We start from the raw sequence: 59,072 nt of genomic DNA, 5'->3' as shown, positions 1-59,072 counted from the left end.
CATACCCGTTTTAACATTACCCGACCCGGAAGCCCAATCCTGTTCAAAAGAAGGGAACCCTAGCGGTTCCCTTCTCATTTTCCCTCATTTCCCTCACCTCACCGCCGCACCCCCCTTCCCCTTCTCCTTCTTCGTCTCTCCCTCTTTTCCGCCGCTCCCACTTTTCCCTGTTTCCTCTCTCTGTCTCCCACCTCTTTCTGTTCCCCACCTCCGCACTTCCCTTCCCCGCTCCTCTCTCCTTTTTCAAAGAAGCCAAAACCCTATAAATAGGGGCGACTTGAAATCACTGAGACAGGTGCTGGAACCCCCAAAATCGCCTCACGAAAGCAGTTCTTGAACTCCAAAACCCCCTAAGGCAAGAAACAAGTTTTTTTTTTTTAGTGGCAAAATCACTTAAGCAATACTAGTTCATCAGCCGCCTCAAAATATCCATAAAAAATCAGTTTCTTTAGCAAATCGTAGTCTCATTTTAATCGGGTCAAAATATTAGATCCCAATTTATATTCGTTTGCCTTGTTATTGCTGTGAATCCGAGTGTCGCAAGCTCGGATTTGATAGTGTTCGAGGTGGATCAAAGACTCGAAACCCCACTTCGCTGCACCCGAAGAAGGTAATTTCTTCCTCGTCTTAGTTTATTTTCAGCCTGGTAGCTTAGTTCGTTTATGGATTTTGTATGAATTGATTTAGTAGTAATCTCGTTAATATAGGCAGTCTGCTATATTAGTGCAATTGAAGAGATTTTGTTAGTAATTAAGCAGTGTTTTATACATGTTTTAAATCCGGATTAACCATACCAAGGTGCTGATAATTGGTGTTATTATATTTGATGTTGGTTAATTGAAACCCCTTTTAGTCGACAATGTTGTAGCTGCTTGTTTAAATTGATATGATTGATGCCGGCTGATTAGTTTAAGATTTATTTTTCTCTACAAAGTCATGGTTGTTTGTTGAAGCTGCTAGCATTAATGTTGAATGGCTAGTATGAGACTTAGGTTAGTTTACCACATCCTTACTTTAAGTCGAATTCGATTAACGCTAGATAATAGTTGCTGGTCTGGTTAGCTGTAATTCCCTCTAGCTTACCTTGCCATAACTGTTTGTTAAAGTAGAATATGATCAATGTTGAAAAATGTTGGTTTGAAGTTCATACTAGTTCATATTGTCATAATCGACTATCATGAGTTGAACATGATTGGCATTAACTACAACTTTGCAATTTTGCTAGCCCATACTGATATATCTATCTGCTTTAAGATTGGATATGGTGAGTGTTGAGCATAAGCTTTATGATATGCTGTTAACTTCATATGTCATTATAGTTTTCCCTTATTTGAATGCGACTGATGCCATATGAACCTCTGGTCTGATTTTAGAGCTTGCATTACTATTGTTGTCCAGATTAAATGTGATTAGCTATTAATAAGAATCTCACACCAGTAGTAAAGGCCTAAGTCATGAATGTTTGCTTTGGTTGATATGGAACAGTATCAGTATAAGTCTGCCTAATTTTGAATCATAGATGATTGTTGAGTCACCCTGACCAATCTTGACTGCTAACCCATGTGAACCCGCCTAATTTGAACTATTGCAAGTGTGCCATGAAAACAACTCTAACTAGCATTGATGGTGACTTAGTAAACCATGCCTTGATGTGTCTTTCCTTTATAAAAGCATGACTGCTCTTCACATGCTTGCTTACTCAATTGTCATGTTGTCTTAATGGAACAATTGCATACTTGACTCCATGTTTATTATGCACTATTGGAATCCTTCTTTAGTCTCTATACTTTATCACTTGTTAATAATATATCCATGCTCCATGACTCACCACATAATTGTCTGTAGTTATCCAAGTGTATAATACATGTCTAGTAACTTCATATTCAACTGTATCTATCTAAATTACTGTCTTGATGACATAATATGATTCTGTGCTTCTCAATTTAACTCGTATGTGACCATTATATAATCATAGCATTTGAATCTGGTTTGACATGACCATCAACACCTTGAGTTTGATTTTTTTTTTTTTTTTGGATCACCTGAATTCTATATTGAGAGTTCATTCTTAGTAGCTTGCATAGTTAGTTTCTCCCTTGGGAATTCTGTGGCATTGCATCTCATTTTGGATATCTTATTGATCATGAATATCAAACTTCATCCTTGTCCTGTTTTACTTCTTGAATTTTGCATTACTGTTTATGATTTATCACTCTCCCTGTTCTAGATATGTCATCATATACCATTGAATGAATTTTGCATAGCTTCTCCCCTTCAAACATGTTGTAACTCGCCTGTTCTCTTTCACCTTGGCTGCTGTTTTCTTTGTTATGCCATGATATATCAAATCTTGTGTTCAAATAATGCATTACGTTGACTGAATTTAGAATCGGTACCATTGGACTGAAAATCTGTTTCTTAGAGATGAATCATGAGCTATTGGCAGGGGTGATATCTGATGTAGCCACTAGTGTTTGTCTTGTTAATATGAAAAAATGTGGACTAAAATGTGTCTGAATATTATAAGTACTCCTCCTGAATTCAGTGGTTGCTTTGTACCACAAATCTGCCATGTTTAGGTTCAATACGCGTTGTGTATTTCTAGTGCATCTCTTTTAAACTCTGCCTATGCCACACATACAAAATTCTCCATCTAAAATGATTAAATGTGTATCCAGTGTGCAAATCTGTGTGTTGACTGCTGTATGTTACCCATTTTTTAGTGCTTTTTTTTTGTATGTCTTGAAATGATGTCTCAAGTATGTCAACAGGTTGAAATTTGCTGATGTTTGAGTATTCTGTGTCCTCATAGATAGGGTATTATTAAATAGTTTCTTAAGTCTAAATACAGGTTTGGTTGTGGATCAGTGTGTTTAGTCATAATAGTGGTCTCTTTGCCTTTCTACTCAGCTTGTTGTGGTGACAGATCCTGCTGTCCCTCCCCTGTTTGGTTTCACACTACTGGTATTATATCCACGATGATCTTCTTCCTTGCTTCGATCAGCTTCAGTTAAATAAGACCAAAAAAAAAAATACTTTATTTTAAACCTTCCCTTTTTTTTTAGTTTCAATTCTGTCCTGTTAATTTTGTTCACCCACTTATACTTAAATCTTTGAATGCTCAAGTCCATGATAGTCCTTTCTTGAACTTAATTGTCACCGCATGCATATTTGCCAAAATTTGGAACACTGATTTTCTGTTTGCAGTATGATATACCTTAAGAAATACATATAATATACGCAATCTGCTGGTTTGACTGAGTTGTATTTCACATAGTTATTACATCTCACTGATTGTGTACTAACTTTTTCTCCTCTCATTTTTTCTGCATGACTGCCATATATGAGTCCGAGGGATTGATTCTCCTCCCGCATTCGGTGTTGGGCTAAAAGCCGAACGCAATATTCTCGAGTCATTTTCTCATCAGGCCTGTTCGCAGCAAAGGAAACAGAATATTTGGGCCTGGGCCCATGTATACGGCAGCAGCAGCCCCCAATAATAAAATTTGCTGGGCCGAAGCCCAGCAGTGGCCCAGATCCAAGGGGACTGCTGGGCCGAAGCCCAACAGTATAACAACAATCTCAAAATGGGCCGAGCCCACTTATTTTATTTATGCCTTTGCTTATTTTATGCCTTTAACTTGTATGTATTATTTGACTAACGCTTTCATATTTTTCTGCTCTTCCTTAGCTTAGTTGAACTATTGAGAATTAGTATAGATAGTTTAGCAATGGGTAGTTAGCTTAAAGAAGACTAATAATCAATCCTACGAGTTTATTTCTCTTCTTTTGTGTTAAAATTATTTATGATGTCTAATATTATTTCATTCGGAATAACAGATTTGCAAAAAGGCGCAACTATATATATCAATCAATATCTCGGCACTTCAGTATCTTTTTTTCTACTCCTAAAAATATCCCGGCATTTCAGTTTATTTGTTAAAGGAAACTGCACAAACCCACTTTTTCTTTTACTTATGCGTCTTATTTTAACAGCATCATTATTTTAAAATCTTTGCAATATTTATAATTTTATTTCTAAACGACATTTAAAGTTTCCTTTATGCGAATCATTACATCTTCTACAAAATGCGTTCTAAATAGCACTTTTATTTAAAACTTTAAACAGTATTTATAAATCTCATGGCATTTGAAATCTCCTTTTATATAAATTATTATATTCTCTTCTATAGGTTTTATTAGCATTTTATTTCGGAGCCCTAGCAACATTCATAAATTTTTATTTCAAATAGCATTCTAAAATTCCCCCTTATACAAATTACTAGTCTCATTTTTTCTTTAACAACCTTATTACTTGAAATCTTCTTTCTTTATATAAAAAAAATAAACATTTTAAAATCCTCTTTTGCATAAATTGTTATATTTTTTATAAATCTTATTTGCACAAGCTTTCTTTTAGAATTTAAATACTATATCCAACATTGATTAATTAACCTAAGTTTAGTCGGATAACCGTAAGTTAACGGATTCTAAAGGATGCCTAATCCCTTCCCTTTAGGATAATATAGAACCCTTACCTAGAATCACACTGGTTAAGCAGACTATTAACGGAGGTTTAGTTTTAACTTTACCTTAGTTAACATTTAGATGTCCTAATTCATCGTTAAATTAATTAGGTGGCGACTCCTTAAAACAAGCAATATAGGAATCTCCAATATGTTATACTCCGCTCTAACCCAGTTAAAAGGGGGTATAACAGCTTGGCGACTCTGCTGGGGATTTTTAGGTTCTTAACCATAACAACTTAGGTTAATAATTAAATTTATTGGATGTCTGGTTGTTTTCTTTATTTTTGCCTTTATTGTTGCTTTTTTTTCTTTTTTCTTTTATGTTCTTAAGTGATTGTTTTATTATGTAAATTTTCTATGTAATATGTATGTTATTGCTTTCCTTAAATTGGCATTCCGCTCATATTTCTTCCACTCCTGGAAAACTCACACATATTCACACACTTAAAGCGGCTTCGCAGTTTGCGCCCGTGCACTACTAAATTACCCCTTTAGTTGGATTGGTCTAGTGGATTTAGTCGATCAGCGGTGCAGTCGACGGCCACGGACTTTCCACTCCTAAGTTGTCCGCTTGGGGGAGCCTTGCGTCATAGGAAAACAACTCCTAGTCAGCCTAAGATAGAGCTAAGACAAAACCCTTTAAGGGCATGCACGAACCTAGGAGGCTTAATACCCAGGGTGTATTAAGTCCATTAGTCAACCTCTTCCAAAATGTCCAGGTGGGTCTACGACCCCGAGCGACGGTTATCACGTTATGTGCATTGATTTGAAGGATGAATGTGCGTTACGTGGACCATGTGCTATTTAGGTAGAACTAACCATTTGTGAACACAGGTAACCATGAGTCAACACAATGCCTACCCGAGATTCAGCATGGTTTTGAGCGTCCCTTCCCAACTAACAGCATGGTGGGTTGATTTGGGGGATTACGGACAGTGGGTTGTACGTGGAGCATTGGGACACTTACCGTCTTTGATGGATATCCAGCCCTGCAGAGACATCATCGAGGCTGCAACTGTGTTTTGGGATGAAAAGAGGGTCGTGTTTAGATTTGGCAACATTGAGATGACTCCGTTGTTAGAGGAAATAGGAGGCTATATAGAAAATGTGGCATTATTACGTAAACCAAGAAAATGGCAAAATTGTGGCATGATTATTCCGAGGCAACCTTTACCAAAAGAATTTGCTGACAGCTTCGGGTTCAGAGAGGGTAAAGGTGTGGAATGTTTGCAGAAGTCTATGATACCACTCGAGTATTTGTATCACAGATTCGGTTATCAAAGGAGTTTCGTCGATCATCAGGATGAATTCTTCTCATATGACTCTTGGAAGCAGAAACGGTGCTTCGCTTTCGCAGTATGTTTTTTAGGGACTATAGTATTTCCTAAAGGAACCACAAAAGACATTCACACCCATCTTGTTATTGTAACTAAGGCTCTTTTTGGTGGCATCGACGGGAAACACTACACTCTGGTCCCTATGGTCGTGGCAGATATCTACCGAGCATTAGGGCGTTGTAAGCGCGGGTATAAGCATTTTGAAGGATGCAACTTGCTTCTGCAAATTTGGCTGATGGAACATCTTCAGAAAGTCAACGGGGGTCTAGCATTCCAGAAGCCGACGGGTGAGAATCACATTCTGGGTCATGTTCCAGGCGCTATCTTGACAGCAAAATCATTTGAGAAACCAAAGTGTGTGAAAGAGTGGGTAGAATTTCTTAGCCATTTGAACGATGACTCGATGCAATGGATGTTCAGTTGGTTTCCGTCTGAGGTTTTGGTGTTTCGAACGAAGATCGTACCATTTTTGGTCTTGATAGGACTTCGAGGTTTGCAGCCTTACGCCCCGCTGAGAGTTTTGAGACAATCAGGGAGGAAGCAAAACATACCTTTAGTGGCAGATATGAATCATTACTGTGTTGACTACAAAGAAGGGAAAATTCCTTTTGCAAAAGAGGTTATTCGCATGTGGAAATTGAAAGAGACCACAAAAACAGATTCAGTTGAGCCAAATAGATACCAAGCTGGGTGCAAGGACAACTATGTGGAATGGCTGGCCGCTGATTTGGAGGAATCAATCAAACCCGGTGTTAGTTTGAAAGATCGGATTAAGGATGGGGAAGCCGAAGCATGCATATTACTCCGACAATTGCGTAAGAAAAGTCTTGTTTCTGAAGCCGAGCATCATGCGCAACTTAAGGAAAAGGAAAGGGAAGCAGAGAATTGGAAGCAGCAAACACTTAGTTACGAGCAAAGTATGCAAGAGTTGGATACACTTCTGGCTGAACAGGGCGATACTTGTATCAAAGAAGGCATCAAAACAGGGGGTGTTCTAGCTATGTCATACCTTGCCCAGAATCGCCGAAAGATCGATCAGTCAATTCGGGCAACCAAGAGGTTCAAGAGCGACGAAGGGCCATCTTCATTTTAGTTAACTTGTTCAATAGCGATTGTAATAATTTCTTTTGCATTGGGATTGTATTCGTTTTGGGCTTTCAATTAATAGCACACTGGAATGACACATGACTACATATGTTATCCTTCAAATCCACGCTAGGCCTACCTTTGGCACAAAAGGTCCCTTGCATAATAGGACGCATTGATTTCCTTCCGATATGTTTTGTTTGCTATTCAATATATGTTTGTTTGCAATATGTTTTGTTTGCTATTCAATGTATGTTTGCTACGCAATATGTGCTTATTTGCTATGCAACATGTGCTTATTTCAACATTATCTGCTAAATTTCCATCATACTAACACAACTTTCTTCATTCTTAAAAGGTTTATTTTTTACTATCCCCCAGAGGTTGATTCGCGTTGACTGTGAACTGGCAGACCACCCATACTTCACGAGATCAAAAGCACGAACATCCGGCAATATGAATGATTCAGGGGCATCCGAACAGACTGGCTTGGGACTCGTCACTCTTCCAAGAGAGGAACCTGAGGCTTCAGGAGGGGGAAATGATGAACTCATTGCCCAATTGTTGCAGCAAATGGCCAATATGCAGACCGAAATTGAGCGATTGCGGAATCTCACCAATCTGTCCATCACTTCGAACGCCCCTCACCCTGAGCAAAGAACAAACACAACAATTCCACCATCCTTTTCGCCTGTCGATTCACCCGCTCCACAACCTTCTCCCTCAAACCCTCCACTTTACACAGTCCATCCAAATACCTCCAACCCCCAACAAACTAACCAACAATCCGCCTCACAACAGTCAAATCCACAACAAACCATTCCACACCAGATCCACCCGCAACCAACCATCCCGCAACAAACTATCCAACAACAAACCATCCCGCAACAAGCCAACATACAACAAACTACTTCACAACCAAATGACCAGCAACAAGCCAACCTCCAGCAAATTAACTTCCAACAAACCAATTCACAACCTTTCGCTACTCCTTACATTCCTCAACCTGCAGTTACCCAAATTAACCCACATACCCAAAACTACCAAGCAGTTCACCATACACCATTGGCGCATATTGCCAGCCATAACACACAGTATGCGGCAGAAGCTCATCCTTTCACTACCCAGGCACAGGCCTTGCAACATCCAGAAGTTGACCCATATGAAGAGTTGGAAAGGGAAGTTAGGGCAAGGGCGGACGAAGATGTGGCAAAAGAGCTTCGCAGTCTGAGGGAAGCAGTCAGGAACATCCAAACCAACAGGGGATGCGAAGGACTTGAATATGAAGATCTGTGCATTCACCCGGACATTGAGTTACCTGCTGGATATAAGGTGCCGAAGTTTGACATGTTCGACGGGAAGGGAAACCCTCGGGCTCATTTGAGATCATATTGCGATAAGCTTGTCGGAGTGGGTAAAAATCAAGCTATCAGAATGAAACTGTTTATAAGGAGCTTAACTGGAGAGGCACTCGATTGGTACACATACCAAGACCCGCAGAGGTGGCACAGTTGGGGAGATATGGCCCAGGAATTCATGGACAGATTCAGGTTCAACACTGAGACTATCCCGGACCGGTTTTATTTGATGAAGCTGGAGAGAAAATCAACAGAAACTTTCCGGGAATACGCTATGCGTTGGAGAGCAGAGGCGGCAAAAGTCCAGCCTCCAATGGCAGAGAGTGAAATGACGATGCTTTTCGTACAATCTCTAAAGGACCCCACATATTATGAGAGAATGTTAAGTGTCATTGGGCAGAATTTTGCTGAAGTCATCAGGATGGGGGACTTCATAGAAGAAGGGATAAAAACAGGAAGAGTTACAAATCTTGCGGCCTTGCAGGCCACAAGTAAGGTCATTCAGGCGGACCCTGCTAAGAAGAAGAGAGACGGAGTATCCCCGGTCATGGCCATCCAAGATCAAAGACCCACCCCAAAATCAACCCGCCAATATTCTTCACCCCAGCCCTCGCACTACAGCCAGTACACCCAAATACCTCAGCCTTATTACCAACCCCCACCTACCCCCCTTCCGGTCTATCATACTCAACCAACATATTACTCACCCCGGTCACCTTCCTACCAAAACCCACCACAACACCGTCCAACCTACGCAACGCAACCCCAGTACCATTCACCAAACCGCCCACAAAACACCCCTAGACCACGCCCAAATGTCGAAAGAAGACCAACCAAAACTTACACACCATTAGCCGAGCCTTTAGCCCAACTGTACGAGAGGCTAAAAATGGCAGGGATACTCCAACCGATTCAAGGAAGAACTCCTGATCCCATCCCGGGATGGTATGACGGGACTAAAAATTGTGCATATCATTCGGGAATTGCAGGGCATGATACCGGAAGCTGCTTTGCTCTCAAGGATAGAGTTGAGACGTTGATCAAGGAAGGGGTCATACAGCTTAAGGAAGCTCCCCCGAACATAAACGACAATCCGCTGCCGAATCACGGCGATGCAAATGTGCACATGATCACCCTTGATGAAGATTGCAATCTGGAGGGGACTATCGTGCCAATTAAAGAAAGGGAGGAGGTTGAATCATCGGCTTGTGTTGCTCCAATAATCACGGTTCAAAAGAGGGCCCCATTCGAAGTACTCACCCCAAGGCCCAGGATCACAGCTTTTGTTGCCCCAACACCTCCTCGCAACACCAAAGCAGTCCCCTGGGATTATCAATCTGGTGAAAGAGACAAAGGGAAAGGAAGAGTAGTCGTGGAAGCCGTTGCCACCGGAATGACTAGGTCTGGACGGTGCTATGCCCCCGAAGAGATAGCACGAGGGGCGTCAAGCAAGGAAAATGGTCCGAAGAAGGCCGTTACAGAAGCTGAAGTCGAAGAATTCTGGAGGAAAATGCCAACGAAGGAATATTCTGTTGTAGAACAATTGAAGAAAACGCCAGCTCAGATTTCCTTATTCGCATTATTGATGAGTTCTGAAGCTCATAGGAGCGCTCTAGTGAAAATACTGAACGAAGCCTACGTTCCGGCCGAGACTTCCAGTGAGAAATTATCGGCTATGGTAGGGGAGATCCTTGAGGCCCACCGGGTCTCTTTTCATAACAACGAGTTGCCACCTGAAGGTTTGGGGCATAACAAAGCATTGAACATCACCATCAAATGCAGGGATAAGTTCATCTCCAAAGTATTGGTCGACGGAGGCTCTGCTGTGAATATATGTCCTGTTGCCACTCTACGAGCATTAGGGATAGATGTCGGGAAACTCCGTGACAGTCAAGTCAGTGTCCAAGGATTTGACGGAGCCCAAAGAGATGTTGTTGGAGAGATCGATTTGTTTCTGGAGATTGGGCCTGTGGAGTTCATTGTGAAGTTCCAAGTGATGGACATATCTACTTGTTACAACCTGCTGATTGGGAGACCATGGATCCACATGGCTGGCGCGGTTCCTTCCACTTTGCATCAGAGCCTGAAGTTTGTGTGGAATCACCAAGAAATAGTGATCCATGGAGAAGGCAACAATTCTTTATACCCGGAATGTTCAATTCCTCCTATTCAAAGTGTGGAAAGGCTAGACGGATCGGTTTTTCATATTAAGGAGAATGTGTGCACTGCTCAAGCGAAAAGAATGGAATTGCCACAAGTACTTATGATGGTGGCGTGGGAGATGCTGAAGAATGGCTTCCGACCCGGTCAAGGACTTGGTCCGAACTTGAATGGAATTGTGGAACCAATTCAACTGCCCGGGCACAAGCATACTTTCGGTCTCGGATATGAGCCCACCCCCGAAGAGATTGCTTCGGCTAGTCTCAAAAGAAGAAGTGACATTCCCTTGCCAAAGCCTGTTCCTTGCCTGAATCAGTCATTTCTTAAGGCTTCCGCTGCCCAAGCACCAGAGGAAACGCTTGAAGACAAACTCCTGGAAAGTTTTAAACACTTATTCATCACCGAAGAAGAAACTGAATGCAGTATAGTTTCGGATGGGTATTCTGAAGACCCGACTATCCGGGATGCAGAGCCAGGATGTCGTTTGAACAATTGGATTTGTAACCCGCCCCCGTTTCTCCGGGAGTCTTGGTAGACTAATTGTATTCAGCATTTGATGAAACAGACACGATTTGAAATTGAGGCCTGAATCGTGTCTATGCTTTTGTTATTTTTGCCTCTAAACTTTGAAGTTCAAATGCAATTTTCAAGCCATGCTTTTATTTATATTTTTTTCATCTTTGCTTAATTAATTTTCTTTTATTTTTCAGCAATCAAATTAACAAATCTGCCAATACTGTGAATGTGACACATAATGAAACAAGCAAGCCCATAGGAAATGCCGAGCAAGATTCTGAAGAATATGAAGGGGATATGCAACCCGAGGGATTAACTAAGGATTTTGAGTATTTTGAAAATAAGCCGAAACCAAATTTGGATGAAACGGAAATTATAAATTTAAGTAATTCAAAAATCATTATGGAAGTGAGAATCAGTGTCCATTTGACCCCGTCGCAGAGAGAAGAATTGATCAAACTCCTGAAGGAATATATAGATGTGTTCGCTTGGTCTTACGATGATATGCCCGGATTGAGCACTGACATTGTTTCGCATAAGTTGTCTCTTGATCCATCCTGTCCTCCGATAAAGCAAAAGAAAAGAAACATTAAATCAGACTTGAGCTTAAAAATCAAGGAAGAGATCTCCAAGCAGTTTGATGCCAAGGTCATTCGAACTACGATGTACCCCACTTGGCTAGCCAATATCGTTCCCGTGCCAAAGAAGGATGGCAAGGTTAGGGTATGCGTAGATTATCGGGATCTCAACAGAGCCAGTCCGAAAGATGACTTTCCCCTTCCAAATATCCATATGCTCATTGATAATTGTGCAAAGCATGAGTTGCAGTCTTTTGTTGACTGCTACGCGGGATATCACCAAATCCTGATGGACGAGGAAGATGCAGAGAAAACAGCATTCATCACACCTTGGGGGGTGTATTATTATCGGGTGATGCCTTTCGGGCTCAAAAACGCAGGGGCCACGTACATGAGAGCCATGACCACCATCTTCCATGATATGATCCATAAAGAGATTGAAGTCTATGTGGATGATATCATCATCAAGTCGCGAAATAGCTCAGACCATCTGACGGATTTGAGAAAGTTCTTCGACAGGTTGAGGCGATACAATCTGAAGTTGAACCCCGCAAAATGTGCATTCGGTGTTCCTGCAGGGAAGTTGTTGGGTTTTATTGTGAGCAGAAGGGGCATAGAGTTAGACCCCTCGAAGATAAAGGCCATTCAGGAGTTGCCTGCCCCAAAGAGTCGGAAAGATGTGATGAGTTTCCTCGGGCGTCTCAACTACATCAATCGATTTATAGCGCAATCAACGGTGATATGCGAACCAATAATTAAGTTATTGAGGAAGGACGCTCCTACCAAATGGACTGAAGATTGCCAAAGAGCCTTTGACAAAATCAAAGAATATTTGTCTAGCCCGCCTGTTTTGGTGCCTCCAGAAGCTGGAAGACCTTTGCTATTGTATTTGTCCGTATCGGAGAACGCGTTTGGATGTGTATTAGGTCAACATGACAAAACAGGAAGGAAAGAGCGAGCAATATATTACTTGAGCAAAAAGTTCACACCTTACGAGGCACGGTATACGTTATTGGAACGCACCTGTTGTGCTTTGACTTGGGTTGCACAGAAGTTGAGACATTATTTGTCTGCATATACTACTTACCTCATCTCAAGGATGGACCCACTCAAGTACATCTTCCAGAAGCCTATGCCTACGGGGAAGCTAGCTAAGTGGCAAATGTTGTTGAGCGAGTTTGATATTGTGTATGTTACTCAAAAGGCTGTCAAAGGGCAGGCGATAGCTGATCATCTTGCAGAAAATCCTGTGGGCGAGGAATACATACCCCTTAAAACCTATTTCCCGGATGAAGAAGTGTGGTTCATCGGGGAAGATATCGCAGAAGAGTACCCAGGGTGGAGACTGTTTTTCGATGGGGCGGCAAATGCTAAAGGGGTCGGCATTGGAGCAGTTTTGATTTCAGAGTCAGGACAGCACTATCCCATTTCAGCCAAAATCAAGTTCCCGTGTACCAATAATATGGCAGAATATGAGGCTTGTATTCTTGGCCTCAGAATGGCCGTTGATATGCATATACAGGAACTTTTGGTTATAGGCGATTCAGACTTACTGGTTCATCAAGTGCGAGGCGAATGGACCACTAAGAACGGGAAAATACTGCCATACTTGCATTGCGTGAAAGATTTATGTAAGAGATTCATCAGGGTGGAATTCAAACACGTTCCAAGGACACAGAACAAGTTCGCTGATGCTTTGGCCACTCTGTCCTCTATGATTCAGCACCCGGACAAGAATCGCATAGATCCTATCAAGATAAATGTGCACGATCAACAGGCATATTGCTTCTATGTGGACGAAGAGCCTGATGGAGAACCTTGGTACTATGACATTAACAAATATCTTAAGACAGAAGACTATCCGGAAGGCATAACCAGTGTTCAGAATAAAACGCTTCGGAGATTAGCAAACCATTTCTTCCTAAGTGGAGAAATCCTGTATAGGAGGACTCCAGATTTAGGATTATTAAGATGTGTTGATGCTAAAGAAGCGGCTCGGTTGATTGAAGAAGTGCATGGCGGTACATGTGGGCCTCATATGAATGGCTTTAATCTGGCCAAGAAAATCCTTCGCGCAGGCTATTTCTGGATGACTATGGAATCAGATTGTATCCGTTTCGTGCAGAAATGTCATCGATGTCAGATTCATGGTGATTTGATTCGGGTTCCGCCAAATGAATTAAATGTGACAAGTTCTCCGTGGCCTTTCGCAGCTTGGGGTATGGATGTCATTGGTCCTATCGAGCCAGCCGCGTCGAATGGACACAGGTTCATTTTGGTATCCATTGATTATTTCACAAAGTGGGTGGAAGCATCTTCGCACAAGTCGGTAACAAAGAAAGTGGTAGCAGATTTCGTTCGGAGCAACATTATTTGCCGATTCGGAATCCCAGAGTCAATTATAACAGATAATGGAGCTAATCTTAACAGTGATCTAATGCGGGAGATTTGCGAGACATTTAAGATTACTCATCGCAATTCCACTCCTTATCGCCCTCAGATGAATGGGGCAGTCGAAGCAGCGAACAAAAACATCAAAAGAATACTGAGGAAGATGATCGATAATTACAGGCATTGGCACGAAAAACTGCCGTTAGCTCTCCTCGGTTATCGCACTACTGTGAGAACTTCAACGGGGGAAGCACCTTATTTTTTGGTCTATGGGACAGAGGCGGTTACCTGCTGAGGTAGAAATACCATCTTTGAGAATCATCCAAGAAGCTGAGTTAAGTGACGCTAAGTGGATGCAGAATCGATACGAACAATTGATGCTCATTGACGGAAAGAGATTGAATGCTGTTTGCCATGGACAGCTTTATCAGAATAGAATGGCCAAAGCTTTCAACAAGAAGGTAAGACCGAGGCAATTCAAAACAGGGCAATTGGTACTGAAACGCATATTCCCATGTCAAGATGAAGCCAAAGGAAAATTTGCACTTAACTGGCAGGGACCTTATATGGTTCATCGGGTATTGACGGGAAGAGCATTAATCCTAGCAGAAATGGATGGCGAAATTTGGCCGAAAGCTATCAACGCAGATGCCGTCAAGAGATATTATATTTAGAAACCTTCTTTTATTTGCATGAAATATTCTTCAACACTTTTCCATGTAATAGCACTACTCTCCCTTAGCGGGACGCATGACAAACCTATATCGGGTTAGGTCTTTAAGATAGAATTTCTCTCGAATTTTATTTTTTTCTTGTATTATGAACTACGCCTGACCTGATTCCCGTGGGGGATACGTAGGCGGCCCGCATAGGCCTCGGTCACATTCTCACAAAACCTCAATATCCTTTTTGTATTATGAACTACGCCTGACCTGATTCCCATGGGGGATACGTAGGCGGCCCGCATAGGCCTCGGTCACATCACTTCAAAATTCCAATTTTATTTCTGCTTGTAATTATGAACTACGCCTGACCTGATTCACATGGGGGATACGTAGGCGGCCCGCATAGGCCTCGGTCACATCATTTTATTCTCCCCAATTGCATTTCCGCTTGTAATTTGAACTACGCTCGACCTGATTCCTCTAGTGGGATACATAGGCAGCCTGTGTAGGCTCGGTCTGGCCATTTTGAAAAGATCAACATCCCTTGCACCAGAAACTGGGACAATTTTTTTAAAAAAGGGATCACCGTAAGACAACATCGACAGACTCGGGAGAATATTGTTCGACAGAGTCGTCGGGCAGAAGAAAACTTCGGAAAAGGGGCATTCGCTTTGTTTCACAATGTGTCACAGTTCCGAGTTCAGCAAAATTATTTATCACCATACATATAGTTTACTATGTCTATTTTTTCGAAATAATGTGATTCTAATCAGACTGTTTACTAGTCGGCCAAGACTTAAAATGAGCGGAGGTTACAAGTTCATACGAAGCTGGAGGCACGAAGCGCAAGAGCCAGATCCCCAAGTCAATGCGAATCAACCCCCTCCCCAAACTTACAAATTTTCTTTGGATGCAGGTTGCCAAGTTGCAGGAGCGAAATAGGCACGACCTTGAAATGATGGCGCGTCAAACGGTTTGAGCATTCTTCTATCAATTATGTCTTCAAATATAAATAACTTTCGGCGATCACCATAAGCTAATCTTGCAAATTATTTTCTTCAAATATATATCAACGCACAAATATTTTGTATTGCTTTCGAATACATTGCTTTTATTTTTTGCCACTGCGTGTGCTTACAGCCGCATTGCACTGCACCTGCATTAATCACCGTTTTTCATATGATGCATGGGCTGCGCACCGCCCTTCGCATCGTTTTCATATATTTACTGGGCCATGCACCGCCCTTTTAAATTTCTGCATAAGGCCATGCACCGCCTTTCATATGATGCATGGGCTGCGCACCGCCCTTCGCATCGCTTTCATATTTACTGGGCCATGCACCGCCCTTTTAAATTTCTGCATAAGGCCATGCACCGCCTTTCATATGATGCATGAGCTGCGCACCGCTCTTCGCATCGCTTTCATATTTACTGGGCCATGCACCGCCCTTTTAAATTTCTGCCTAAGGCCATGCACCGCCTTTCATATGATGCATGAGCTGCGCACCGCTCTTCGCATCGCTTTTATATTGCCTGGGCCATGCACCGCCCTTTTAAATTTCAGCATAAGGCCATGCACCGCCTTTCATATGATGCATGAGCTGCGCACCGCTCTTCGCATCGCTTTTATATTGCCTGGGCAATGCACCGCCCTTTTAAATTTCAGCATAAGGCCATGCACCGCCTTTCATATGATGCATGAGCTGCGCACCGCTCTTCGCATCGCTTTCATATTTACTGGGCCATGCACCGCCCTTTTAAATTTCTGCATAAGGCCATGCACCGCCTTTCATATGATGCATGAGCTGCGCACCGCTTTCATATTTACTGGGCCATGCACCGCCCTTTTAAATTTCTGCCTAAGGCCATGCACCGCCTTTCATATGATGCATGAGCTGCGCACCGCTCTTCGCATCGCTTTTATATTGCCTGGGCCATGCACCGCCCTTTTAAATTTCAGCATAAGGCCATGCACCGCCTTTCATATGATGCATGGGCTGCGCACCGCCCTTCGCACGTTTTCATATTTACTGGGCCATGCACCGCCCTTTTAAATTTCTGCATAAGGCCATGCACCGCCTTTCATATGATGCATGAGCTGCGCACCGCTCTTCGCATCGCTTTCATATTTACTGGGCCATGCACCGCCCTTTTAAATTTCTGCATAAGGCCATGCACCGCCTTTCATATGATGCATGGGCTGCGCACCGCCCTTTGCATCACTTTCATATATTTACTGGGCCATGCACCGCCCTTTTAAATTTCTGCATAAGGCCATGCACCGCCTTTCATATGATGCATGGGCTGCGCACCGCCCTTTGCATCGCTTTCATATTTACTGGGCCATGCACCGCCCTTTTAAATTTCTGCATAAGGCCATGCACCGCCTTTCATATGATGCATGGGCTGCGCACCGCCCTTCGCACGTTTTCATATTTACTGGGCCATGCACCACCCTTTTAAATTTCTGCATAAGGCCATGCACCGCCTTTCATATGATGCATGAGCTGCGCACCGCTCTTCGCATCGCTTTCATATTGCCTGGGCCATGCACCGCCCTTTTAAATTTCAGCATAAGGCCATGCACCGCCTTTCATATGATGCATGGGCTGCGCACCGCCCTTCGCATCGCTTTCATATATTGCCTGGGCCATGCACCACCCTTTTAAAATTTCTGCATAAGGCTGAACACCGACTTTCATATATCACATGGGCCATGCACCGCCCTTAGCATCGCTTTCATATTGCCTGGGCCATGCACCGCCCTTTTAAATTTCAGCATAAGGCCATGCACCGCCTTTCATATGATGCATGGGCTGCGCACCGCCCTTCGCATCGCTTTCATATATTGCCTGGGCCATGCACCACCCTTTTAAAATTTCTGCATAAGGCTGAACACCGACTTTCATATATCACATGGGCCATGCACCGCCCTTTTTAAATTTCTGCATAAGACATCGCACCGCACCGCACCTGCCTTGTCTTGTTATTATTTTATTAATGCCCTGCATATGCTCGCAGCCGCATTGCACCGCACTTGCATCGCTGTATTTCAATATTTATTCTTACTGACTATTTTCATCTAGTTTTTAGTTTCGCAGGAGCTTTAGCGCAACGTGGAACTATTTCTTCGGCAGCGAACTGGGGCAATACGTCGGGAAGGACAAGCAGACTTCTCGACAAGGGTCAAAGATCTACCTCGAACACTCGGCTCCAAATTCAAATTTCCCGTTCATATTCCAGCACAATCAATTTTCAGGGTTCTATCACAATGCCCAGTGTCATCATAATTCGACACTGGGACAATATTTTTTGCGAAGATTCGCATCAAATCGTGAGTTGCCAGTCATAGGTGTCGTAGTCTTCCCAGAACTACACGCGGCCTGATTCTCGTGCAACCCGAGATATGTAGGCGATTCAAAGACCAGAGTTCGGCCGTGATTTTATTTACCCTTAGTCCTCCACAATCCTTTAGCCGGGACAAAATAGGCTACTAAGTCAACGTCTTTGCCCGAAAATTCTTTCATCATTATCGGACAAAGAGGGACAAGTTGTTGACACCCAATTTTGTCCCACCTCTCCTCCAAAATACCTATTTACGCTTCTAATATTTTTAGAAAATTAAAAAAATATATATATATATTTATATGTTTTTTTTTTACTATAATTATTAGACTCTTATCAATACCGGCGCTTCATTATTCTATTACAGTTACTAGCCATCCTCGTTATCATTTATCAATCATTATTATTATTATTATTATTATTATTATTATTATTATTATTATTATTATTATTATTATTATTATTATAATTCACAATTTTTTTTTATCATTTCAGCATTTTACCAGCTTACGCACACGCATCACATTTAACTTTGCATAATTAAATAATAGTGTTTATTTACTGTGGATTTTGTAAATATTATTGCACGGTCATATAATTTTTTCCGAGCACTAATAATTACATATTTTAGTCCGTATCAATTCAGTCCATAATTAAATCCTAAAACTATTTTGGGCTAAAGCCTAATTTGTGAGACCAACCCAATTTTCGGACCAATCCACATTTTTCAATACCCAGCCCAACATTTTCAGCCCACTACTCAAACAGACCAGCCCATACCCGTTTTAACATTACCCGACCCGGAAGCCCAATCCCGTTCAAAAGAAGGGAACCCTAGCGGTTCCCTTCTCATTTTCCCTCATTTCCCTCACCTCACCGCCGCACCCCCCTTCCCCTTCTCCTTCTTCGTCTCTCCCACTTTTCCACCGCTCCCACTTTTCCCTGTTTCCTCTCTCTGTCTCCCACCTCTTTCTGTTCCCCACCTCCGCACTTCCCTTCCCCGCTCCTCTCTCCTTTTTCAAACAAGCCAAAACCCTATAAATAGGGGCGGCTTGAAATCACTGAGACAGGTGCTGGAACCCCCAAAATCGCCTCACGAAAGCAGTTCTTGAACTCCAAAACCCCCTAAGGCAAGAAACAAGTTTTTTTTTTTTTAGTGGCAAAATCACTTAAGCAATACTAGTTCATCAGCCGCCTCAAAATATCCATAAAAAATCAGTTTCTTTAGCAAATCGTAGTCTCATTTTAATCGGGTCAAAATATTAGATCCCAATTTATATTCGTTTGCCTTGTTATTGCTGTGAATCCGAGTGTCGCAAGCTCGGATTTGATAGTGTTCGAGGTGGATCAAAGACTCGAAACCCCACTTCGCTGCACCCGAAGAAGGTAATTTCTTCCTCATCTTAGTTTATTTTCAGCCTAGTAGCTTAGTTCGTTTATGGATTTTGTATGAATTGATTTAGTAGTAATCTCGTTAATATAGGCAGTCTGCTATATTAGTGCAATTGAAGAGATTTTGTTGGTAATTAAGCAGTGTTTTATACATGTTTTAAATCCGGATTAACCATACCAAGGTGCTGATAATTGGTGTTATTATATTTGATGTTGGTTAATTGAAACCCCTTTTAGTCGACAATGTTGTAGCTGCTTGTTTAAATTGATATGATTGATGCCGGCTGATTAGTTTAAGATTTATTTTTCTCTACAAAGTCATGGTTGTTTGTTGAAGCTGCTAGCATTAATGTTGAATGGCTAGTATGAGACTTAGGTTAGTTTACCACATCCTTACTTTAAGTCGAATTCGATTAACGCTAGATAATAGTTGCTGGTCTGGTTAGCTGTAATTCCCTCTAGCTTACCTTGCCATAACTGTTTGTTAAAGTAGAATATGATCAATGTTGAAAAATGTTGGTTTGAAGTTCATACTAGTTCATATTGTCATAATCGACTATCATGAGTTGAACATGATTGGCATTAACTACAACTTTGCAATTTTGCTAGCCCATACTGATATATCTATCTGCTTTAAGATTGGATATGGTGAGTGTTGAGCATAAGCTTTATGATATGCTGTTAACTTCATATGTCATTATAGTTTTCCCTTATTTGAATGCGACTGATGCCATATGAACCTCTGGTCTGATTTTAGAGCTTGCATTACTATTGTTGTCCAGATTAAATGTGATTAGCTATTAATAAGAATCTCACACCAGTAGTAAAGGCCTAAGTCATGAATGTTTGCTTTGGTTGATATGGAACAGTATCAGTATAAGTCTGCCTAATTTTGAATCATAGATGATTGTTGAGTCACCCTGACCAATCTTGACTGCTAACCCATGTGAACCCGCCTAATTTGAACTATTGCAAGTGTGCCACGAAAAACAACTCTAACTAGCATTGATGGTGACTTAGTAAACCATGCCTTGATGTGTCTTTCCTTTATAAAAGCATGACTGCTCTTCACATGCTTGCTTACTCAATTGTCATGTTGTCTTAATGGAACAATTGCATACTTGACTCCATGTTTATTATGCACTATTGGAATCCTTCTTTAGTCTCTATACTTTATCACTTGTTAATAATATATCCATGCTCCATGACTCACCACATAATTGTCTGTAGTTATCCAAGTGTATAATACATGTCTAGTAACTTCATATTCAAATGTATCTATCTAAATTACTGTCTTGATGACATAATATGATTCTGTGCTTCTCAATTTAACTCATATGTGACCATTATATAATCATAGCATTTGAATCTGGTTTGACATGACCATCAACACCTTGAGTTTGATTTTTTATTTTTTTTTGGATCACCTGAATTCTATATTGAGAGTTCATTCTTAGTAGCTTGCATAGTTAGTTTCTCCCTTGGGAATTCTGTGGCATTGCATCTCATTTTGGATATCTTATTGATCATGAATATCAAACTTCATCCTTGTCCTGTTTTACTTCTTGAATTTTGCATTACTGTTTATGATTTATCACTCTCCCTGTTCTAGATATGTCATCATATACCATTGAATGAATTTTGCATAGCTTCTCCCCTTCAAACATGTTGTAACTCGCCTGTTCTCTTTCACCTTGGCTGCTGTTTTCTTTGTTATGCCATGATATATCAAATCTTGTGTTCAAATAATGCATTACGTTGACTGAATTTAGAATCGGTACCATTGGACTGAAAATCTGTTTCTTAGAGATGAATCATGAGCTATTGGCAGGGGTGATATCTGATGTAGCCACTAGTGTTTGTCTTGTTAATATGAAAAAATATGGAATAAAATGTGTCTGAATATTATAAGTACTCCTCCTGAATTCAGTGGTTGCTTTGTACCACAAATCTGCCATGTTTAGGTTCAATACGCGCTGTGTATTTCTAGTGCATCTCTTTTAAACTCTGCCTATGCCACACATACAAAATTCTCCATCTAAAATGATTAAATGTGTATCCAGTGTGCAAATCTGTGTGTTGACTGCTGTATGTTACCCATTTTTTAGTGCTTTTTTTTTTTTGTATGTCTTGAAATGATGTCTCAAGTATGTCAACAGGTTGAAATTTGCTGATGTTTGAGTATTCTGTGTCCTCATAGATAGGGTATTATTAAATAGTTTCTTAAGTCTAAATACAGGTTTGGTTGTGGATCAGTGTGTTTAGTCATAATAGTGGTCTCTTTGCCTTTCTACTCAGCTTGTTGTGGTGACAGATCCTGCTGTCCCTCCCCTGTTTGGTTTCACACTACTGGTATTATATCCACGATGATCTTCTTCCTTGCTTCGATCAGCTTCAGTTAAATAAGACCCAAAAAAAAAATACTTTATTTTAAACCTTCCCTTTTTTTTTAGTTTCAATTCTGTCCTGTTAATTTTGTTCACCCACTTATACTTAAATCTTTGAATGCTCAAGTCCATGATAGTCCTTTCTTGAACTTAATTGTCACCGCATGCATATTTGCCAAAATTTGGAACACTGATTTTCTGTTTGCGGTATGATATACCTTAAGAAATACATATAATATACGCAATCTGCTGGTTTGACTGAGTTGTATTTCACATAGTTATTACATCTCACTGATTGTGTACTAACTTTTTCTCCTCTCATTTTTTCTGCATGACTGCCATATATGAGTCCGAGGGATTCATTCTCCTCCCGCATTCGGTGTTGGGCTAAAAGCCCAACGCAATATTCTTGAGTCATTTTCTCATCAGGCCTGTTCGCAGCAAAGGAAACAAAATATTTGGGCCTGGGCCCATGTATACGGCAGCAGCAGCCCCCAATAATAAAATTTGCTGGGCCGAAGCCCAGCAGTGGCCCAGATCCAAGGGGACTGCTGGGCCGAAGCCCAACAGTATAACAACAATCTCAAAATGGGCCGAGCCCACTTATTTTATTTATGCCTTTGCTTATTTTATGCCTTTAACTTGTATGTATTATTTGACTAACGCTTTCATATTTTTCTGCTCTTCCTTAGCTTAGTTGGACTATTGAGAATTAGTATAGATAGTTTAGCAATGGGTAGTTAGCTTAAAGAAGACTAATAATCAATCCTACGAGTTTATTTCTCTTCTTTTGTGTTAAAATTATTTATGATGTCTAATATTATTTCATTCGGAATAACAGATTTGCAAAAAGGCGCAACTATATATATCAATCAATATCTCGGCACTTCAGTATCTTTTTTTCTACTCCTAAAAATATCCCGGCATTTCAGTTTATTTGTTAAAGGAAACTGCACAAACCCACTTTTTCTTTTACTTATGCGTCTTATTTTAACAGCATCATTATTTTAAAATCTTTGCAACATTTATAAGTTTATTTCTAAACGACATTTAAAGTTTCCTTTATGCGAATCATTACATCTTCTACAAAATGCGTTCTAAATAGCACTTTTATTTAAAACTTTAAACAGTATTTATAAATCTCATGGCATTTGAAATCTCCTTTTATATAAATTATTATATTCTCTTCTATAGGTTTTATTAGCATTTTATTTCGGAGCCCTAGCAACATTCATAAATTTTTATTTCAAATAGCATTCTAAAATTCCCCCTTATACAAATTACTAGTCTCATTTTTTCTTTAACAACCTTATTACTTGAAATCTTCTTTCTTTATATAAAAAAAATAAACATTTTAAAATCCTCTTTTGCATAAATTGTTATATTTTTTATAAATCTTATTTGCACAAGCTTTCTTTTAGAATTTAAATACTATATCCAACATTGATTAATTAACCTAAGTTTAGTCGGATAACCGTAAGTTAACGGATTCTAAAGGATGCCTAATCCCTTCCCTTTAGGATAATATAGAACCCTTACCTAGAATCACACTGGTTAAGCAGACTATTAACGGAGGTTTAGTTTTAACTTTACCTTAGTTAACATTTAGATGTCCTAATTCATCGTTAAATTAATTAGGTGGCGACTCCTTAAAACAAGCAATATAGGAATCTCCAATATGTTATACTCCGCTCTAACCCAGTTAAAAGGGGGAATAACACACGGAATTCGAGAAGCAAATGCACCGAGTTGACCTCTAAAACTGCTAGTATTAACACCTATCGATTGGATTCATCGATATGCAATTTTGGTTGTACACGAAGTGTGAAAAGCAAATGAACCGAGTTGACCGCTAGAACCGGTAGTATTAGAACCTATCCATCGGATTCATTGATATGCAATTTTTTCTTTCTTCTGCTTAAATAATTGTCAGAATTGAGCACTTTCCACCTGATGCAGTGAATCCAAAGCCAAAGAAGATAAATCTCAGAAAAAGTCACACATCTTCCTTTCAGGTAAAATGACGATTCGATAGCTTCGGTTTCACCTAATTTGAGTTTGTTGTTGGTGTTTTGTGATGTATTGTTCATTAATTTGTTCCCCGATATGAAATATTCCTTGCATGCTCATTTGGGGTTCTGCGATCTTGTTGTAGATCCTTCCACTGTGAACTTTGTGATTTGTGCTGAAATTGCATTTTTACTCTTTTTCTGATCTATATCTATTTGTTTAGATTCTACTACTAAGAGGGAGTGGGGGGGGGGGGGGTTGAAATTACCAGCTCAATGGTTAACTTAACCCTCTAAATGACTAGATGTATTTAGTATCATTTTTTTCTTATTTTAAATTAAATGTTGTCCAAAGGGGCATTTTATTTATCCCAACTCAAAAGCAAACAAAATTCAAATATAGAAAAATGAAAAGGTTCCGACCCAAATGCAGATTCGACCCAGAAATAAAGCAATTTAGGAAAGTAAAATTGATCAAGGGAAACACAATTCATTTTCCCTTTTCTCTCGCTCCTGTAGGCAATGGAGAAAATCCAACTCTTCATAAATCATGCTGGCATTTGATGGATTTTTCTTAAGCTCTTCCATCTTCTTCTTTACCCAAAGTATCATCTTTGTCGCTATTGTGGTTCTCAACTGGTGCGACTAAGTTCTCGATGTTGCTCCTCTTGAATCTTCATTGTTCTTGTTTTGTGTTGATGATATTGGTTTGTGTTGTGTGAAAATCATGTTTCCCAGCTCAAACCGTGGTAGATCTGGTGTTTGTATGAGCTGGATATCCTTGCTAGACTTGACTCGTTCTTGATTTGTTTTCTTGGTTCTTGTTCCTTGCATGCTTGACTCCTCAAAAGGGGTCAAATACTTTAGATACCCTATTGTTCTGATCCACAACTTTGAATTTGATATGAGAAATTTTTGTATTGTTTTTTTTTTCTTCAAAACATTAGATTCTCTATCGAGAGAGTAGTATGAGATAAAGGGTATTTTCGATTTGCTCTTATCTATTGGGTAACGTAGGAGACATACATATTTTTCCCCCAAGGAATCTTTAGAATTCCCACTGCTTAACTTTCAATTCGCCTCTGACCATCAAATGAAATGTGAACAACCCGCCCTCCTCTCTTTGAAAGAAGGGGCACAATATAATTTTAACGGCAAAGGGTCATATATACCCCTGTACTATCCCGAAATAGTTCTGCGTATCCCCCGTTTGCTTTTTTGATGATATGTACCCCCGCCGTTAGCGTTTTGGTCACATATACCTCCGCGTCTAACGGTTCCGTTTAAAAGGGACACGTGGCACGATCTCAACGGCTCCAACCATTTTATTTTTTATTTAATCTAATTTATCATTAAAAAATTATTCTAAACCAGAAAGGGGCTATTTCTTGAAAATGTGGCTATTTCTGAAATTCAAATTGTGGGTTTCTTCTTCTTCTCCAACTAATTTGCAACTAAAATTCACCCAAAAACCCACCGAATTCTTCATCAAATTTTCCCAAATATCAGATATCAACTCTTCAAGATTTAATCGATCTTTTTCAATAACATTCACTCGAAACAAAGCTCGTTTGGAGAAACCCAAAACTTGAACTTGAAGCTTCAAGTTTCATTAATGGTTGTCCATGGAGTTTATGTTTTTTCTTCATGTTCCAGCTACTCAAGACAAGCTTTAATTACAATTTTTAGATTCAATTATCAATACACAATTTATTCCAACAAAATTTTCACCATTTTAATTTTTTTTCGGCCACCATTTTCGTATTCAAGAATCTAATTATAGAGTTCATGAACCTTATGGGCATATTTCAAAGTGAGTTTAATTTTGGATCCATAAATATACAATTGAAGTAGTCGAATGCCGATGGTGGAGCTTCGCTCTGGAGATTAGACTTTCTAATTTTCATTTATTTTTGTTTTGTTTTGTGTTTTTTAATGATAAATTAGATTAAATAAAAAATAAAATGGTTGGAGCCGTTGAGATCGTGCCACGTGTCCCTGTTAAACAGAGCCGTTAGACGTAGGGTTATATGTGACCAAAACGCTAACGGCGGGGGTACATATCATCAAAAAAACAAACAGGGGATACTCACAACTATTTCGGGATAGTACAGGGGTATATATGACCCTTTGCCGTAATTTTAACACAATTTATCTAGCTCTCTATCTAATAACATTGAGTGAGAAATAATTGAAAAAATTATTTTTATCAAGTATCATAAACTTTTCAAGTAAATGAATAATACAACAACAACAACAACAAGCCCAGTATAATCCCATCATGTGGGGTCTGGGGAGGGTAGAGTGTACGCAGACCTAACCCCCACCTTGAAAGGTAGGGCGGCTGTTTTCGAAAGACCCTTGGCTCAAGAGAGGAAAACAAGACAAAATGTCAGATAGGACCAAGCATATCGAAAACAATATGAAAACAAGGAATAACAAAAGCGAGAAAGTCATGGTAGAACAGTCCGGCAAGAAAGGAGCATTAACTACTATAGATAAATAAGATAACCAAAGTACAACGACCCAACAAATATAAGAAGCAATCAAATGGCAATAAACAAATGAGCAAAACTATAACTACTATGGTGAAAGGATAAGCCACCTAGCCTTTTATCCTAATCTGAGTCCTCCACAACCTCCTATCTAAGGTCATGTCCTTGGTGAGCTGAAACTGTGCCATATCCTGTCTAATCACCTCTTCCCAATACTTCTTCGGCCTCCCTTTACCCCTCCTGAAACCGTCCATAGCCAACCTCTCACACCTCCGCACTGGAGCATCTGTATCTTTCCTTTTCACATGCCCAAACCATCTCAGCCTCGCTTCCCGCATCTTTTCCTCCATCGATGCCACTCCCACTTTGTCTCGGATATCTTCATTCCTAATTCTATCCCTCCTAGTGTGCCCACACATCCACCGCAGCATTCGCATTTTCGCGACTTTCATCTTCTGAACGTGAAATTTCTTGACTGACCAACACTTTTGGTGGCACATTCTTATCATACAGCACTCCGGAGGCGAGCCTCCATTTCATCCACCCTGCACCAATACGATGTGAAACATCGTCATCGATATCCCCATCTTCCTGTATAATGGACCCAAGATACTTGAAACTTCCTTTCTTTTGAATGGCCTGGGTACCAAGCCTCACTTCCTCGTCAGCCTCAAGCGGTAGGCCACTGAACCTGCACTCCAAGTATTCTATCTTGATCCTACTCAATTTAAATCCTTTAGACTCCAACGTCTGTCTCCAGCCCTCCAGCTTATCGTTAACTCCGTTGCGAGTCTCGTCAATCAGGACTATGTCATCCGCGAACAACATATACCAAGGCACCTCACCTTGTATTTGTCGTGTCAATTCATCCATTACCAAGGCGAATAGAAACATGCTAAGAGATGATCCCTGATGCAACCCCATCAGAACAGGGAAGTGCTCTGAGTCTCCTCTTATCGTCCTTACCCACACTTTCATAGTGTGACTCAGCAAGTTGATACCTCTATAGTTGTTGCAGCTTTGAATGTCTCCCTTGTTCTTGTACACGGGAATCACTATACTCCACCTTCATTCTTCCGGCATCTTCGCTGTCTTGAAAATGACATTAAACAACCCAGTCAGCCACTCCAAGCCTACCCTGCCTGCATTCTTCCAAAATTCCCCAGGAATCTCGTCAGGTCCGGTCGCTCTTCCCCTGCGCATCCTGCGAACAGCTCCCTTAACCTCTTAAACCTTTATACTCCTATAATATCCAAAGTCGCGACGCCTATCAGGGTGCTCTAAGTCTCCCAACATAAAGTCTCTGTCCCCTCCTTCGTTCAAAAGTTCATGAAAGTATGACTGCCATCTCTGTCTAATGCGGGTTTCCTGTACCAACACTTGGCCATCCTCGTCCTTGATGCACTTCACTTGATCCAAGTCGCGTGCCTTCCTCTCTCTCGCCTTGGCAAGCTTAAATAGCTTCTTATCCCCACCTCTGTCCTCTAGTTCTGCATAAACGCGTTCAAAGGCTGCCGTTTTAGCCGCCGAAACTGCCAACTTCGCCTCATTTCTCGCCATCTTATACTTTTCCCTGTTTGTCCGCTTCTCTTCATCATTCTTGCTATCTACCAACTTCACATATGCCTGCTTCTTTGCTTCTACCTTCCCCTGGACTTCTCCATTCCACCACCAATCCCCTCGGTGCCCACCACGACGGCCTCGTGAGACCCCCAATACCTCTCTAGCTGTTTCCCTAATGTGGCCGTCCTATCCTACATACTTCTCGCATCCCCCCTACTATCCCACACTCCCATAGCCATCAACTTCTCCCCCATCTATAGGGCACCAGACAGAGTCAAACTCCCCCACCTAATCCTCGGTCAGTCATCCACGACCCTTTTCTTCTTATTCCTTCTTATCTCCAAATCCATCACCAATAGTTTATGTTGGGTCATAAGATTCTCACTCGGTATAACCTTGCAATCCTTACAGAGGCCTTTATCATCTTTTCTAAGAAGCAAAAAGTCTATTTGCGTCGCAGCCACCGAGCTACAGAAGGTTACCAAGTGCTCCTCCTTCTTCGAAAAACTCGAGTTGGCTACCATTAATCCAAAAGCTTTTGCGAAATCCAGGAGTGAGACTCCTCCACCATTCCTGTCCCCGAAGCCAAATCCTCCATGCACCTCATCATAACCCCTCGAAACAGACCCAATGTGCCCATTGAAATCTCCTCCTATGAATAACTTCTCAGTAGGCGGTATACTTACCACCACTTCGTCCAAGTCCTCCCAAAAGTGTCTTTTTACCTCCTCGTCCAAACCCACTTGTGGCGCGTAGGCACTAATAATGTTCGAGGTGAACCCTCCAACGACTAACTTAATCGCCATCATCCTGTCATTGATCCTCCTAACCTCTACCACCTGATCTCTAAGCTCACTATCTACTAAGATCCCTACCCCATTCATATACCTCGACTTGCCCGAAAACCAAAGCTTGTATCCGTCCACCTCCTTAGCTTTAGGTCCTACCCATTTAGTCTCTTGGACGCAAGCTATATTAATCCTCCCCTTCTTAAGAATCTTAACTAACTCTATGGACTTTCCCGATAAAGTCCCAATATTCCAAGACCCTACTCTCAACTTAGAAGCTCCCTCAACCCCCTTAGCCCCCCCCCCCCCCCCCAACACTAGCCCCCGATCCTAACCGAGAACATGACCCTAGTCTACCATCCATCACCAAAGCCAGTAAAGCAAATATACGCTAGTGAAAGGTTAATCTAAGACAAACGAAGGATCAATACTAAAGCATAAGTTAGCAATAGTCTATAAGCAGTGAAATAGGTATTTAATTAGGCGGAGTAGGCAAAATTTATAAGGCTAAAAGACAAGAAATGGGCTATTGGAGGTACCGACTCCAAGTAAATAAAACCTGTTCACCACCGAGAAATCTCTGTTTGCCGCCAAAAATACTGTTCTCTGCCGGAAAATATTGTTCACTGGCCGGAATCACTGTTCGCCGACCGAAATCACTGTTTACAGCCAGGAACTGCCGGAAAACTCGAGTACCTGTGCAGAAATTACCCGGAAACCTACTGGTGGAGGGTTTCCGGTCGCAAGGTAGAAGAAAAAGGAAAAGAGAAAAAAAACAAAAAAAGAAGAAGGAAAAAAAAAAGAGAACAAAGGAGAGAGAGAGAGAGATCTAGCCGGCCGGAAGCGTATTACCAGTGGTGGTGGTCGTCATCGCCGGTCGCCGTTTGGGGTGGCTTGGTTGGGGGTGGGTGGGTTTGGGGGTTGGGGGGGAGCTGCAACTTACCGTTGGTGAGAGATTTAGTCAATTATAATAAATGAACATGCAAAATAAAATTAGATAAAATCGTGCTCGCACATGAATAAATGAATAATAAATAAAAAGAATTGATAATAACAGATGGATGAATCTTACATACATACAATTTTAATATTAATTGACACGATATGCACGTGCAACACACGTGAGCTGAAGCTAGTTGCACAGTAAATTTAACGTACCATAAGGGCTAGAAATTGCATAAAGTCTAGGATGAATGAACTTTCATGAGCGTTTATCGCTATTAATTTTCTTTTTAAAAAATTAATTTAGGCCGAGATGGGCATTTTATTGACTAAAATCCAAAAAAAAAAAACACAAAAGCAAAAGCAAAAGCTGTCCAAAAATATAGAAAAGGAAAAAGAAAAGCAGATTGAAAAAGCAAAGTAAATGTAGCAAAAATCATTTGAAGCCATAAATTTGTTCGAGCATCTCTCTGTCTCTCTCTCTTTGTCGGTGGTCCGATATTCATGATTCAGTTGGAGTCTCCGCTTCTCTGTATTGATCTCGTTGTGAATACACTCTCATCTTGCTGTCATTGAGAGCAAGCAATAACTATAAAAAGTATTTTCATCAAGTATCGTGAACTTTGCAAGTACATTTACAATAAGTACAAAGCTTCACAATAACAAATAGATGAATCTTCAATGCATAGACACTGATGCAAAAACACAATATATTAGAAGAAACACAATTATCAAGAGGTGAAGTACGACTCGAGTATTTTGGTTATATTTAATAACATTAAAGTTTGTCATTTAAGTGAAAGTTGAATTCATTTTAACGTCAAATACAATATTACTATTAATTCACGTGATATGTGTTGACACCCAATTTTGGCTCGACGTGCTTAAAATTAACGTTTTGGGGGGCCCTGATTCGTTAAAGAGCACGAAATACATTTTTACACATTTTTACATTTTTTTCAACAATTTATTGATGATTATCCTTATTTTAGGAATTTTCTCAATTTATTGTCATTTTTCAAGAATCATTATTTTGCACATGTACAGCGTATTACTACCATTTTTGTGCAATTAATAATTTTATAGCAATACATTTTCATATCATAGACATTAATGTTTATATTTTATACTTGCGTTATTATTTATACATGTATTAGTTAACTATATTTTAGTACAGTCTGACAGTGCAGAGAAAATCGGAGTAATTAATTTTTTAACGCAGAGTAAAATCGAATCAAGTCAAGATTTTATCATTTTTTTTTAAAAGGGATTAAGATAAGCATTGAGGAGACAAAAGGGTGCAATCTTCTATTCTTTGGACAAAACAGGGGTCATTTTGCATTATAAGAAAAGGGTGGGGTTAATTTAATTATTGGACACATATTTACACACACAACATTAGATTTTGGATCCAAGGAAAACCTAAACATTTTCCCCCCTCATTTTTTTTCGCAGCCGCCGCCGCGCTCCGGCGATGCACCAAAATCACCTCCACACCTCCTTCGGCGACACACCAAAAACAACCCTCTTCCCCGCCACTTCTCTCCCCACTTCGTCTCCCTCTCTCTCACCAGCCACCACCGTGGTCCACCGCCACAATGACAATACCGACGCCCCTTCTCCTCACTGTAACCGACATCACCTTATCCCACCCGGAATCCAGACCCGAACCCGATCCATCTGAATTGGGTTTCTTTCTTGTAACACGTGAAGCTTGGCAACATGTTCTTGAACAACTCCAAGATGGTGATATCCGATGTACTCTTCACACTGATCTTGTTAAAAAGGTTTTAGCTTTTGATCAGTTGCAACCATCTGTGAAACAATTCAATACTTCTTTTAATGTCGGTGAAGCGAATCAATTCACTCTTGTTTTTGCTAATTGCATGCCTAATTTGGAAGTTTCAATGAATGTTCATTCGGTTATGTATAATTATAACCCGAAAAGTGGGAATCTTGATTTTCTGTCTACAGGCAAGACTGCTCTTCCAGTGATTTATTATTTGTTTTTTGTAGTGTATGTTTTAATGGGGGGTTTATGGGTTTTTGCACTTTACAAAAAAAAGGTTATTTGTTTATGGAATTCATTTCTTTATGCTTGCTGTTGTGATCTTGAAAGCATTGAATTTGCTGTGTGAGGCTGAAGATAAATCGTATATTAAGAAGACTGGTACTGCTCATGGATGGGATGTTTTGTTTCATATATTTAGCTTCTTGAATGGTATTACTTTGTTCACTTTGATAGTTTTGATTGGAACTGGTTGGTCATTTTTGAAGCCTTGTAAGATAAAGAGAAGAAGGTTTTGATGATTGTTATTCCTTTGCAAGTTATGGCCAATCTTGCTCAGGTTGTGATTGATGAAACCGGCCTTTTGGTGAAAATTCATACACATGGAAGCAAGTTTTCTTGCTTGTTGATATCGTGTGTTATTGTGCTGTATTGTTTCCTGTTATTGGCCGATGAAGAAATTTTCGTCGATTTCCAAGGCCTTCCATGTACAAAGACGGGTTTTTATTTTAAGTTTTTTTTTTTTTTTTTAATTCATCCGATAATTATTTATTCTCTTACTAACATTTTTATTAAGTCTCATGCAGGTATCCGGAGTTACTTTTGAAGATGACACTCAAAAGAAGTTCAAATAGCTTCTTAAATTCTTTTTATATTTATTTTTTACATTCTTAAATTATACAAGCATAAAATATAGTGAAAACTTTACTTTTTAGGATGCAGGTTGGTGGTATTTATTTATGATCTGCTTAGGTGATTTAAATTTTATGTGTTTTAGACAAATTAATATTAGACAGTTATTATTTTTGTAGCTAATATTCTTATAGTTATCATGTTTCGCTAGAGTTTTAATTCAATAACTTAGCACACTTAAGTGAATAAATAGGGTGATTTGCCTCAATATTTAGGCTTTGGAATATACTCTCATAATTAATTGATTAGGCGTACATACTTAACTAGTTAAATTAGTTAACTCACTTCGAGTGCAAAATAATTTCATGTCCATTTTTTATACCTTTGTCACATACCCAAGTTTCTAAGTTGCACATAACTTTTTTTTTTTAAATAATTATTATATCACATATGTATAAAATACGTATTGCACGATTATTTATGTGAATAGTCATATTAGTTATTCTTTAGTCTAAATTCTACTAATTTTTGTAAATAATAATCAAGCCTTTTTATACATCCCTCGAATAGTTAAATTGGTCCAGCCGGGAACCACATTTGTGGATTCTGAAGGATGCCTAACACCTTCCCTTCGGAATAATTTGAACCCTTACCTAGAATCTCACTTATTTTCGTAGACCATGTTAAGGTGCATATATTAATAATTTATAGGTACCCTAGTATACCTTAAATGCTAGGTGACGACTCTGTACATAATTAATTATTTCAGATCTCCATAAGTTGTGCTTTAAGTTGTGCTTTGTTTAGCCTTTGGTAAAAATGGGGTGCAACAATATGCACGTGCAACAGACGAACGCTGAAACTATATATAGTTGCATAATAAATTTAACAGACCATAAGGACCAGAAATTGCATAAGGTCTAAATGAATGAACTATCTTAAGCTTTTATCGCTATTAATTTTTTTTTTTAAAATAAAATAATTTAGCTAGAGATGGACATTTTATTTATTAAAAAACAAACACAAATGTAAAAGTTGTCCAAAAATAAATGTAAAAGCTGTCCAAATATAAAGAAAAGAAAAGCAGAAAGAGAAAGGGAAGTAGATGCAACCAAAAATCATTTGAATTTATAAATTTGCTAGCATGTTTCGCACTCTCTTGTCGGCGGTCTGATGTTCTTGTACAGCTGGAATCTCCGCTTCTCTGTATAGATCTCGTTGTGAAAACGCTCTCATCTTGTTGTTGTTGTTGTTAAGAGCAAGCAGTAATTTTAAAAAGTATTTTTATCAAGCATCGTGAACTTTGGAAGTGTATGAACAATAAATATAAAACTTCATAATAACAAATAGATGAATCTTCAATACATAGACGATGATGCAAAAACAAAGTATATCAGAAGAAACACAATTATCAAGAGGTAAATTATGATTCGAGTATTTTGGTTGTATTTATAACATTAGATTTTTATCATTTAGGTGAAAGTTGAATTCATTTTAACGTCAAATACAATTTTACTGTTAATTCACGTGATATGCACGTGCAATGCACGTACGCTGAAACTAGTTGCACAATAAACTTAACATACCACAAGGGCCAGAAATTGCATAAGGTCTAAATGAATGAACTTTCTTGAGCGTTTATTGTTATTAATTTTTTTTTAAAAAAAAAAATTAGCTCGAAGATGCGCATTTTATTGATTAAAATTCAAAAAAAACATAAAAACAAAAGTTGTCCAAAAATAAAGAAAAGAAAAAAGAAAAGCTGAAAGAAAAAGGAAAGTAGATGCAACAAAAAATCATTTGAATTCATAAATTTGCTCGAGCATGTGTCTCTCTCTCCTTGTCGGTGGTCCGATGTTCTTGTTCAGCTAAAATCTCCGCTTCTCTGTATAGATTTCGTTGTGAATACGCTCTTATCTTGCTGTTGTTGAGAGCATGCAATAATTATAAATTCTCTCTAGAAAGATGACCCAATTTCTCTTCTTTCTTTTTTATTTCAACTTCTTTTTTTTCCAGGGGTCCAGAAGGCTAAAAGGTGGGGGGAGAAGGAAACCGAACCTCTAATCGACCTGGACACATAAAGAATTCTTGGCGTTGAAAGAGATTTCGGATTTCTTATGTCCCTCGGTGAGTGCTTTCTAAGAAGGGCTTAGAAGAAGAAAATGAAATAGGAACAACTGCGCTAGTCGTAATAGATCGACTTTCATAGCTCCAGCATGATAGTTCCATTTTGGAGAAGGACGACGTACTATGATACTTTCTGTTTTCTCAGGCCCTGTTTTGATCTCTGGTTTGATGGTTGTACGTGTTAAAAATCCAGTACAATAAATACAAAACTTCATAATAACAAATAGATGAATCTTCAATACATAGACGATGATGCACAAATGAAGTATATTAGAAAAAACACAATTATCAGTAGGTGAAGTAATATTAGAGTATTTTGGTTATATTTAATTACATTTTTTAAAGTTAAATTTAGCCCATAAAGGGCATTTTATAAATTAATCAAAAAATCCAACGTAAGTAAAATGCGTCCGGCAAAGAAAAAGAAAATGCAAAAAAGGAAAGTAAACAAATTCTATCAGATGCAATCCGTAATAATTCTAGATAGTTCCTCATTTTTGTCGGCTTCTCTCTTACTAGACTTGCATACCCATTTGTGGAGAACCCCTCATTGATCAAAATCTGGTGGCTTTCCAGTGTGCTCATCAATGAATCGTTGCTGGGTCGCCTCTAAGATGAAGAAATCGAAGCTCTGCGATGTTCTTGAATCTCGAAACCTCCAGGTGAGTCTTGAATCTTGATTTTCCTCTTTCTCCTTCACCGTATATATTTAATAACATTAAACTTTGTCTTTTAGATGAAAATTGAATTCATTTTAACGACAAAGGCGATATTATTATTAATTGATGTGATATGCACGTGCAACGCACGTACGCTGAAACTAGTTGCATAATAAATTTAACATAAGGGCCAGGAGTTGCATAAGGACTAGATGAATGAACTTTCCTGAGCGTTTATCGCTATTAATTTTTTTTTATTGATTAAAATTCAAAAAAACACAAAAGCAAAAGTTGTCCAAAAATAAAGAAAAGAAAAAAGAAAAGTAGAAAGAAAAAGGAAAGTAGATGCAACAAAAAATTATTTGAATTTATAAATTTGCTTGAGCATGTCTCTCTCTTTCATTGTCCACAGTCTGATGCTCTTGTTCAGCTAGAATCTCCGCTTCTCTGTATAGATCACGTTGTGAATACGCTCTCATATTGTTGTTGTTGAGAGCATGCAACAATTATAAAACATCTCACAAAAGATGGCCCAATTTCTCTTCTTTCTTTTTTATTTCAGCTTTCTTTTCTTTTCCAGGCGTCCAGAAGGCTAAAAGGTGGGGGACAAGGAAGTCAAACCTCTAATCGACCTAGACACATAAAGAATTCTTGGCGTCGAGAGAGATATGAGATTCCATAAGTAACTCAGTGAGTGCTTTCTAAGAAGGGCCTGGAAGAAGAAAATGAAATAAGAATCATCGCGCTGGTCATAGTAGATCGGCTTTCATTGCTCAAACATGAAAGTTCCATTTCGGGGAAGGAGGACGTACTATGATACTTTCTGTTTTGTCGAGCCATGCTTTGGTCTCTCGTTTGATTGTTGTACGTGCTAAAAATCCAGTACAATAAATACAAAACTTCATAGTAACAAATAGATGTAGACGATGATGCAAAAACAAAGTATATTAGAAGAAACACAATTATCAATAGGTGAAGTACTATTTGAGTATTCTGGTTATATTAAATTACATTTTTTAAGTTAAATTTAGCCCATAAAGGGCATTTTATAAATTAATCAAAAAATCCAACATAAATAAAATGCGTCCAGCAAAGAAAATAAAAAAAGAAAATACAAAAAAGGAAAGTAAACAAATTCTATTAGATGTAATCCCTAATATTTCTAGATTGTTCCTCATTTTTGTCGGCTTCTCTCTCACTGGACATGTATACCCATTGGTGGAGAACCCCACGCTGATCAAAATCGGTGGCTTTCCAATGTGCTTATCGATGAATCATATTGTTGCTAGGTCGCCTCCAAGATGAAGAAATTTGAGCTCTGCGATGTTCCTGAATCTCGAAACCTCTAGGTGAGTCTTGAATCTTGCTTTTCCTCTCTCTCCCCTTCGCCGTATATATTTAATAACATTAAAATTTGTAATTTAGATGAAAGTTGAATTCATTTTAACGTCAAATACAATATTATTATTAATTGATGTGATATGCACGTGCAACGTACGTACGCTGAAACTAGTTGCGTAATAAATTTTAACATACTATAAGGGCCAGGAATTGCATAAGATCTAGCTCAATGAACTTTCCTAAGTGTTTATTGCTATTTTTTTTTTTAAAGCTCAAGATGGACATTTCATTGATTAAAATCCAAAAAAAAAAAAAAAAACACAAGCAAAAGCAAAAGCTATCAAAAAATAAAGAAAAGAATAAATAAAAGCAAAACGAAAAAGGAAAGTAGATGCAACAAAAAATCACTTGAATTTATAAATTTGCTTGAGCATGTCTCTCTCTTTCTTGTCGGCGGTCTGATGTTCTTATTGAGATGGAATCTCTGCTTCTATGTATATGTCTCGTTGTGATTACACTCTCATCTTGTTGCAGTTGACAGCAAGCAATAATTTGAAAAAGTATTTATATCAAGTATCGTGAACTTAGCAGGTATATGAACGATAAATACAAAACTTCACAAGAACAAATAGATGAATCTTCAATACATAGATGATGGTGAAAAAACAAAGTATGCCATAAGAAACGCAATTATCCAGAGGTAAATTACGATTCGAGTATTTTGGTTATATTTAATAACATTTAAGTTTGTCATTTAAGTGAAAGTTGAATTCATTTTAACATTGAATACAATTTTACTATTAATTCACGTGATATGCACGTGCAACGCATGTACGCTGAACCTAGTGCACAATAAATTTAACATACCATAAGGGCAAGAAATTGCAAGGTCTAAATGAATGAACTTTCTTGAAAGTTTATTGTTATTCATTATTTAAAAAAAAAATTGATTTAGCTTAGATGGGCATTTTATTGATTAAAATCCAAAAAAAAAAGCTATCCAACAATAAAGAAAAGAAAAAAGAAAATCCGAAAGAAAAAGGAAAGTAGATGCAACAAAAAATCATTTGAATTCATAAATTTGCTCGAGCATGTGTCTCTCTCTCCTTGTCGGCGGTCCGATGTTCTTGTTCAGCTAAAATCTCCGCTTCTCTGTATAGATCTCGTTGTGAATACGCTCTCATCTTGCTGTTGTTGAGAGCATGCAATAATTATAAATTCTCTTGAGAAAGATGACCCAATTTCTCTTCTTTCTTTTTGATTTCAACTTTTTTTTTTTCCAGGGGTCCAGAAGGCTAAAAGGTTGGGGAGAAGGAAACCAAATCTCTAATTGACCTGGACACATAAAAAATTCTTGGGGTCGAGAGAGATTTGGGATTCTGTAAGTCCCTCAGTGAGTGCTTTCTAAGAAGGGCTTGGAAGAAGAAAATGAAATAGGAACAACAGCACTGGTCATAATAGATCAACTTTCCTAGCTCCAGCATGGAAGTTCCATTTCGAGGAAGGACGAAGTACTATGATGCTTTCTGTTTTGTCAAGCCTTGATTTGGTCTCTGATTTGATGGTTGTACGTGCTAGAAATGTAGTACAATTAATACAAAACTTCATAATAATAAATAGATGAATCTTCAATAAATAGACGATGATGCAAAAACAAAGTATATTAGAAGAAACACAATTATCAATAGATGGAGTACGATTAGAGTCTTTTGGTTATATTTGATTACATTTTTTTTAGTTAAATTTAGCCCGTAAAGGGCATTTTATAAATTAATCAAAAAATCCAATATAAATAAAAATGCGTCCAACAAAGAAAAAAAAAGGAAGTAAACTAATTCTATCAGATGCAATCCCTTCTATTTCTCGATAATTCCACATTTTTGTCAGCTCGAGATGGCCATTTTATTTATTAAAATCCTAAAAAAAAACATAAAAGCAAAAGCTGTCCAAAAATAAAGAAAAGGAAAAAGAAAAATGGAAAGAAAAAGGAAAGTAGATGCAACAAAAAATTATTTGAACCCCTAAATTTGCTCGAGCATCTATCTCTCTCATTGGCGGTCTGATGTTCTTGATTCAGGTTTAATTTCGCTTCTCTGTATAGATCTTGTTGTGGATAAACTCTCATCTTGATGTTGTTGAGGTCGCACATGCTTGATTTGAACTCGTTGATGTGATATGACCTCTATGATGTTCTTCGCAGTTCATGTGATACGAAACTTCTGAGTATGTTTTACTTTCGATTCCTCCCTCTTTCTTTCTAATGTAGTTTAGCGATATTAATGAAACCCATAAAAGAAAGTAAGTTGCTCCAACTAATTGAGCCTGGAACAAAACTCGTCAATAAATAAATAACTTTACTTTGAACCAGATTAGAGGGTTTTCAAGCGGGGAAAAAGACATTACCCGAAAAGACAAGATTTGGCTTTCTCATAGACTCAACTCCATGGCAATGATTTTCATAGCATCTGGTGAGAATTTGAGATGCTAAAAGTGAATCAAAAGCAGAGAAGCTAGCACTTAACCTTGGGTGAAGTCCGATCTAGCCTTGCCGATGTCGTCGCCAGCGTTCAAGCATCTTAGCTATCGAGAACTTTCTAATTTGGTCTTTTGATTTTTCTTGTTTGATGGTCGGCTCTTCAGCTGACTTTTGTTTTCTTTTTTGCTTTAAGACAACTTTTGTTTTGTTTGTTATTTTATTAATAATACATATCCACTAAGTTTATTTAGTGGTCAATTAAAAAAATAACTTTACTCGTAAAATATTTGTCAAGCAAAAATTGCACTGTTTAGTTTTCCTATTTGGGCAAGTTGTTGTTCCAGTCCTTTTTAAGTTATTAGATTTCAAATTAATAATCCTATATATATATGTATGTATTTTCTTTTTACATATAATGGACCAAAGCTATTGGGCTCGGTCGAACCTGTAAGCTATACTTTAGCTCCACCCTTTGTGGTAACAAAAGCGGATTCAAGAATTTAGCTTATGGATTCAATAGTTAAGATTCTTAACATTCAACTCATTTGATATTTAAAGTTATAGGTTCATATTTACTATTTATTACAATTTTAGCTGATTTTTATGTATGAATTTATGCTTCAGAAAGTACTGGATTTGTATGAACCCGATACCACACAACTACACCCGCCCTTGAGTGATAAGTACTCCTTCATCCTCAATTACTGGTGTCAGCTTTAGGCTATAATATGAAATTGCCTTTTCAATTGAGTGATTTTTTCATTTTATTTATTTATTGAAACTCTATTGAACTAAAAGAAAAATCAAATTTGCTTATCTCATTAACTTGATTGAATTGTAGTTTATTTTTCACTTATTTTTATATTTATCCTCCCATTTGTACTTTTATCAATCGAAATGCCTTTCTAAATATTTCTCAAAGTTCCATCTATACACGAAACCTGAAAAGTAAATGAACCGAGTTGACCGCTAAAACTGCTAGTATTACAACTTGTCGATTGGATTCATTGATATGCCTTTTCTGACTATACACGGAACGTGAAAAGCAAATGAACCGAGTCGACCGCTAATACTGATAGTAATAAAACCCTATCCATTGGATTCGTCAATACACATTATTTCTTTCATCTGCTTAAATGATTGTCATGAGTAAACTTGAAGGAATTGAGCACTCTACAATTTTAGATTTAATTGCATCCCAAAATACAAGCACAGAGAAAATGTCATGTGAATATTTTATTGGGGTTTTTACACTCTATACCAATTCAGGTAAAATATTTACCTGGTTTAGCCAACTTTTGTTTTTACCTGTTGTAGCTGCCGAAGAAGTCGCCGGAGAGGTCGTTTCCTTCATCCTCTTCGCTGTATGATTGGATCTCCACCGGAGAGGTAGTCTCCTTCATCCTCTCTCTTGTACCACTGGATCTCCACTGAATTCCCACTAGATCTCCACCGGAGAAGTTCGTCTTCTTCATTCTATCCCCTATACCACTAGATCTCCATTATTGTGTAATTTTATACATGTAGAAGTGTGTATAAACACGTCTCACGTATAAATAACTCTTGTATAAATTTATATAATATTGTATACTAGTGTAAACATATATATAAACACCTCTTATATATTATTATACACTTTTATATAAGATTGATACGTATAAAATTGTATATTATTATATACCGTGAAAAAGTGGCTATGCCGATGTAATTTAAAATATGACCGGAGCAAAGCAAGAGTAGAAAAAGCCATACACGTCATTACAGCAGTCTAATCACATCTTAAGTATTTGCTTAACGATTTACTCAATCCTTTAAAGAGATAACTCTCCAAGTTTTTCCCTCTTTTTCACCCTCGCGCATCCAATAGACTCATTTTTCTCAGCAAAATTTAGCGCTAAACAGTAAACACTTTCATAGTTTTCTCAGAGGCATTTTATCAAACAGAAAGACGACGTATTTTGATGGCTGCAAGTGCGAATAATAATGGCGGCCAAGAAGGAACAAACAATGGGAACAGCACCACAACTAACTGCGTTTCGGTTCCTGATAACTCCGTTATTGGTCCGACACAAGCGGCGCTTAAGCATCCAAATCCATGCCTTAACGTCGAATGGACTACCGAAGAACACTCTCTCCTTAAAGAATTGCTTGACGAGTATGTGATTGTATTTGCTTAGCTGTGTGTAGTTTTCATCTGTGAATTATTATTAATTTATTTGTTGCGGATGCAGGATTTTAAAATTTTGATGTTGTAGCTTGTTTGGTCAAGCTTTTAGGAGGTCAAAAGTGCTTATTTTAAGTAGGTGTTTGGCCATGAAATTCAAATATTTTTTACTTCATTTGGAATTTTGAAGTTGGAGTTGACGATGGAGTTAAACGGTTATATTTTGTGCAAAGAATATTTGGTTGTTTGAAAGTACTGAAAGTGAAAAAAGAAGTGAAAACAGTGTTTTAGGTGTTATCCAAAATAAGTTGTATTAGGAATTTTAACGGCCAAATGTTGATTTTCAAATAAAGTGAAATAATTTTCCGGAAAAACGTAAGAAATTTTCATGGCCAAACGGGTAGTTAAGTGAGGTGTTTGGCCAAGATTTTGGGAGAAAATAAGTGTTTCTGGGAAGTAGCAGAAGTTGTTTTTCGGAAACTATAGAAAAGTAGCTTTTCCATAATTTTTTGAAAAGCACTTTTGAGAAAATACACTTAAAAGTACTTTTTAAAAGCTTGGCCAAACTCTTGCTGCCCAAAAGTACTTTTAAAAAAACCACTTATCAAAATAAATTGATTTAGAAGCTTGGCCAAACAGGCTATCATAATGTTATGTAATGAAAAAATATAGTGATTTATGACTTTATTAAGTTGTTACCTGTTTCACTTGTGTTATCAGTTCGTAGCTGTGCAATTATTGAATAATTATCTAAAACCTATTAAAAAATAGAGACAAAAGTGAATAAGTATTGAAATTCGGTTGTTGCTATGGAAGTTCAAAGCAGAGAGGAGTAAAATGCTATTGATGAAGTATCAATGTCGTAACAACTGAAATATGAAGTTTTAGTGCAAGAAAAACATGAAGATACCAAAAATTCTTCGAGCATATAACTAATTTTTTATTTCTGAGGAAAAACTCTATTTAGTATTGGAAAAATTGGAGACCAAAAATTCAATAATATGGATGGAATACAAATATGATCAAGCAAGTCTCATTTTGTAATGTTGATTGTTTTCGAAAATATTGTGTAATTTAGATCTTATTGTCATGTATATAATTTATAGTGAAACAAATTTATAGTGGCTAAGATAGAGACAAATCTCAATTTGAAGTAACTAATAATCACTTAAAATAAAAAGAAAGGGAGAAAGCGAGAGAACATAGAAAAGAAGCAAAGGAATTGTTTTGAGGAAGTTCAAACTGTGGTCTGATAAAGCGAAGGAGGACAGAAGAAAAGGAGAGAAAGAACAAAAAAGTGTACATGAGAATATCTGCTGAAGTGGAGAGAAACAGAAAAAAACGAAACAAAAAATCAAAGAAAGAGAGGAAAAAAGGAGCTGAAAGGAAGATAGCAAAAGCTTCCATGATGAACAGGGGCGGATGTAGCATACCAACAATGGGTTCATCTGAATCTGGTACTTTCAACACAGAGCATAAATTTATATGTAAAAATCCACGAAAATTGCAACAAATAGTAGATACGAACCCATAACTTTAAAGATATAATGGGTTCAATGCTAAGAACCTTAAATGCTGAACCCATAAAACTTAAATTCTGGATCCGCTTCTGATGATGAATGATACATTACGTAAAAGTAATTAACTTTTTGTAACCCTCAGGGGTTGGCTTGGTGGCAATTGACTTGAGCCTTGGGGTGCTCCCTTTCAAGGTCTCAAGTTCGAAACCCACTGGGTGCAAACAATTTCTGAGGGCCATCGGACTGGGTAAAACCTGAATTAACCGTGGTGCACTTGCGGGAAACTCCTTGCCGAGGGCCTGTGCACCCCCGGGATTAGTCGGGTCTCTAAGAGACCCGGACACCCGGTGCTTAATCAAAAAAAAAAAAAGTAATTAACTTTTTGTTAAATTTCACTGTATAAAGAGGATCGCTGTCTGGACCTAAAGATAGATCATGCAAAGTCCTTGTTGTCATCCTTTTCATCATACCCATTGATACTTGCATCTTCCTGGACAGGTAATTATGATGAGAACGAAAAGTTAATTTCACAGAATCAAGCTACAAATTTACTCTGACAGTGCTTACCATTTATAGCAAGTGTAAGTAAAGGGTAGAAAACAACAAGATTGCATGAGAAATCCTGTTTTAAAGCTGTTACACAGACGAGCAGATATTAGTCATTCATCATGTTTTTCAGCCTTTTCATGAAAGGCTTAATGCAGATGTAAATGTCCTAGTTGTTATATTTAACTGAATTATGCATTCCTGCGCAATAGAACTTTTCTGGTTATCGTCTGATTAATCACTGTTTGACTCTATTTGCAACATGCGTTCTTGAATAACACTGCTGCCAGACTTTCACTTTTTACTTCTCGAATAAAATGACAGTGAAATGCCATTTTTGCAGATATGCAGCTGACAACAAACTGCATTGTTATGCTAAAATTGCGATGCAGTTAAAAAACAAGTGTGTACGAGATATAGTATTGAGATGTAGATGGATGAGTGTAAGTTATGATTCCATATTATTTTGAGTTATTTATCCGTGTATTGTTAATCAGCTGTTATCACCTGTAATTTTAATTTTTAAAGCATACTTGTTAGCCTCTCCATAATTTAGATATTGGTATTAGTTGAATTGGAAGTCTTTCTGACCTGCTCCTTAGGATGTAAACAGTAAAAGTAGGACTTGGTAAGAGATTGATCTGGAGGATGTTAATTTTGGTACAGAGTTAGGCTGCTAGTCTTGATTTTGTGTCTAGCTTGGGAATGTCCAAGATTGAGAGATTATTTTCTTAAAGCTGACTAAATAATTAGTGAAGCCCATGATGGTTCTTGTTTATGTGTTCTTGGAGCGCGAGGGATTGAAGGAGGGGGGGGGGGGGTAGGGGCACGGTTCTTACTTGAACTCTCAAGCAAAATTTAAAATGGGTGGGAAAAAGCTCCTGGTGAAACAGGATTGTTCTTTTTTGTAGCTATTGTGAGAATTTGAAGGATCAGACAAAACAGATATCCTATATGGTGTCGCTGTCTGGACAAACTTTGGCAACTTATGGTAATAATTTCAGAACCTAGTCAATTTGAAAGTTCTGATTCGAAGAACATCAAGATGTGGCAGGATGCATTGCTGGGCGACTCATCTTTAATGGAGATCTTCCATGATCTATATGCTTCAGTGATGAACCAAGAGGCCACTGTGGCTGATTTTAGAGCAAGGAATAGATGGAAGCTAGAGTTAAAGAAGTATTTTTTTTCACTGGGAGATTGAGAGAGTGGCTAACCAAGATTTTCCCACAGTCACAGAATGATAGACTGATCTGGAATGATAGATTTTACTGGCTTCTTTACAGTGAAATAGAATACTGAACAACACAGTTAGAAGCAAACAATCGCCACGAGAAAACCTTTTGGAAGAGTTTGGCGTCATTGGAAGTAGTATGTTTCACTTGGATTGCCTTACACGGAGCTTCCATAACTCAACCAAATCTAAGCAGGGGAATAAGTATGTATACTAGATGCTGTCCTGTGTAGATATCTGCATTGGAAGAGTCAGAACAGCTTCTGCATCATACGATGTCCAGCCAAATTTGGGGCTGTTTACCAACCTTTTTTGAGCATTTATTGGGTGATATCCAGCACTTAAGGTGCAATCAGCGTTGGAGAAATCAAAAGATGATAAACAAGCATCTCAAGGCAACATACACCATCCATCAATGTATAATATGGTCAATATGGAGATATAGCCATTCTGGATGGCCTTAAGGCATCCTGTGGCATTTATTGCATAATATATAGACACTTACAGTTTTTGGCTTTTTGGTGTTAGATGGGGAATGTAGATCATTTTGTCACTCTTTTGGACTATATTGACTCCTTGCAGCAGAAAGGAGCAGTAGTCCTGACACTGTACAGATACCAGCACCATTTGCCAGTAAAATTTCTTAGTTATAACTAACTAATTAAGCCAACTTAATAATGATAACAACAACAACAACAACATACCCAGTTGAATCCCACAATGTGGGGTCTGGGGAGGGTAAAGTGTACGCAGACCTTACCCCCACCTTGGAAGGTAGGGAGGCTGTTTCCGAAAGACCCTCGGCTCAAAAGAAACAAGAGAAAACAAGGGAAAAGAGTCAGATACGGACAAGCAAATCAAAGCAATGCGAAAATGAGAAATAACAAGAGCAAAAAAGTCATGATAAAACAACATGGATAGACAAGACCCAACACATAAAAGCAGTATATTAATACTTCCTAATATGGGAAAGAAATCCCCGCTGCCCCCCACTAGCCCTCTACCCTGATACTCGACCTCCACCCCCTCCTATCCCCGGTCATGTCCTCGGTAAGCTGAAGTAGCGCCATATCCTGCCGAATCACCTCTCCCCAGGCCTTCTTTGGCCTACCTCTCCCTCTCTTCAGGCCCATGCCGCCCACCACTGCCATCCTCTCACACCTCCTCACTGGCGCATCAACGCATCTCCGCTGCACATGGCCGAACCATCTCAACCTTCCTTCCCGCATCTTATGCACCACAGGGGCCACACCCACCTTGTCCCGAATCACTTCATTCCGAATCCTATCTCTCCTGGTATGCCCGCACATCCATCTCAGCATCCGCATCTCTACCTTCATCATCTTCTGGACATGAAGCTTCCTTAACTGGCCAGCATTTCGTCTCATATAACATAGACGGTCTAACCACCGCTTTGTAGAACTTTCCCTTTAGTATAGGCGGCACCTTTTTATCGCACAACACCCCCGATGCGAGCTTCCATTTCATTCATCCCGCTCCAATACGATATGTGACATCGTCGTCAATCTCGCCATTCCCTTGGATGATTGACCTTAGGTACTTGAAACTTTCTTTCTTCGGGATGACCTGAGTATCTAGCTGCACGTCCTCGTCCTCTACCTGAATCACACCATTGAACTTGCACTCTAAGTACTCTGTCTTAATCCTGCTCAATTTGAAACCCTTCAACTCCAGGGTCTGTCGCCAAACCTCCAGTCTCGCGTTTAACACCGCTCCGCGACTCGTCAATAAGCACAATGTCATCTGCAAACAACATGCATCACGGCACCTCTCTTTGAATGTGGCTTGTCAGTGCGTCCATTGCCAAAGCAAACAAAAACCGGCTAAGAGCGGACCCCTGGTGCAGGCCCATCGTGACTGGGAAGTGTTTTGAGTCACCTCCAACCGTCCTCACCCGGGTCTTGGTCCATCATACGTGTCCTTCATCGCTCTAATGTATGCTACAGGAACACCTCTAGCTTCCAGACATCTCCACAGCACCTCCCTTGGGACTCTGTCGTAAGCCTTCTCTGGGTCAACAAACACCATGTGCAAGTCAGTCTTCTTATCCCTATACTGCTCCACCAACCTCCTCACAAATAAGAAAAAGAAAAATGGATATTGGATATCCATTTTTAGTTCGCGGGTCCTACCTTCCCTTGAATGGGGTTGCTTTTAACCTCTCTAAAGAGGTTTGGGCTTCTAGTTTAAATGTAAACTTTATGAAGAACAAAGTGCTGTGCGGGTACAAGTGTGGAAATTAATGTATACTGTATTCTTACAAAAAAATTGTTTGACAAGCAGGAAGACTTTACAATGCCTTCTTTTGGAGCTAAATCTGTTTTTTTTTTTTCTTTCTCAGTTATGCATAATTACTATGTTTAGCTGCTCTTTCTCTTTGTTGAAGCAGAAAAAGGAAAATGGGAAGCGAAGAAAAGAAGATCATATTTCGAAGAAAAATAAAGATAAAAAGGTGTGTTATCTAATTGCAGCACATGGTTCTTGGCCCTTTTAATAGATACTTAAGAAAGGGTGTTTTCATTTAGCAAGTGTCTCTTTGTTGGATGAATGTTCTTTGTTTCAACATACATCCAGACGCAGCCATATTTCCCCATGGGGCTATGACGCTGCTAATGAGGTTCTGATTAAGGTGCATCAGCTAGTGGTTTAAAACATTTATATGTAGCTGTGTGGCCCATGTTGAACTCATTATGAAGAGTTCATTGATCTTATATTTTGTCATCATTCTTTCTTCAGCTTTCTCAGTCTAATTTCTTCTTTTGATGTGAGATCCATGTCATTTGTGAAACTTTGTTGTGATTGAAATTTTGGAAGCAGACAACTGTATAGGCATAAACAAAAAGGCTGATGTGCTTACACAAAAAGAGCAACTATATGTAACATATGCGCGCATTACGTGTTTGTTTAGTAGTCATGATTCTAGGCTGTTACCCAAGCTAAGCCTTCAAGTAAAGAGACCCAAAAAGGAGGCTTTGCTATACACTTTAGTTTTTCAGAGACAGAAATTGTCTTCCGTCAAGTGTAGGGCCACTTAGTACCCTTCAAGGCGCTGTATATGTATGGTTGCCTTTCAACTCCTGGATGATTACCTTGGGTTAGTTATCTATTCCTTTTAAAACAACTGAAACAAATATTTGCTTGCAGTCCTTATCTATATAACAACAACAACAAAAACAACATACCAGTGCAATCCCACAAGTGGGGTTTGGGGAGGGTAGTGTGTACGCAGACCTTACCCCTATCTCGGGAGGTGGAGAGGTTGTTTCCGATAGGCCCTCGGCCAGTCTCCTCATCTATATTATTATAAAAGTACGAATCCCCTTAGTGAAATGTCGTTCGCCTGTTTTATCCTTAAATATTAATTTTACATTGAACAAAACGGTAATTTAGGTTACTTTTCTAATATTTAGGCCTCTTTAAAATCAACTAAAGTTCTTTTTATTAAATCATTCCTTATTGAACTAGTAGGAAATCCTAACATTTAGGACTTTAGAATCAATTAAAGTTTTACCCAAAAAATTCAACTTTTTAGCTCTTCAAATAACTTATCCTTGATGTCTATTCTCTAACTTTTTTTCCTTACAACTAACGGTATTCTTTTCCTTTTATATTTTAGCAAATTAAAAAGATAATCTTGGGAGCAAAAACGAGTTGAGAGCCCTAAAATTGTGATTTAGTTCGAAGGCAGTATATTTCTTTGTAGGATTTTGTATCATTTTGGGTACTTTGGTGCTGACATTTCTATTTGGCTAGCTAGAAGCCTACAAGTCAATTAATCTAAATGTGACATTTATTCTTTACCGAGTTAACTAAATAGGGTCAATATCTTTTTTAGAAACTTAATTTTTTTTCTTATTTTTTATTTTATAACTTAAAATACTTTTTAATAATATTTAAGTATTTTTTAGAAATTAATATTTAAGTTATTAAAAGCCCCGGTAAAGATTGCATTAATTTCATTAAATTAAAGTATATAAAGTAATTAATTTCTGACCCAATAAAGATTACATTAATTTAATTACATTAAAGTATAATGTTACCTGTTTCAAAAAAAAATTACATTAAAGTATATAAAGCACAGAGCCCCAACACAAAATGCTGAATTAGAAATAATATAAAAAGACTTTAAAAAATGATAAAATCAAAAAAGTCAAACTAAGAAAGTTCTTACAATTCTTATGGAATAAATTATAATTACAGTTAAAATAAATTTGAAATGATTAATATCAAGAATCTGAATGAATATAAAATAAATTATTTTCTTTAATGTTGCAAACAAATTATTAAAATTTTGAACTAACTAATTAATTCTATTCTTTTTCAAATTCCTCATATACAGTAAGCAGTTTTATTTTTCAAATTGACAACTCTTAGGTATCTCAATTTATTACACGAGAAAAGTATCAGTGGTGAAAGAAATTAGAAAATAAAGCAAAAGTCGATTATAGTATGGTATTATAAGTTAAATAGGCAAAATACAAATTTAAAGTAACAAAGATGAGATTGTAGAAGATAACATGTATTCTAAATGAATTGTCATTATTTGTTTTTGTTGCATTCATTCCAACAAATGAAAATTTCCATTTTTTCTTATATATTAAGTTATTTCTTGTCAAATGGTTCACATGCAAGGCACGCACCCTGAGACTAGTTTATCCCGAAAGGAAAAAACCGATTTACTTGCAGTCTCAACTTTTGACAGCTATGCCGTACATTGCATTGAATTTTGAATAATAAGTTCTTTGCCATGATTCTCTTGTTTTTTGGTTTTAGGAAAAAGTTACAGAATCTATGCCAAAATCTACTCATGTTGCTAATCGCACAAATGGTCCTCCCTATGCTCAAGCTGTTATGTCGATGGACAGCGATGATGGAATTTCCTACCAAGGTTGGTCCTTATGCCTCTGATTCCACTTTTAAAGATCAACTGAACTTTGAGAAAACTGAGTTTTAAGTAGGAGCTACGCTGTTTGGAGCTCTCTGCTTTTATTTTTCGCATTTAGAGTCTAGTGGTCCTGCCTGGAATGACATGTTAGAGGGAGGTATGCATGTTCAGGAAGATGAAATGAATAGAGATGATAAGCATATAATCTCCTCTTGATGATCATAACCGAATCCCTAAGAGGTTCTGATAACTGTCATTTTCAAACTTACAGAGAGTACTTCAATTTGAGCCATCCTGTGTCGATTTATGTGCATGATGACTTAAATGAACACTATGAGTACTTTTAGATATTAGAACGTTTTTTGAGGTGTACCCTTATTGATTTGTATTCTGATATGGTAATACTTTTATTAAGATTTCTTCTGTAGTTTTTGATAGGTAAAGTAAATTTATTATTGCAATACATAAAGAGCACCATGGAGATGCTGTTGTGCAAAAGTATGTATTAAAACAGGCTAAGTCTGGATAAAATCCATAAACTCGATCAACTTGTCTACCACATAAACATCTTTAGGCTTTTGTAGTTTGTACTCGACATTCCAATCAATCAGAAAAACATAAACATCTTTAACAGCTAATACCAAAAAGTTAACCATTGTAAGCATTTAAATTTAAAATTTATGTATAGATTGAGCAATCCCTTCAAAATGTCTTCGGTTCCTTTCCTTCCATAATACCCTCAGTACACAGATTTCTATTATTTAGAGCAACATGTGAAGGAAAGGGTCGATGCTGGATTAGTTGAAATGTGAAAATAATAAAGCTATGCTAGGCCATCACCTTTCCAGTGTTCCCCAAAGAAAGTGCAAACATTTTGTCTGGAAGATAAGGAGATCTACTATTTTCAGAAACTGATGCCAGTCACGAACTTTGTTTGGCCGAAATTTGGAATCAGATTACTAATTTGAATTTTTTACGCCCTAAAATTATAGTTCATATGAAAGGTACAGAATTGTTTTTATATGGATTAAACTGTGAACATCTATTATGTGATGTTAAAAGTTTCAATGAGTTTTTGTAAGTGAGATCGCCCATTTTTATTCTTCAGATATTGGCCACAAACAACTCTCTGCCAACTTTACATAATACCTTTTAAAAGCTAATCTATTGGTGATTTTAAAGAGCATTTCACTCTATTTAAGAACTAATAGAAAAATAAGAAAAATAATTTTAAAATCTTTGATTTCCTAATTGGACAGTCGACTTGTAGATGATTGTTTATGGCTCACTTTTGATCTTTTTTCTTTTTTGGTAAGCGTGTTTTGACATTATGAAGTTGAACGTGTTGGAATTTCATACATTTCTGACTGCCCTATGAAATGAAATTTTATGTGGATTGAAGCTCCCCATTATTCATATGGGTTTATTACTTTGTCAGTCACTTGACAATTGAGGTTGCTCCAGTGGCAAATACCATTTAGTTTTCTGCCAAGATCTTGGGTATTCGCGCCACCAGGGGAGCAGAGTGGGAAAGGGCTTTTGAGTAGTAGTAGAAGCTAAAGGAATAGCTTTTCTCCATAAGCACTTTATGAACCTTGATCAGGCAAAGAATTGCTGCTCCAATATTGGCAAAATGCTTTTCAAAATGATTAGCTAAACACGAACTGCTACTTTTCAAAAGTACTTTTTCAAAAAACACTTCTGCCAGAAATCACTTTTCAAAATATAGATTTTATAAGTACCCGCAAGGGTGGCTCAGTTGGTTGAGCATGAGGCTTTCATAATGGAGGTCTCAGGTTCGAAACCCCCTCCCTACGACAGCAGGGGATTTGCCTTCTGGGTTGAGCTCGTCACACGGGGCTTGCCTAGTGCGGGTTATCTCTCCTGTGCGGTTTGCGAGCTATTACACAGGAGCTGGGTTTACCCTGTGCGCACCCGAAGGGTAGCGGCTGCAGGTTTCCATGTCATCAAAAAATAAATAAATATAGATTTTAGAAGCTTGATCAAACATGCTATTAACCTCTGTAAAAGTGGGCCATTGTTGACTCCTGGACAGGGAAGGTTTTGGGTGGTGGGATTTACTAAACCGCAACCTCCCCCCCCCACCCCCCCCACCCCCCACCCCACCCCAAGTCTCTTATTCCCCACCTCCACCCCCAAATCACCTTCCTAATGGTATGCAATGTTCCTCTGAGAGAAGTGGTTATACTATCACTCAATGACTTTCTTATTCCCCCCTCTCTCTCTTCCCAATGCTATGTAATTTTCCTCTGAGAAAAGTAGTTGTATATCAGCTCTATGCTGGATGCTATTCTTCCATTCATGCTTACCGCCGTGTTTTACTTGTACTATTCAATATCTAAGTTGGTGCTTGGGACAATATGAACTCTGCTTCTCTGCATGCTCCATCAGTGTTAGCAATTACTTGAACCTTTGGATCCTTAAGATTTTTGTATCTGCTCCAATTTATCCTGTTGTCTTATTTCGTGGTTTTTAGAGAAATGATCTTTTTACCAATGCACTTATAACCAACTCAGAATGTTTTGATACATTATGTAGATACTAGATAGAATAGCATTTCAACAATATGCATTACATTCTCCTTTTCTCTGTCGGTGATATTCAATGGGAAACAATCATGTTTATTATCTAGGTCCTTTTTTTCTTATTTTATTTTGGGCATATATGGTGTATGTAAGTCTTGTAATTTTTCAGCCATTGGTGGTCCTGCTGGACAGCTTCTTGAGCAAAATGCTCAGGCCTTGGATCAAATTTCTGCTAACTTTGCCGCTTTTAAGGTCAGTTAATGGTTTTGAGATTTTCCATTACCCCCTGCCTCACCCTTTTATCTGTGATCTGTGACACACAACGATAATGATACCGTCTGCTGTTTACACTTGTAATAAACTTATTTTAAAAGGAAATACGACTGTTGTTATTCAGCTCGCTTACTGGTGTAAATTTGAATATTTAGACAACAATGACAGCATGTTAGAGTTTATCAGCTCCCTTCAGTAATAGTGGGAGAGTGCCTCGTAGACTTTTATCGTACGTAGCACTTTCTTAGTGCTGGTTCCTACTTGATGAATTTTTATCTTTACTGATAAAAAGCTAAAGAATATTCATCTCTGTTACATTGCTAATATGAAGGTTAAGGGGGTAAATTAGTTCTTCATTGCCTGGTTTGAAGAGAAGGTAGCTAAAATTTTGTCTCTAGTGGGAGTGATGAGGGAACAGATAACTTGTTCCCTACGGTGACAAGGTTCACTTTTGAAGGAGGCACAGGATTTTTTTTTTTTTTTTTTTTTATGGAGGCATTTGTATATAGTATGATATAATGCAATTCTTGTATATGCATTTTTGAGTTTTAACTTCCGCAAACCCTGTAAGCATTCAGGCATGAGAATCTGTTGGGGATGATCTTTCTCTTGAAGATTCAGAAATAGGTCTTAATTATAAAGATAGAGAACTATCAGGGCTTCTTTCTGCTATGCTTCTGCGTCATGATATTCTTTGCTTGCAAGATCCTTATTTTTCCAAGTGCACTCATCCAAGGAACAGCGTCTTATATGCTGTGCCTACTATCTAGTGATGAGCCTGCTGTATTATTCGTGAAAAAGTTACATGGATAGATTTTTGATCTTGTTGGCAATTTGCAATGTAAAGCATTACCCTTTTTTGTGATTGGTGCAGATCCAGGAAAACATCAACCTTTTCTTCCAGGCTCGAAACAATATCCTCACCATCTTAAATGAGTATGATTATCCTTATCCTTCCACTCTCTGTCTGTGTGTGTGTGTGTATATATTAATGCATGTATTTATCTCTGTGTCCTGTCATTCTTTTTTATCATGAGTGGATCTCATTTCCATGCTTTTTATCATGAGTAAGTCTCCTTTATCGTCAAGAACACATACTATCTGATAATTTTGCACGTCTACTACTTTTCAATTGTGGGAGTTACTTGTCAAGCACATATTGCAAATAAAGAAGATAGATTGACCTACATTTTGGTAAGAAAGAAAGGAAAACTAGCTGCTATCATCTATCAAAAAAAGAGGAAGAAATGTAAAAGTTAACCCCAAAAGTTCTTTTAAGTCTGGGAAAAATGTAAAAGGGTCCGTATATCAGACAAAGTATATATTTGTATTATATACTCAACAAGGTGCATAATTTCTTGCATAATTTCTTGACTTCTCTCGACTTGCTTGCCGCTTCATTACGTGCTAAAATAAACAATCTCTTGCAGCTTGAATGACACGCCAGAGGTAATGGATCAGATGCCTCCGCTCCCTGTAAAGCTAAATGAGGAGCTCGCCAACTCAATCATTCAGCGACCACCATCGTTGCCAAATAAATCATGAGGTCCTGTCTTGTTCCTGTCTCGGGCTTTCTAGAGATGCTGCACGTGAGTTTCCTGAAGTTGAGACCCTTTCAATCGCTTAGAAAGCATAATAAACTGGCTATTCTTGTCAAGTAGTTCATCCAGGGAAACTTGCACCAAGTTTTTACTGGTTTTGTTCCTTTTACAGTATTTTGTTTCTGCACTTTGTTTGTTCTGTTAACCTTATTTAGTTATTTACCATATATTTTGGTCTTCGGTGGAATAATGTTAGGAAGTCACTGGTTTTACCATGTGCATATATTATGTGGAGGAAGGGTTCTGTTTTCTGTAAATAATTTCTTTGATAAATGTTAAATAGAAAAAGTTGACACCATCCGTCTATTGATTGTTTGTTTTTTATTATTTTTATTATTTTTTTTCTTTTTCAAAGTTCATGTCATCAATTTATACAATAGTTCCTCCATGAAGATTGTGGCCTCTTCTCTTTTGGACACATTTTGAAGCATCCATCAAATTGTAGTTTGTCACATTATATGGTATCAAGAAGCTTAGCTGTAGACTAGTAAGAGGATACTTCTAGTTCGAGCTGCTTTTTAGTTGGGGAACATGAGTAGAATTTGTTACAAATTTTGGAATATTTATGGCTCAATATTCAATCAAGAACGCAAATGTTGCTCTTTCAAATGAAATAAGAATCTAAGACATTAGATATACTCATAGGTGCAAATTAAATACCAATTTAAAGAAAAATGACATTGCACGTCGAATAAAAAATAAAAGAAAAAAGGTTGTTGTACAGTCCCCTTTGGGTGATTCAAACACGTAGTGGCCGTCTATGAACTGATTTTGATTTCTCTTATTGGTTGCTGATGTATAACCTTCTTTACAAGACCATGTATGGCAACACCTTTTCTGCAACAATTTTCTAAAATTGGTAACTATACTTGACTTTTGATTTCTCTGTGAAGTTGTCCATTCTCTTACTACCAATTTGTAAATGGAAGACTGGCAACTAATGAAGGATTCAACTTACATATACCTTAGCGTAAAATAATTGTTATTCTATCATTGTATTTGAAGCTAAACATGTTTTAACAGGTATCGTGCCTTATTTTTCAAATTACTAGTTTCGCTTTTTGAATATAGTATAAAATACTCTTTACAATGTTAGTATATGTATATATATATATATATATATATATATATATATATATATATATATATATATATATATATAACATCAAGAACGGACACATGTACAATTTCCCCTTTGCAATTGTTTCTATATGTGATGTCACATCCGAAGAAATTGATTTGGTTAGTTCTTATAAACGGATAGGTGATTCATGATTACTATTTTATTTAAAAATTGCAATGTCTAAATAGTAAATTTTACGAAAGATCTGTAAAAGCTTTAGTAGACCAATATAAGGCAAAACTTTACTTCATCTTCTTGGACCGTGGTTGTTTCTTTTTGGAATATAAAATCTGACCTTTGCGACCAGTCACGATGTAGTAATCTTTACATCAACGTATTACCTAATGAATCCATTTTTCTTTAATACAACATGGGATTGGGAGGTCCCCATTTTTTAATTTCCCTCTTTGTTAAAATATTACTTCGATCTCAATACTATCTAGACATCATGTTCAGGGGCGGATCTACGTATATCCTAGGGTGTTCATTCGAATCCCCTCAGTCGAAAAATTACACTGTTTATATAAGGTCAAATTTTTATTTTATGTGTATATATTTAATATTGAACCCCCTCAAAACAAAGGAAAGGCGCAGCTCAGTGGCGCAGGGGGTTCAGAGTTGCCCGTTACACGCGGGTTCGAACCCCAGCAGCCCCGCTTACAATATTTTCCTGAACATTTTATTTCAGCTGTTTCATTAAACAAAACGACGTAGTTTAGTAGGACAAAACGACCTAGTTTTGTAGGGGACAAATCTAATTGGATTCAAATCCCTAAATAAGTCAAATATTGAACAAACCTAATGTTTTCTTTCTCTTCTCTTCCGTCACTGTCACCTCACCTAACACCTTTTTTTTTTTTTTTTTTTTTTTTGCTCAGTTTTTTTTTGCTGATTTGTTTGCCTCCGCCACTGCTCTCTGGTCTCCGTTCATGGCTTCTTCGGTAAGTTCTTAGATCCCTCCTTTCTCCATTTTTTTTTATCTTTTCTAAAATTCTAGATATTTGCTTTATTGCGAGAATAAAATACTGGGTATGTTGTTGTTGTTGTTGTTGTTGTTATTTTGTATATTTGCTATAAATTTTAGCTCGATTGCTTCAAATTTGCCCGGAGTGACTGAGAATTGGTCAGTTGCAAAATTTTCTCTCTTGCTTTTTAGATTATACCCATGGAATCTTGGAGATATGATAGTCAACTTTCAGATGCAATTTTTCAGTTGTAATTTTAATATAAATGAATATATCTCAGTGTTCTCACTAATCGCAGCAAAAAGACAAATTAGGACATAAATTAACTTACAAATACCTTCTCTTAACTTCAAATATTTTTTTTATAACTTAAACCAAAGATGCTCAAACGCCTACTAAAGCTTCTCACTTCCTCCTCAAGTTGGTCAGTATTAACTATTAAGTAGTACTTCATATTTTGGAGTCTCCACATTATCAGTACTTTTGTCTCTCAATATATATATGATTGCTAGTAAAAGAAGAGTTAGTCCATAATATGCATTTAGTATGAGCAGATAATCAAATCTATCACGTCCACCCCCCAAATCTTATTAAAGACTGTCTCATATTTTTTGTATTTGGAGATATGATAGTTGAAAATGTCTTGCTGTGTTTAAATTACTTATTTTAGGAAGAACAATTTATTCTAGGAAGAAGGAACTAAATGAGTAAAATTGTCTACAGAATTGTTTATTTCTTTTAAGTTCTAACAAAATTCTTATTTTTTACGATTCAGTCTCAACGTTCAGTGAAGAACTATTTTACGAAAGTACCGAAATCAAGTGTAGCTTCTTCTAGTCAACCTAACCAGGAAGCAAATGCCAACCATTCAGAAGTACCATTACCTTCTTCTCAAGTATTTGATTTGAGTACTTTAAATTATGATCCGGGTGAAAGAACCCTAATCTTGGACTATCATCCAAATCATCGTGATGTTATTAGAAGAGCATACCTTATTAATGGTCCTTGTCAACCTCGGTTGCTTCAGCATGAGTATCCTCAAACGAATATTTCTGGATCAATGCGCCGTTTTAATTCTGAATGGTTTGATGATGTATATCATGATTGGTTGGAGTATAGTGTTAGTAAAGATGCAGTCTATTGTTTGTATTGTTATCTATTTAAAGGCTACAACACCAATCAAGGTGAGGGTGAAATATTTTCAACTGTTGGGTTTAAGAGTTGGCAGAAAAAAAAGAATCTTGGAAAACATATTGGTCTACCGAACAGCCCACATAACCAGTCAAAAAAGAAATGTCAAGATTTATTGCGGGTACAACAGTCTATTCATTTTGCACTTGAGATGCAATTTAGTCAATTTAAGCATGCGTATTTGGTCCGCTTAAGTGCTTCCGTTGATGTAGTAAGACTTCTTATAACTCAAGGATTGACATTTCGAGGTCATGATGAATCTAAATCATCACTTAGTAGGGGTAATTTTCTTCAAATTCTTTCATGGTATGCGAAAAAGTGTGATAATATTCGTGATTATGTACTGGAACATGCTCCTCAAAATGATCAAATGACTTCTCCAATGATTCAAAAAGATATTGTGAGTGCTTGTAAGATAGAAACAATTAAAGCTATTCTTGAGGAATTAAATGGTGACTACTTTTCTTTACTAGTTGATGAGTCTTTTGATGTGTCACGCAAGGAGCAAATGGCTATTGTCTTACGATATATTGATAGAAATGGATTTGTGATGGAGCGGCTTCTTGACATTGTTCATGTTCAAGATACTAGTGCTTTATCTCTAAAGAGGGCAATTGTTAATTTACTTGCTCAACATTCCTTAAGTCTATCATATGTGCGTGGACAATGTTACGATGGGGCAAGCAATATGCAAGGTGAGATCAATGGCCTTAAAATGTTGATTAGGCAAGAAAGTAGATCAGCCCATTCCATTCATTGTTTTGCTCATCAACTTCAACTAACTCTTGTTGCGGTCTCGAAAAAATGTATTGAAGTGGGAAAACTTGTAGTGTTGGTTTCAAATATTTTGAATGTATTGGGATCTTCTTTTAAGCGTATGGATGAATTTCGAGATTCTCAAAAAGAAAGAATTCAAGAGGCATTAGATTTGGGTGAGCTTACAACCGGTAGTGGCTTGAATCAAGAACTTGGCCTTTCAAGAGCTTGTGATACGCGTTGGGGATCTCATTTTAAATCTTTCAACAATTTTATTCTTATGTTTGGCTCTATTCTTAATGTTCTTGAATCACTTGTTCTTGATGCACGATTATTGGATGAAAGAGCCAAGGCAATGGGATATCTTGAAGCTTGTCGAACATATGAGGTTGCGTTCATGTTGCATTTGATGAGTGATGTTTTAGCAATCACAAATGAGCTTAATAAATGCTTACAAAAAAAGGAGCAAGATTTGGCAAATGCCATGTTACTTGTTGAAGTAGCAAAAATAAGGTTGCAAGCATATAGGGATGAAGAATGGGATTCTCTTATTGCTAGGGTGTCTTTGTTTTGTATCAAGCATGAAATTTTGGTACCTAACTTTGAGGAGCCATATGTTAGCTCTTTAAGATCACGAAGGAGACTTGGGGACAATAAAGTCTCTCATCATTATCGTGTTGAGGTATTTTGCAATATTATTGATTGGCAACTTCAAGAACTTAAAGATCGTTTTGGGGAAGCGATGACTGATTTGCTTCATGGAATTTCTTGTTTGAATCCAATTGACTTGTTTTCAAGTTTTGATATCAGGAAAATAATGAAAATGGCTAAATTATATCCTGATGACTTTAATGAATTCAATATGGGTTCTCTTGAGAATCAACTTGCAAGTTACATTATTGATGTTCGTGATGTTGATGAAAGGTTCTACAATCTAAAAGGGCTTTGTGATCTTTCAAAAAAATTAGTTCAGACAAAGAAGCATTCAAATTATCCTCTTGTATTCCGCTTAGTGAAACTTGTTTTGCTTTTGCCGGTTGCCACTGCATCCGTTGAAAGAGCTTTTTCAGCAATGAAGTTTATCAAGAATGACTTGCGGAGTCAAATGAGTGATGGTTTTTTTAGCGGTTGTTTGGTGCCTTATCTAGAAAAAGATGTATTTGATAATGTTTCTAATGATGCTATTATTAAGACATTTCAAGATATGAAACCTCGTAGAGTACAATTGTAGAACTCCATGGTCTTGCTTGTGTAGTCTAACATAGTTTCTTTGTTTTTGCTTCAAAAGCTCCCAAGCTTTTACTTTTGTAATATGGCATCTTCAAGTTGCCTTTCTTAATGGAAACTTCTTACTTTATTAGCTTTTGCTTAGTTTATTACCTATATTGTGGGATTTTATTGTGATATTTTTCTTCATCATGAGCGGAGGTGCCTTCACCTAGCTTCGAGGTTTATGTACGCC

The 59,072-nt window shown here is 37.9% G+C and overlaps 2 protein-coding genes, 1 long non-coding RNA gene and 1 pseudogene across 4 annotated transcripts; 3 read left to right on the top strand and 1 right to left on the bottom strand.

Moving 5' to 3' along the window:
• Positions 1–31,047: 31,047 nt before the first annotated feature.
• LOC132626599 (protein CANDIDATE G-PROTEIN COUPLED RECEPTOR 7-like) lies at positions 31,048–32,169 on the top strand (annotated as a pseudogene).
• A 6,010-nt stretch (positions 32,170–38,179) lies between these two features.
• Positions 38,180–39,746, bottom strand: LOC132606844 (uncharacterized). Its single transcript, XR_009570090.1, has 2 exons — positions 38,713–39,746; positions 38,180–38,631 (listed from the first exon to the last, which is right to left on the bottom strand). It is a non-coding gene; the product is annotated as an uncharacterized LOC132606844 (long non-coding RNA).
• A 780-nt stretch (positions 39,747–40,526) lies between these two features.
• LOC132606830 (uncharacterized) lies at positions 40,527–53,881 on the top strand. Of its 2 annotated transcripts, none has more exons than XM_060320478.1 (7): positions 40,527–40,940; positions 43,359–43,458; positions 46,612–46,722; positions 49,044–49,158; positions 51,871–51,953; positions 52,849–52,910; positions 53,405–53,881. In XM_060320478.1, exons 1-7 carry the CDS (start codon positions 40,747–40,749, stop codon positions 53,517–53,519), a joined length of 780 nt encoding a protein of 259 aa, XP_060176461.1. In that variant the 5' UTR covers positions 40,527–40,746; the 3' UTR covers positions 53,520–53,881. The 2 variants fall into 2 exon arrangements, with proteins under 2 accessions (XP_060176461.1, XP_060176469.1); XM_060320486.1 differs by having other exon boundaries at positions 40,536–40,940; positions 46,660–46,722.
• A 1,590-nt stretch (positions 53,882–55,471) lies between these two features.
• LOC132617904 (uncharacterized) lies at positions 55,472–58,841 on the top strand. The gene is made up of 2 exons (XM_060332973.1): positions 55,472–55,639; positions 56,439–58,841. The coding sequence occupies exons 1-2, from the start codon at positions 55,628–55,630 to the stop codon at positions 58,839–58,841; spliced, it is 2,415 nt and encodes an 804-aa protein (XP_060188956.1). The 5' UTR covers positions 55,472–55,627.
• The last annotated feature ends 231 nt before the right edge of the window (positions 58,842–59,072 follow it).

This window comes from Lycium barbarum, chromosome 1 (genome assembly GCF_019175385.1).
Source record: "Lycium barbarum isolate Lr01 chromosome 1, ASM1917538v2, whole genome shotgun sequence".
Lineage (NCBI taxonomy): Eukaryota > Viridiplantae > Streptophyta > Magnoliopsida > Solanales > Solanaceae > Lycium > Lycium barbarum.
This window is presented reverse-complemented; position numbering and strand designations above follow the sequence as displayed.

Excerpts from the sequence above, each read along its gene's own strand:
- LOC132606830 (XM_060320478.1), top strand. The coding sequence starts at position 40,747 with ATGGCTGCAAGTGCGAATAATAATGGCGGCCAAGAAGGAACAAACAAT. Across the intron at positions 40,941-43,358 it reads CTTAAAGAATTGCTTGACGA|ATATGCAGCTGACAACAAAC; the intron begins GTATGTGATTGT and ends CCATTTTTGCAG. Across the intron at positions 52,911-53,404 it reads ATCCTCACCATCTTAAATGA|CTTGAATGACACGCCAGAGG; the intron begins GTATGATTATCC and ends AATCTCTTGCAG.